Below are 72089 nucleotides of genomic sequence, written 5' to 3' on the forward strand. Positions count from 1 at the left end.
TCAGCGGCAGTATTCCCCGAGAATGGAAAATAAGTCGATTAATACCACTTTTGAAATCGGGAAAATCACTATTGGACTTGACAGCGTATCGCCCTATTGCCCTCGCAAGCTGCCTCGGAAAAGTGATGGAAAGAATGGTTCTATTTCGTCTCGAGTGGTACTTGGAACGATACACCAAATACCTGTCTTGCATGGCAGGCTTTCGTCGGGGCCGCTCCTCCATTGACTGTGTCCTTGACTTATCGACATTTGTTCAACAAGAAAAAAGTCGCAAGCGCATATCAGTGGCACTCTTTCTTGACGTGAAGGGTGCATATGATAATGTAGCTCACGATGCCATCCTCACTTCTCTCGCAGCAATGGGCATTGGTAGACGAATGTTTCAATGGATAAAAGATTATATATCTGGCAGGGGTTTCTTTGTACAAACATATGAGGGTACAACTGCCCAACATTACACCTACTGCGGAGTACCTCAGGGAGGTGTTTTAAGCCCCACGTTGTTCAATGTGGCCCTCATTGGTCCGGTGAAGGTTCTGCCAAAGTCGGTGTGCCTATCCATATACGCCGATGATATTTGCCTCTGGAGTGCTGCAGTTACTCGCCCTCAGGTGCGTGCACGAATACAGCGGGCAGCAACCCTCACAACAGCCTACCTTCAGAAACAAGGCCTAAATATATCAACTGTGAAGTGCGCATTGATGGTGTTTACACGCAAACCAATGACGCCATACCCTGTTTACATCAATGGGCAGAGTGTCAAATATGCACGGATGCATCGTTTACTGGGCATAATAATCGACAGAAGTCTTTCGTGGAGCCCACATTGTGCGTACTTGAAGAAGAGACTGCTATCTATTGTGCATATCATGAAATTCTTGTGCGGTAAAGCATGGGGAACTTCTGTGGCCTTCAAGCTACAGCTGTACAGGGCCCTATTTCTGGGTCTATTGCACTACAGCTTGCCGGTACTGACTAACACTTGCAAATCGAATACTCATTCATTGGAGAGTTTGCAGGGTCAGGCACTGCGTATCTGCCTAGGATTGCCCCGATGCGCTTCTACTTATGCCACAATCATGCTTGCCAAAGACCATCCGGTCAGGACATATATAGTTGTGGATTGCCTCAGAGCGCACATTTGACATGCTAGCCGTGTCCCCGACCACCACTTGGCCCTTCTACCTTCCGGAAGACCACGTGCTACGTTTTCAGACGTCATAGCCAAGCACCTAAACAGCATTCCATCAGGATATACGCCAGCTGCGAGAACGGCTTGTCCTTTGTGGTGCCTCGACCAGCCGCAAGTACGCCTAGAAATTCCGGGAATCAAAAAGAAAAGCAGTCACTCCAGAGTAGCATTGAAGCAAGCAACACTGCTATTATTACATGAGTTGTACTTAGACCGAACGCAGATATACACTGATGGGTCCGTCTCATCCAGCAGCTCATCAGGTGCTGCTGTAATTCCGGCTGCAGAAATGACAATCAAGTTTAAGTTGTCGCATATGACTACATCTACGGCATCAGAGCTTGCTGCTATAAGGGCTGCTTTACAATATCTCGTTCAAGAACGTCCTGGAAAATGGGTCATATTCTGTGATTCGAAGGCAGCGCTTCAGAGTTTGCAACTTGCCATGCGTAGGAGGAGTCATGACCAACTGGTACAAGAAATGAGACATTGCCATCATGAAGCTCTAGCACGAGGGCATGATATTATATATCAATGGCTGCCTGGACATATCGGTATTACCGGAAATCAATTAGCCGATGATGCAGCCCGCTCAGCCCATGAAGAAACCCGTGTAGCCCCGATTCCTCTATCAAGGAATGATGCAGCAAGACAACTTTACCTGCTGGCTCGAGATCTCACACGCACGTTCTGGTCGTCTAGCAGCTTCCAAAGGTGTCAATTTTATGAACTGGATCCTTCGCTTAAGCTAAAGCTACCATCACAACTTTCCCGCTCCGATGCGACACTGTTATGCCGCCTTTGGTTGGGCGTTGCATTTACAAAGGTGTACTCCTTTCGCATTGGTATGGCAGACACTCCTACATGCGACTACTGCGGAGCTGAAGAGACCATCGAACACGTCCTGTGCAGCTGCGCTTGCTACGACACACAGCGATGCCAGCTCCGGATGTTTTTAAATCGACTTGACCCCGGACCATTTTGTGTGCAGAAGATACTAGGACCTTGGGCATCTGCCTCAGTTGCGCAGAAAGCAACAAAAGCACTGCTACTTTACCTCAAGTCATCAAACCTGAGCGACCGCCTGTAGACTGTGTGTACTCCCCGAGTGTGCTCGTGATTGTGTGTCCCTTCTCATCTTTCTGCAACCTCTTTTCTCCCCTTTATCCCTTTCCCAGTGCAGGGTAGCAAACCGGATGTGCGTCTGGTTAACCTCCCTGCCTTTCCTTGCATCTTCATCTCTCTCTCTGTCTATCCATTCGTCCGTCTGCTAGCCCGTTTGTCCACCTGTCCGTATTTCCGTCCGTGCATCCTTCTAGCGAATACTCAAAGTACCGCCCACTCGCATCACACATACCCTGTTGCACATATCCGCTTCTTGCATCCATCTATCCAACCGTCATTTGCTAGTCTGTCTGTGCGTCCTTCCATGCCTCCATCTAATGAACACTGCAAGTGCAGGCATCTCAGCTCTCGCCTCCCCTGTGGCACATACCCGCTTTACGCGTCCATCGATTCGTCCGTCCGTCTGCTAGTCTGTCTGTCCGTCCGTCCGTGCGCCAATCTGTGCCTTCATATAGTGAAAACTTCAAGTAATGCCATCTCGCACCTCGCATCCCCTGTGGCACATACCCGCTTTACGCATCCGTCTATCCGTCCGTCCGTCTGCTAGTCTTTCGGCTGTCCGTCCATGCGTCCGTCCAATCGTCATCTAGTGAACACTTGAAGTACCGCCATCTCGCATCTCGCATCCCCTGTGGCACATACCCATTTTACGCGTCTGTCTATCCATTCGTCCGTCTGCAAGTCTGTCTGTCCATCCATCCATGCGTCCATACATGCGTCCACCTAGTTCTCTATGCGTCCACCTTGAGTCCATCTAGTTGTAGGGAACAATGCGAACGACGACGAAGCAGCAAGAAACGGCAAGCCACAGCGTTGGTGCACATGTGCACCCCGAGCTTGCGCTTGTTTGTATTTTCGGCCTGTTGAGGTTCCTCGCTCTACTGGCGTTCCTCAGCCTTCCAGTAGGTCTGTAGTTAAATAAACTACGTGACATCTGGTGGAGGTGTGTGGACTCCCGTACAAACCTGGAACATCGCTCCCGTAAATATCCCCCTCTACGTGACACGAACATGGTCACCGATACCGTGCATTTCACTTGCGGCGCAGTGTATCCTTAACGAGATCCTCCTATCTTCACGGGCTTCACTGAGTCGGACGTCGAATATTGGTTGGCGAGGTACGACAAAGTCGGCGCAAGTAACAAAAGGGACGACCCAAGTAAGCTGGGCTACGTGCCGTTCTACCTTGTGGACACCGTGCAACTGTGGTTTAATAACCACGCAGCTGACATTCCTACGTGGTCTGCATTCAATAATGCTATTACGGACGTTTTTGGACAACCTGCGGAACGCAAGCTTCAAGAAGAGCAGCGTTTACGTCACCGTGCGCAGCAACCAGGCGAGACCTACATGGGCTACATTAAAGATGTGTTGCATTTCTGCAACCGCGTCAACTCTGCCATGCCTGAGGAAGAATAAATCAGGCACATTTTGAAAGGCATTGACGACGGCGCCTTTCAGATGTTGCTCGCGAAAAATCCCCCCACAATTGCTGTGCTCGTTTTCCTTTGTCAGAGCTTCGATGAGTTGAGTAGGCAGCGCGCAAATGCTCGTGAAGCCCTACCGACGCCACACACGCTCGCAAGCTTGCACCCAGCTGCACATCCCACGGATCAACAGCCGCTGCTTTCGACAATCAAGGACTTCGTCCGCGAAGAGGTAGCACGCCAGCTGTCACTGCTTCCACTGACACAAGAGCCCGCACAAGCTTTAGCACTGGACCTCCTACACGCAATTCGGACCCAAGTCGCTGAGGCCCTTCTACCGATGCATTAGCAACCACCTGTCACTAGGCCCCTCACGTACGCCGCCGTCACTGCCCGGCCTACGCAACAGCGTATGCCGTATACCCAACCTGCCACGCCGCCCTATGTCGTACCTACCACCCAATTGCTGCGCCGTATCCCTTCGCGAGATCTTCAGCTCCATTTTACCGCCACTCAGTCGCTTGGAGGACGCTGGATAATAGGCCCCTATATTTTACCTGTAATATCGCTGGACACGTCGCCCGCCACTGTCGCCGAGATCTCCCTTCAGTTGACACCATGGGCAGGCCAATTGCGTCGTCGTCTAGGTCGCCATGAAGGTACACCATTGACGGCCATCGACCCTACGCAATTCATCGGTCACCATTGACCCGACGACGCTCCCTGCCACCTATGCGTCACCGACCCGCTACGGAAGAGGAAAACTGATCGCTGCAACTCCGGAGGCAACAGCTGCAAACAATTCGAACTGCTTAATCCCTCCATCTTTTTCGCTGCAAAACGTTATCGACTTCAATGTAGTGGACTGCCGCACAAGCACTTATCGACACAGGGGCCGCCGTTTCAATATTCTGTGAGACCTTATGCCGCAAGTTGAAAAAGGTGACGACGCCTTTCTCGGGCCTGATGCTCCGCACGGCCAACTCGCAGTGCATAGAACCTACAGCTGTGTGCACTGCACGTGTCTTTATCCAAGGTGAACTTTATGCCATAACTTTTTGTGCTTGCATCATGCTCCCACGAAGTCATTCTTGGATGGGACTTTCTTTCGCGTCATCGGGCCATCATAGATTGCTCACGTGCAGAAGTTGCCCTACACCGCTGCCAACCTCTTGTTCGGAAGATTCTATTTCAGAAGCCTACAAACTTGTCGTTGTTGTAGACACGGAAATAGCACCGAGAACATCCACCCTTGTAGCCCTGACCTGTACGGCCGCTCCGGCCAGAACTGTTTTGTTCACTCCGTCTGACGTATTTACCCAACACCGTAGCCTACACCTGCCATTTGCCATACTCACTGTGGAATCCGGTGCTACTGCCATGCTCGTTGCGAACTCGCTATCGTCGCCAGTTACCTTACTTCGCGGAGAATGTTTGAGTAACATACAAGATGTTGACCTCTTGTGCCCTCCGGAGTTTGCCGAACACCCAACTCACCTCCAGCTCAATGCTATGATGCCAACAGTGGCCACACTGCCCACGCCAGACTCATTCCAGCCCTCTGTTGCCGCTGAGCTATCGCCGACACAAAGACGTGAACTCTTGTTCCTTCTTCGAGAGTTCCGTTCTGTCTTCGATTGCGCTCAACTGCCTTTGGGTCGCAGAGCGATTATCACGCACCACATTTACACCGGTACTCATGCTCTCTTACGCCAACGACCATATGGCGTTTCAGCGGAAGAGCGCCGTATTATCAACGAACAAGTCGACGATATGTTCAAGCGTGGTGTCATCCCGCCATCGCAGAGCCCTTGGTAGTCCCCTGTTGTACTTCTGGCAAACAGGGTGGATCTATCCGATTCTGTGTCGACTACCATCGGCTCAATGAGATAACTCGGAAGGATTTGTACCCGTTGCCACGCATCGACAATGCTCTTGATTGCTTGCAAAGAGCAGAATATTTCTCCTCTTTAGGTACACGCTCAGGATATTAGCAAGTTCTAACGGCTGACGCGGACCAATCAAAGACTGCGTTTGTAACACCTGATGGGCTGTATGAGTTTAACGTCATGCCGTTTAAACTCGGCAAGACCCAAGCTACCTTCGAACGGATGATGGATACCATCCTTCGCAGCTACAAGTGGAACATGGGCCTCTGCTACTTAGTCGACATTGTCGTTTTTTCTCATGAATTTTTGAATCACCTTGTTCGTCTTCGTGCTATTCTCAAGTGTCTCTACTCTGCGGGCCTTCAAGTTAACATCAAGAAGTGCCGTTTCGCCGCATGTTAGCTCACTATACTGGGTCACGTCGTCTGCATAGAGGGTGTTCTCCCGGATCCGGCGAAACTCCGCGCCTTGGCCGACTATCCGAAGCCCAATTCCATCAAGACGCTTCGAAGTTTTATCAGCCTGTGCGCATACTTTCGTCGATTTGTGCGCAACTTCTCTTCCATCATCGCGCCTCTTACCAACCGGTTCATAACTTCCAAAGGCATTTCTGCTTGGTCACAGCAGTGCGACGAATCCTTCACCGCGCTTCGGCGGTTATAATTATCACCTTCAATACTACGTTATTTTGACCCCGACGCGCCTACGAAGGTCCAAACCGACGCCAGTGGTGTCGGTCTTGGTGGTGTATTGGCTCAACGAAAACCAGCATACCAAGAATACGTGGTCGCTTACGTGAGTCAAACCCTCAAGAAAGCCGAGTGTAATTATTCTGTCACTAAGAAAGAGTGCCTCGCAATTATCTGGGCTTTGACGAAGTTCCGCTCACACCTTTATGGCCGTCATTTCTAAATTGTCCGGGACCACAACGCCCTATGCTGGCTATCATCGCTCAAAGACCCATCGGGGCGCCTTGGTCCTTGGGCGCTTCACCTACAGGAATAAGACATTCGTGTTGTATACCGATCCGGCCGCAAGCACTCCGACGCTGATGCGCTATCCCGCTCGCCGCACCGGCTGACCCAACCTCCTCGTTATCTTCTTCAGCTATTATAACACCAATTGACTTCGCAGACATGGCATCAGAACAACGCAAATATGTGTGTATTTCGCAACTCCTTGCCTTTCTGACTGATCCGGTAGCTAATTCGGTCTCAAGAACTATCCGCCGTCAAGCCACACATTTTGCTATTTGAGAGGACCTCCTCTTTTGGCGGAATTAAAGTCTGAAGGTCAGTGGTGGCTGTTAGTGATACCCAACCACATGCGCTCGGAAATCTGTACTGCTTTCCACAATGACCCGCAAAGCGCTCGCGCTGACGCTCTCAAAACGTACAGCCGTCTACGTCAGCGGAACTACTGGAGCGGCATGCACACATTTGTCCTAAAGTACGTACGTGCTTGTACTCCATGCCAGCGACGTTAAGCCCAGCTGAACGCCCTGCCGGTACACTCAAGCACCTGCCTTGTCCAGCGCGTCCATTTGACCGCGTCGGTATCGACTTATACGGACCACTTCCCACGCCATTTTTTGGAAATATATGGATAATTGTCAGCGTGGACCACCTCAGGCGTTACGCGGAGACATCACTACCCGCTGCAACCGTGAGAGAAGTTGCGTTTTTCATCTTGCGCAACTTTTTTCTTCGCCATGGTGCTCCCCGGCATCTTTTGAGCGACCGGGGGCATGTTCTCTTGTCTGACGCCATTCAAGCTCTGCTTGCTCAGTGCAACATGGTTCATCGCATGACGACAGCATATCACCCGCAGACGAATGGCCTCACAGAACGATTTAATCGCACTCCGTAATATGTTGACTATGTTAACAGCTTCAGATCAGACCAGACCAGACCAGAACAAGACAACCGAGGACCAAGGACACCAGAACCTACGGCAAGACACCGACCGACATCTCTCTACTTTCACGACTGGTGCTCTCATTTGGCACTGAATTCCACCGAGAACTCCTGGCCTTTCGTCGAAATTACTGGCACAATACCACGGGCCCTACCGCATTTTCGCCCGTACGTCACCAGGTAATTATGAGATTGAGCTTTTGACACAGTCTGATGACTTCCGCCGTCGTGGCCGAGAAATTGTGCATGTGACTCGCCTGATGCCGTATTACGACACCGCAATAGTGACTACGCCTTAAGCCGCCAGGTTGGCTACGCTAATCACCGAGGGCCAATGTCCGTAACTACGCGAACGAATTCGAAGCAGCAAGAAACGGCAAGCCACAGCGCTGGTGCACACGCGCGCCCCGAGCTTGCGCTTGTTTGTATTTTGGGCCTGTTGATGTTACGCGCTCTACTGGCGTTCCTCGGCCTTCTATTAGGTCTGTACGTGAATAAACTATGCGACATCTATGAACACTCCAAGAACCACCAACTAGCATCTAGCATCCACTGTGGCAAATTACCGCTTTTCGCGTGCGTCTATCCATCGGTCCATCTGTTAGTCTGCCTGTCCATCTATCCGTGCATCCATCCAGTGAACTCTTGAAGTACAGCCATCTCGCATCTCTGTGGCACATACCCGCTTTACGTGACCGTATATCCGTCCGTCCGTCTGCTAGTATGTCTGTCCGTCCGTCCATGCGTCCGTCCATGCGTGTATCTAGCGAACACTCGAAGTACCGCCATCTCGCATCTCGCACATGCTTGGAACATAGCCGCTTTACACGTCCGTTTATTCGTACGTGTCTGCTAGTCTGTCTGTGCGTACGTTCATGCGTCCATCTAGTGAACACTCCATGTACCGTCCACCAACATCTCGCATACCCTGGGGCACATACCTCCTTTACGCATCCGTTAACCCGTCCTTCTGCGAGTCTGTCAGTGCGTCCGTCCATGCGTCTATCCGTGCGTCCATCCAGTGAACACATTAAGTACCGCCATCTCGCATCTCCTGTGGCAAATCCCCGCTTTACGCGTCTGTCTATCAGTTTATCCGTCTGCTAGTCTGTCTGTCCATCCGTCTATGCGTCCTTCCGTGCGTCCACCTAGTGAACACTCCATGTACCACCTTCTCGCATCTAGCATCCTCTAGGTACATAACCACTTTACGCGGCCGTATATTCCCATGTCTGTCTGCTAGTCTGTCTGTCCGTTTGTTCATGCGTCCGTCCGCGCGTCCATATATTTTGACTGCGATAAGGCGTACAGAACATATCGTTGTGACCGTGACAAACGTATCGGTGGGGGCGTGCTCGTTGATGTCAATGAAGCGTTTAATTGCTCTGTGGTTCCGATCAAGTCATCCTTAGAAATAGTATGTGCACGAATCATTTTTTCCTGTCGTGAATATATTTTGTGTGCATGTTATCGATCCCCAGCTCCTTCCGCCTCCTTTTGTTCTGAACTTCATGATGTTCTGAATCTGCTCATTGTAAGCTATCCCGATTCCCCCTTGATCCTTATGGGTGATTTCAATTTTCCCGGTATTGTATGGCGTGCAGACTCCGTTAGCGTCAAACAAAACTTACCAGAAAATATAGAGTTTTTGAATTTGTGTACGGACTTTAACCTCACTCAGCTTGTTCTTCAGCCCACGCGGTCAACATCACTCCAGACCTCGTGCTTACAACTTCACCTGATCTCGTTTCTTCGATAACTTATCTCGATGGACTAAGTGATCACATGTTACTACATTTCGCCGTGCAAGCTCACCGCCCCTTGAGATCTAAGGTTTTCAAAATTATTAGGGATTATTCGCGTGCCAACACGGCAATAATTACAGCAGAAATGGAACGTTTTACCGAGGAATTCATAACTACCTATGAAGAACGATCTGTCAATAATAACTGGTTGCTTTTCAAAAACAAATTATTATCCTTGCTGAACGAACATGTACCCACCAGAAGGATTTGCACTAAACCTCACTCTCCTTGGTTTAGTTCGACTTTACGCCGACTCCGCAACAAAAAGGAGCGTCTGTTCCGAAGCGCTAAACGTTCTAACCTCCCCAGCCGTTGGTCTGAGTACTATAGCATAAACAAGGAATATAACGACGCTGTTAGCAACGCAAAAGCAACATTTTTTAGTTCCACACTGCCTGCTCTTCTTCAGACTAATCCCCGTAAATTTTGGAGCATACTGAGAGGTGAATCTCGATCTAATATTCAATTAACATGTTCTGACTTGGTTGTACCACCTGATAAATGCTGGACGGTTCTAAGTAATGCTTTTTTTTCAGGTTTCAAACAACTTCCCCTTCATTATATCCCCATGTACGCCATGCCGATTTTCCGCCCATGGAACCTATTTTTGTTGATTGGGTGGGCTTAACTAAGCTAATTCAGGGTTTAAAAATGTCTTCTTCTGCAGGCCCCGATGAAATTTGCTCTAAAATGTTGAAATTAACAGAAGTGTATTCATCCATTGTCCTTGCAAAGCTTTTTCATCAGTCATTACAGTGTTCATCGCTACCAGCTGATTGGAATTCCGGAAAGGAGGTTCCCGTCTATAAGTCAGGTAACCCGCATCTTCCAGAAAACTATCGACCAATATCTCTCACAAGCATTTCCTGTAAGCTACTCGAACATATTATTTTCTCTCATTTATTGGCCTTCCTTGAAACAAATTCCTTTTTTCATCCTTCTCAACACGGCTTCAGGAGAACATTTTCATGCGAAACCCAACTAGTATCTTTCACTAACGATCTCTTTGCTAATTATGACGAAGGTTGCGACACTCTTTGCATTTTTCTTGATTTTCATGAGGCGTTTGATACCGTTTCTCATGAACTTCTCCTCGTTAAAATAAATCAATTTAACCTTGACCCTAATGTGCTTGGCTGCATTAAGTCCTTTCTCTCTAACACGTCGCAATATGTCACTGCTAACAACTGTTCTTCCGATACCTCTGCCGTAACATCAGGGGTGCCGCAGGGCGCTGTGTTAGGTCCATTGTTATTTTTGATGTATATAAACGACCTTCCTAACTGTGTTAAGTTTTCAACCATTAAATCATTTGCTGATGATTGTGTGCTGTATTCCAAAATCACTAACCCAACTGATTCTATCAGACTTCAGAATGACCTAGATAACGTGTCTCTTTGGGGTCGTGACTGGCGGATGAAACTTAATTCAACAAAATGTAAAAGCATGCGTGTATCTCGAAAAACTTCAGCTTCTAACACTTCCATGTATCTTCTTAATGATGCTCCCTTATCATCAGTGCACTCGTATAAATATCTTGGGCTTAACATTACTAACAATTTATCCTGGCAGAAACACGTCGAACACGTCACTAATAATGCTAACCGCATGCTCGGATATTTGCGACAAAACTTTTCTTCCGTACCCATGTCAGTGAAACTAAACTTTTACAAAACGTTAGTACACTCTAAACTGGAATACGCATGCGCCAACTGGGATCCCGGTCAAGTAACCCTAACTCTCACTCTAGAAGCCGTTCAAAACCGTGCAGCCCGTTTCATTTTGTGCAATTATTTCCGTCATGCCAGCGTCACAGCCCTGAAAAAACTTTGAATCTAACCGACTTATCGTTCCGTCGAAAATGCTCTCGCCTTTCCCTTTTTCATGAAATTTATCATTACAATCCATCTTTAAATGAGAGCCTTCTCTCTTTCCCCTCTTACATTTCACCACGTTTCGATCACTGCTTTAAAGTAGGTGTGCCATTTTGCCGAACAGACCACTACAGTGATTCCTTCATTCCCAGAACAAGCAAAGACTGGAACTGCCTTTCCGCTGCCACCGCATCCCTTATCGACCCTGCAAACTTCAAACTCTCCATTTCGCAGCAATTGTGACATTTCGCTTACTTAAGGTTGTATAAGTAAGCGAAATGTAAAGCCTCATTTCTGTAAAGCCTTCGGGCATGGAAAGTATTCAAATAAATAAATAAATAAATATTGAACACTCGAAGTACCGTCATCTCGCATCTCGCATCCCCTGTGTCCATACCCACCTTACGCGTCCGCCTATCCGTTCGTCCGTCTGCTAGTCTGTCTGTCCGTTTGTCCATGAGTCCTTCCGTACGCCCGTCTAGTGAACACTCGAAGTACCATCATCTCGCATCTCGCATCCCCTGTGGCAATACTCATTTGAGGCGTCTGTCTATTCGTTCGTCCGTATGCTAGTCTGTCTGCCAATTCGTTCATGTTTCCGTCCGTGCGTACATCTATCGAATCCTCCAAGTACCGCCAACTCGCACCACACAAACTCTGTGGCACACATCCGCTTCATGCGTCCATCATTCCGTCCGTCCGTCTGCTAGTCTGTCTGTGCGTCCATCTAATGAACACTTCAAGTACAGGCATCTCGGCTCTCGCATCTCTGGGGCACATACCCGCTTTATGCGTCCGTCTATCCATCCGACCATCTCTAGTCTGCCTGTCCATTTACCGAGCCTCCATCTGGTGAACACTCTAATTACCGGCCTTTCGCATACCCTGCGGCACGTACTTGATTTACGCGTCTATATATCCGTCCATCCATCTGCTAGTCTGTCTTGGCATCCGTCCTTTCATCCATCCGTGCTTCCTTCTATTGAACACTTTAAGTACCACCATCATGCATCTCGCATCCCCTTGCCACATAGCCACTTTATGCATCTGCCTATCCGTCTGCCCGTAGCTAGTCTCTCTGTCCATCCGTCCATGCATCCATCCGTGCGTCCACCCAATGAACACTTCATGTACCACCTCCTCGCATCACGCGTAACCTGTGGCATGTACTCAATTTACGCGTCTATCTATCCGTCCGTCAGTCTACTAGTCTGTCGTTCCATCCACCCATGCGTCGTTCGTGCGGCGATCTAGTGAAAACTCCAAGTACCACTATCACGCATTTCAAATACCCTCTGGGGTATACCCGCTTTACGCGTCCATCTAGCCATCTGTCCGTCTGCTAGTCTGTCTGTCCATCCGTTCATGCGTCCATCCGTGCATCCATCCAGTGAACACTTAAAGTACCGCTAACTCGCATCTCGTATCCCCAGTGGCACATACTCGCTTTACGCGTCCGTCTATCTATCCGTCCGTCTTCTAGTATGTCGGTCCAGCCGTCCGTGCGTCCGTCCGCTCGTCAATTTAGTGAAGACTGGAAGTACTGCCATCTCGCGTCGTCCATTTTCTGATTCACATACCCGCTTTATGCGCCTGTCCATCCGTTCGTCCGTCTGCTAGTATATCTGTCCATGTGTCCATGCGTCCATCCGTGCGTCCACCTATTGAACACTCCAACTACCGCCTACTCGCATCTCGCATACCATGTGGCGCATACGCGCTTTACACGTTCAGACTTGGCAGCAGCGTGGGCAGCGTGGAACACTCCTGAAGACACATCTTTCTTATCGTCGCAGATAGCTCCATCAAACAAGCCACAGCTGCTCCTGCTGCAAATCCACGTGCCTACGTTTGGGGTGTGGCCGCAGTATCTTCTGGAAGCCACCTCATCGTTCTGCCGCCAGGGGCTATTGAAGCCTACATAAGCCGGACACCATCGTGCACCGGACCACTTGGCAGCAGCGTGGGCAGCGTGGAACATGCCTGAAGACACATCTTTCTTATCGTCGCATATAACCCCATCAAACAAGCCATAGCTGCTCCTGCTGCAAATCCACGTGCCTACGTTGGGGGTGTGGCCGCAGTATTTTTTGGAAGCCGCCTCATCGTTCTGCCGCCAGGGGCTATTGAAGCCTACATAAGCCGGACACCATCGTGCACCGGACCACTTGGCAGCAGCGTGGGCAGCGTGGAACACGCCTGAAAACACATCTTTCTTATTGTCGCAGGTTGGATATCGCTCCCATATATACGCATTTTTCCCCTTTCTTTTTTTTGCTGCTCCCTGCTGCCAAAACTATTGACTTATCTCCTGTTTAACCATGTCTGCTCGTTTTGAAGAAGAGATGAGGGAAGAACCTAAAGAATTCAAATCTAAAATTGAACGTGAGCTCAGAAAGGAGTTGAGGGAAGTCAAAGAAAGTCTTGAATTTTTAAGTAAGCAATTTGATGAGAGCAAAATAAACAATGAAACGCTGCAAAAAGAAAATGAGGCCCTCAAAAAAGAGAACCTAGCACTGAAAGAAGATTGTGGTAAGTGTATGAAACAACTAAGTGATCATGAAACAAGAATCACAAATAGCGAGCAATACTCTAGAAATCGCAATGTGGAAATCAAGGAAATTGAGGAGGGTAGTAATGAGAATCTGCATGAAATTCTGTGTCACATGGGAACAACCCTTAATGAGCCAATAACAGCAAGCGATATTGATGTTTGCCATAGAGTGACAACCAAGAACGATGCTTCCTGCTCAAACATCGTAGTGCAGTTTAGGAACCGCTCAAAGCGTGACGCCTTTTTGCTCAAGGCTAGGAAAACTTGACTATCAACAAGTGACATCGGTTGCTCAACAAATAAGCCAGTATTTGTCAACGAGCACCTCTGCCCTACTCTCAAGAGATTGCTCGGGATGGCAATCAGCAAGAAAAAGGCATGTGAATGGAAATTTGTTTGGACAAGGGATGGGAAGATTTTTGCCCGCAAGGACGAACAGTCCAAGGTAGTTCGCGTACACTGTGAGAGTGACATTGCAAAAATAATCTGAATGTACAGTGACACGCCTTCAACCACCATTTTGTACCGAAAATGACATTGCAACCCGAAGATGTCAACCGACTAATAGCTTCCGAAAGCATTATTGGACTAACGTGCTTCCATCTAAACATCACATCTGCCTATCATAAACAAGACTTGCTGAACGTTTTTCTGGATCGGTTTTATTTCAAGTTCGACATAGTCATGCTCACTGAAACGTGGCTGAATTCGGACTGTGATGCCATAGTGAATGATAATTATCACACTTTTCACTTAAACCGCAAGGACAAACGTGGTGGAGTGCTACTAAATATCAAAAAGTGCATTACTTGTGACCTACTTCCTGAATTTTGTTTTATAACTCATGATGCAGAGTATCTCACAATTGTATCACAGAACTATGTCATAGCTGTAATGTACCGCCCTCCAGATGGAATCGTCGATGCATTCATTGCACATTTGGAAGACTTATTGAGCTATGCAAGTGAAAACAATTTAGTATTAATTATAGGTGGTGATTTTAACATAGACATGTTAAATTACTCAAATGCTCAACACAAGTTATCCACAATGCTATCTTCACACTGCTCAAATAATGTGAATAAAGAATGCACTCGAGTGACGAATATAACGGAAACATTAATCGACTTGTTTATAACAAACATACCAGAGCCCGAAGTCATCATTGGTGTATTAGCATCGAGCATTAGTGATCATTTGCCCATTTTTTGTTGACCAAAAAGCCTAATTCTGGCCGTACCTCTATAACGAGCAAAAAAATTCAAGACATCAATGAAAAAACCTTGCGGAACTTTCGCAACAGCCTCGAAAAAATAAAATGGGATACTGTATACATGTGTACCACTTCGGATAATGCATATGATGAAGTTTTGCGCCTATTTCTTGAAGCATACTCAAAGTCTTTTCCATTAATCACACATAAAAAAATTAAAAAGCGTGTAAGCCCTGGGTAAATAAGGAGTGCCTTAAAATGGTTAAAATGAAAGATAGGCTTTTTAATATATTTCTCAAAACGCGTAACGCTGCCGACTGGGATACATTTCGGTTACATAGAAACAAAACTAATGCCTTATTAAGTAATGCAAAGCGAAACTATCTGTACAATTATTTTGACATCGGAAATAAACAGAACTTGGACGTAATGTGGAGAAAAATAATGAGCTACTAAATCGTGCATCTAAATACCCAGAAACTCATGAACTAAAGTTGAACAATCAAGTCATACAAGGAGCAGAATTAGCTGAAGAATTTAACAGTTTTTTTGTAAATCTAGTTTGTAGCTCTCATTCCTCGGAGGCAATAAAAGGGATCAGCAGGAACTCGGCAAGCATATATATGAATCCCACCACTGATAGTGAAATAGATAACGTTTATAAATCTCTTAAGAACAGCTTAACATGCGATATTGACTGCATTGAAGTTAGGACAGTCAAGTATGTTCTTGACACATTACTGCCACAGCTTACGCATATCTATAATCTTGCTCTCTCTACAGGCTGTCTTTCCGAAGAAAATGCAAGTAGCAAAAATTATTACAATATTCAAAGGCGGTGAAAAAAATAGCTTATCAAATTACAGACCGATTTCCATAGTGCCCCTGTTCTCCAAAGGCTTAGAAAAGATAATTAATGCCAGAATAATTGGTTTTGCAAACAAGTACAATTTAAGTAGCCCAACTCAATTTGAATTCAGAAAAGGGAGATCAACAGAACTTGCCCTTGTCATGCAAAAAAATCATTTTAAAAGCATTCCATGAAAAAGTCTAATAGCTGGCATGTACATTGATTTCTCTAAGGCATTTGACCACCTAAACCACTTAAAACTCCCTAAAAAACTTGAATTATATGGAATTAGAGGCACACCGCTCGCTCTTATAACGTCTTACCTGCAACACAGAATGCAATGTGTTTGTATTCATGGCAATTTATCTTGGCACAAGGCAATTACCTCAGGTGTACCTCAAGGAAGCATACTTGAACCACTATCATTTAGCTTCTATATAAATGACATTTCTAAAATTATTTATGGAGCAAAGTACATAACTTATGCAGAAGATACAACTATTTTCTTTCTAAGCAATTCTTACGAAACTCTTCAAAATAACGTTAACATAGCTCTGCGCGACTTACACAAGTGGAGCGTAATCAATTCTCTTGAAATCAACACAGCCAAAACAAAAGCTATTATCTTCACACCCCGACAATCACCTGTAGCACCCACTCTGAATCTTACCTAAAGGAAATTCACGTATCGAAATTGTTGACTCAGTAAAATCACTTGGTGTATTTTTTCAAAAGCATCTATCATGGGACATTCATATAAATCATGTTGTTACACAGGTAGCAAAGGTAGTAGTAATTCTGGCGAAATTCAAATTCCACTTGCCAACAGCTGTCAAGCTTCATATGTATAATGCACTATTTCTTTCTCGCTTAAATTATTGCTGTCTAGTCTGGGGCACAACGACGTTAACAAACCTGAACCACCTGTTTGTTTTACAAAAGAAAGCACTTCGCCACATTGCATGCGTGGAAAAAACTGCGCACACAAAGGCCTGTTTATCAAATATAACATCACGTCCGTACACAATTTGTATCCATTAACTCTAGCCAGAAAATACAAGCACGATACAGACGGACTACTTCGTACATTTTCTGAATTGACACCACTCACAAGGTCATATAATTCACGAAATGATGATATCTGGAAAATACCTTTTTCACGCATTATGATAACAAAACAAATGCTTCGTGATACGCTTCCAAAGTTGTTAAATGAACTCCATCAATGTGAAATCATTTTAGAGACAACTGGGAACAGTGCAATCAAAGCATTCTTTGCCGCCAAGGATTGATGCTCTTTTCTTTTTGTAAAAAAGTATAGATTCTGTTCAATGAGTTTTCAAGTTTTAACTGTTTTCCCTTTTTTTTGTCTTTTTTCAGTTATTTTTTTTCATGAAGAAATGCTGATTGCGATCTCATGATTATGTGAATGATTTACCATTAGATAGTGTGCACATATTGTATTGTATAGTGTTTGTTGTAAATATTGTGATACTGTGTTAGTATAAGTATTGTATTATATCAGTACTGCATAATCCCTTCCATGCTCTCGCTGTATGCCATGTAAACGTGGGCTCGAGGCTTCTCAAGTGGATAAATCCACTTTTTCTCGAGCCCTCCTGTCCCAACACACACACTTGTGGACGAAATAAAGTATTGATTTGATCTATCCGTCCATCCGGCTGCTTCTCTGTCTGTCCATCCGTCTGTCCGTCTGTGCCTCCATCTAGTGAACCTTTCCAAGTACTGTCATCTCGCATCTCGCATCCCCTGTGCCAATACCCACTTTACGCGTCTGTCTATCCGTCCGTCCATCTTCTAGCCTGTCTGTCCGTCCATTCGTCCATCTAGTGAACACTCGAAGTACCATCATCTTGCATCTCGCATTCCCTGTAGCGATACCCATTTTAGCCGTCTGTCTATCTGTTCATTCACCTGCTTATCTGTCTGTCCATCCATCCATGTTTCCTTCCGTGCGTTCATCTAGCGAATACTCCAAGTACCGCCAACTCGCATCACACAAACCCTGTGGCACATGCCCGCTTCATGCGTCCGTCAATCCATCCGTCCGTCTGCTAGTCTGTCTGTGCGGCTGTCTATGCGTCCACCTAATGAACACTGCAAGTACAGGCATCTCGTCTCTCGCATCTCTGTGGCACATACCCGCTTTACGCGTCCGTCTATCCATCCGTCCGTCTGCTAGTTTGCCTGTCCATTTACCACGCGTCCATCCAGTGAACACTCCAAGTACCGGCATCTCGCTTCTCGCATACCCTGCGGCACGTACCTGGTTTACGCGTCTATATATCCGTCCGTCCATCTGCTTGTCTGTCTTGGCGTCCGTCCTGGATGGATGGATGCTATGAGCGTCCCCTTTATAACGGGGTGGTGACAAATATGCCACCAGGCTCGACAAAAAAAAACCTTTTTTTCCTTATTTTTTATGTTGGCCTAATGCCTCTACTTCGATAAATTCTATCTTAATGGAAAAAAGGTAAATTTTCAGCTTAAGTTCTCTGCCATTTACGGCACACTGTCCATATTTTATTTTTCCAATATTTATTTTTGTCCTTTCTCTCTAATTTTCTGCCACCAATACTCTAACCGTCTCTTACTTATTTCAATCGCGGGTGTGTTCAGCTTTCCATTGTTGTCCCTAAAACCCAAGGCTTCCTGTAGGCTCGTGCCCAAACGTACACCTGGGTGGATATCTCCACATTCAATCAGAACATGCTCCGCCGTTTCCTTATCTTTCCCGCAGCATGTGCATTGTTCTTCTTCTTTACTGAATCTTGCTTTATAACTACGCGTTCTAAGGCAACCCGATCTCGCTTCAAACAGTAAAGCGCTTCCCCTTGAATTATCGTAAAATGCCTCCCTCCTTATTTCATTTTTGCCCTTTCGGTAGTTACTCAAAGCCGGTTTTTTCTCCATAGCTGCCATCCAGTAAATCCTCTCCGCCTCCCTGACTTTTCCTTTAACGCTCTTTGTTGACATATGGCTCACAATACCAGCCGTATATTTACTAGTGAGTCTTCTAGTTCTTTTTCTCCACTGTGTGTCCACGCTCTTCCTATACAAATAACGGAACACCTTCTCTGCCCATCTACTCTCCTTCATATTTCTTAGCCTTTCTTCGAACCTTATTTTGCTCTGCGCTTCCCTCGCCTCAAAACCTGCCCACCCCATATCGCCCTTTACAGCCTCGTTTGTCGTCTTCCCGTGAGCACCCAACGCGAGGCGTCCCACAGTCCTTTGATTTACATCCATTCCCGATTGCACCTCTGCCCTCATGCACACCACTGAGTTCCCAAAAGTAAGCCCTGGAACCATTACACCCTTCCACAGACCTCGAAGCACCTCATACCTATTGTATCCCCACAACGCTCTGTGCTTCATTATTGCCGCATTCCTCTTTCCTTTTGCTGCCGAGGCTTTTTCCTGTACCTCCATGTATCTATCACTCTCATTTACCCATACTCCAAGGTACTTGTATTCACTTACCCTCGGTATTTCTTGGCCTTGTATGGACACCGTCTGATCACAGGGATCATTGAATACCATCAAACCACACTTCGTTACACTGAATCCTTTCATTCCTTTCAGTCCTTTCATCCGTCCGTGCTTCCCTCTAGTGAACACTCTAAGTACCACCATCATGCATCTCGCATCTCCTTGCCACATAGCCAATTTATGCATCTGCCTATCCGTCTGCCCGTCTGCTAGTCTCTCTGTCCGTCCGTCCATGCATCCATCCGTGCGTCCACCCAATGAACACTTCATGTACCACCTTCTCGCATCACGCGTAACCTGTGGCATATACTCAATGTACGCGTCTATCTATCCGTCCGTCAGTCTGCTAGTCTGTCGTTCCATCCACCCATGCGCCGTTCGTGCGTCGATCTAGTGAAAACTTTAAGTACCACTATCACGCATCTCAAATACCCTCTGGGACATACCCGCTTTACGCGTCCATCTAGCCGTCTGTCCGTCTGCTAGTCTGTCTGTCCATCCGTTCATGCGTCCATCCGTGCATCCATCCAGTGAACACTTAAAATACCGCTAACTCGCATCTCGTATCCCCTGTGGCACATACTCGCTTTACGCGTCCGTCTATCCATCCGTCCGTCTGCTAGTATGTCGGTCCAGCCGTCCATGCGTCCGTCCGCTCGTCAATCTAGTGAAGACTGGAAGTGCTGCCATCTCGCGTCGTCCATTCCCTGAGGTACATACCCGCTTTATGCGTCTGTCCATTCGTTCGTCAATCTGCTAGTATATCTGTCCATGTGTCCATGCGTCCGTCCGTGCGTCCACCTAGTGAACACTCCAACTGCCGCCTACTCGCATCTCGCATACCATGTGGCGCATACGAGCTTTACACGTTCATCTATCCATCCGTCCGGCTGCTTCTCTGTCTGTCCATCCGTCTGTCCGTCAGTGCCTCCATCTAGTGAACCTTCCAAGTACTGCCATCTCGCATCTCACATCCCCTTAGCACATACCCGCTTTACGCGTCCGTCTATCCGTATGTTCGTCTGCTAATTTGTCTGTCCGTTTGTCCATGCGTCTGTCCCTGCATCCATCTATTGAACACTCGAAGTACCGCCATCTCGCATCTCGCTTGCCCTGTGCCAATACCCACTTTACGCGTCTGTCTATCCGTCCATCCGTCTTCTAGCCTGTCTGTCCGTCCGTTCATGCCTCCGTCCGTTCGTCTATCTAGTGAACACTCGAAGTACCATCATCTTGCATCTCGCATCCCCTGTGGCGATACCCATTTTAGGCGTCTGTCTATCTGTTCATTCACCTGCTAATCTGTCTGTCCATCCATCCATGTTTCCTTCCGTGCGTTCATCTAGCGAATACTCCAAGTACCGCCAACTCGCATCACACAAACCCTGTGGCACATGCCCGCTTCATGCGTCCGTCAATCCATCCGTCCGTCTGCTAGTCTGTCTGTGCGGCTGTCTATCCGTCCATCTAATAAACACTGCAAGTACAGGCATCTCGGCTCTCGCATCTCTGTGGCACATACCCACTTTACGCGTCCGTCTATCCATCCGTCCGTCTGCTAGTTTGTCTGTCCATTTACCACGCGTCTATCCAGTGAACACTCCAAGTACCGGCATCTTGCTTCTCGCATACCCTGTGAACCGTACCTGATTTACGCATCTATCTATCCGTCCGTCCGTCTGCTAGTCTGTCTGTGCGTCCGTCCATGTGTCCGTCCATGCATCCATCTAGTGAACACTTGAAGTACCGCCATCTCGCATCCCCTGTGACACATACCCGCTTTACGCGTCGGTGTATCCATTCATCCGTTCATCCTTGCATCCCTCCACGCGTCCTTCTAGTGAACACTCCAAGTACAACCATCATGCATCTCGCATCCCCTTGGCACATAGCCACTTTATGCAACCGCCTATTTGTCGGCCCGTCTGCTAGTCTGCCTGTCCACCAGTCCATGCGTCCATCCGCGCGTCCACCCAATGAACACTGCAAGTACCACCTTCTCGCATCTCGCATAACCTGTGGCACATACTAACTTTACGCGTCCATCTATCAGTCAGTCAGTCTGCTAGTCTGTCGTTCCATACAACCTTGCGTTTGTTCATTCGTGCGTGAATCTAGTGAACACTCCAAGTACCACCATCACGCATCTCACATACCATGTGGCGCATACCCGCTCTACACGTCCATCTATGTGCGGATTTTGAGGACTCGTGAAGTCTGGAGATTACCAAGACCACGAACCAATTACGCAACACAGATGTTGAAATATCAGCTACCGCTACTACTTAACATATCCGAAAAACATAAGTAACACTTCCGCGTACTCAATTCGCATGTGTATGATGATAAAATGTACCTGTGAATCTCTCTCTCCCCCTTCATTTTGAACGAGTGCATCTCTGTATACTGTACCAGTGCCTTTTCTCGTATACCAGTGCCTTTTCTCTGTATACTGTACCAGTGCCTTTTCTCTTTATTGTGTACATTTTTCAGTTCCACTAGCTCGCTTATGTTGTTGCAATGAAGATAACTGTTATGTGCCCGTTTTTGCCTTTGTACGTCACGATTGTACGCCACTCTGTACGCCACGTTTGCCAAGCCCGGGGGTACGGACCCTGTCAAGCCTCATCTATGGCTTTTTGTCCGTACCCACCAAGCTCCACTGAATGTCTTTGAAGCTGAAATAAATCATGATTGATTGATTGATTGATTGATCTATCCGTCCGTCCGGCTACTTGTCTGTCTGTCTGTCCATCCTTGTGTCCGTCTGTGCCTCCACCTAGTGAACCTTCCCAGTACTGCCATCTCCCATCTCGCATCCGCTTGGCACACACCCGCTTTACGCGTCCATCTATCTGTATGTCCGTCTGCTAGTCTGTCTGTGGGTCCGTTCATGCGTCAATCTACTGAACGCTCGAAGTACCACCAACCCGCATCTCGCATCCCCTGTGGCACATACCCGCTTTATGCGTCCGTGTATCAATTCGTCCGCCTACTAGACTTCCTGTCCATCTACCCAAGCGTCCATTTAGTGAAGACTCCAAGTGCCGACATCTCGTATCTCGCATACCCTGTGGCACATACCTGATTTACGCGTCCGTCTGTCCGTCCGTCCGTCTGCTAGTCTGTCTATGCATCCATTCATGCGTCCATCCGTGCATCCATCTAGTGAGCACTTACAGTACCGCTAATTCGCATCTCGTATAGCCTGTGGCAAATACCCGCTTTACGCATCCGTCTATTCATACGTCCATCTACTAGTCTTCCTGTTCATACACCCATGCGTCCATCTAGTGAACACTACAAGTACCGGCACCTCGCATCTCGCGTACCCCGTGGCACATACCTGTTGGACCTCTGAGCCTTTCTGCTGCGGCGCGGCTCACATCAAGCAAAAACAAGTCTTGCCAGATGAAAGGCTTTAATGGAACTAAAGAAGAAAGAAAAAAATGGCAGCATATCCACGGAGTGAATGATGGAGAGTGGGGTGAAGCATTCGTCCGTCCATATCCGTCTGTGTGACCGTCCATGCGTCTGTTCGTGCGCACGTCCCTGCGTTCGTTCATGCGTCCGCCCCTGCGTCCGTTCATGCGTCCGTTCATGCGTCCATTCATGCATCTGTCTGTGTGTCCGTTCGTTCATCTGTTCAACACTCCAAGTCCCACCATCTCGCGTCTTTTTATCATATATTCCCCATTTATAAGCACCACCATTCAGTGGACATTCCAAGGACTAAACGAGAGGTGGCACATGAACACTTTCTTGCGGCTTGCGCTTCGGGTCTACTCCCCACCTTTAACCACCTTGAGTTCATGGTATTGAAAAAGGGTTTATTGGCGACTGTTGCGACGGTGGTCCTACGATGAAACACGATCGGACAAGAGCAACGGTCGAGCAGATGCCGGCGATGATCAGCACGAGCCGAGCGAGCGAAGCCAAGCACCCAGTACCCAAGCGGTGGCGATGTTGTTTGCCAACGATGCGTTTTCTTCTTCACAATTTGCCCCCGCCGAAAAAGAGCCATCCTGGCGACCTAAGAGTCTGGAAGCAGAGGGCTGTGATATGGCTTAAGGCGGGCGATGTGGACGATGTCACGTCCACGCCGGCGCATGTCGTCAGATGGGGAAAGTGGTTCGATGAGAAAATTCACCGGCGAGGTTTGCTCCAAAACGCGGTATGGGCCCTCGTACTTTGGAACGAGTTTTGAGGATATGCCGGGGCTTTGGTAAGGAACAGCCAGCCATACAAGTGATCCCGAGGAATAGCTGGGGCTTTGTGAAGAGTCGGCGTTGTTTTCTTTCTGGCGCTGTTGTTCTTGCGACGTAAAGGTGCGTGCGAGTTCACGGCACTCTTCCGCATTACGGGCAGCTTCGGACACAGATGGGCATTCGGATGCGTCAGGATGGTATGGAAGGAGAGTGTCGATGGTGTGGGATGGTTCGCGTCCGTAAAAAAGAAAGAAAGGTGAAAATCCAGTGGTAGACTGTGCCGCGGTGTTATATGCGAACGTGATGAATGGAAGAATGCGATCCCAGTTAGTATGATCGGATGTCACATACATGGCGAGCATATCGCCAAGGGTGCGGTTAAATCTTTCCGTGAGCCCGTTAGTTTGCGGGTGGTATGCAGTGGTCTTGCGATGAACAACATGGCATTGAGAAAGCAGAGACGTGACGACTTCTGATAGGAAGGCTCGACCTCGGTCGCTTAGTAGCTCTCGAGGTGCACCATGTCTTAGTATGAAGCGATGAAGGATGAAGGATGCTACGTCCCGCGCAGTGGCACTTGGAAGGGCGGCGGTCTCAGCGTAGCGTGTTAAATGGTCCACAGCGACTATGATCCACCGATTTTCATCTGATGTTGTCGGTAGAGGGCCATAGAGATCAATTCCGATCCGATCGAAAGGTTTGGCAGGGCACGGGAGCGGTTGAAGCGCACCGGACGAGTGGAAAGGCGGTGATTTGCGGCGTTGACAGTCAGGGCAGCCCATAACGAATTTTCGAACGAAATTATACATTCCGCGCCAGTAGAAGCGATGGCGAATGCGTTCGTAAGTTTTGAAAACTCCGGCATGACCACATTGGGGATCGTCGTGAAAGGAGGCGCAGATTTGTGATCGCAAGCTGCGCGGGACAACCAAGAGCCACTTACGACCTTCGGGGGCGTAGTTGCGTCGGTGTAGCAGCCGATCACGAATCGCGAAATGAGCAGCTTGACGTCGGAGAGATCGTGGTACCGCAGTGGTTGACGATCCAGAGAGACAGTTAAAAAGGGAAGCGATCCACGGGTCCTTGTGTTGTTCACCGGTAAAAGAGTCGAGGTCGAGAGATGCGACGGAGTTGGTACCATTGGTTTCGCAGGCCGAGTCGCGAGGTAAAGGCGAACGCGACAGGGCGTCGGCGTCAGAATGCTTGCGTCCGCTGCGATAGATGACACGAATGTCGTACTCCTGGATTTGCAGTGCCCACCGAGCTAGGCGGCCAGAAGGATCTTTCAATGTGGCGAGCCAACAAAGTGCATGGTGGTCCGTTACCAGGTCGAATGGGCGACCGTACAAATAAGGGCGGAACTTGCGAAGCGCCCACACTAGCGCCAAGCACTCTTTTTCAGTGACGCTGTAATTGGCCTCAGCTTTAGTAAGTGTGCGACTCGCATAAGCGACGACGTATTCGGAGTAGCCCGGCTTGCGTTGGGCGAGGACGGCGCCTAGACCAACCCCACTAGCGTCTGTGTGAACTTCCGTTGCAGCTGTTGGGTCGAAATGCCGAAGAATTGGAGGAGATGTTAGCAGACTACGGAGCGTGGCAAACGCGACGTCGCAGTCAGAAGACCAGGATGAAAGGTCTGCATCACCGCGTAGGAGGTTGGTCAGTGGTGACATGATCGACGCAAAATTTCGCACGAAGCGCCGGAAGTACGAGCATAGTCCGACAAAACTGCGTAATTCTTTCAGTGTAGTAGGTTTCGGGAACTCAGCGACTGCTCGCAGTTTTGCAGGGTCGGGTCGAACACCATCCTTGGACACGATGTGCCCTAAGATGGACAGCTCTCGCGCGGCGAAGCGGCACTTTTTAAGGTTCAGTTGGAGCCCAGCGTTGGTTAAACACGTCAGCACCAGTTGGAGCCGACGCAGATGTGTAGGAAAATCGGGAGAGAAAACGACAATGTCGTCGAGGTAGCATAGGCACACAGACCACTTCAGTCCACGCAGTGTGTTGTCCATGAGTCGTTCAAACGTGGCAGGAGCATTACAAAGCCCAAATGGCATTACCTTAAATTCGTACAGGCCATCTGGTGTAATGAACGCAGTTTTCTGGCGATCAGCTTCTGCCATAGGAACCTGCCAGTATCCAGATCGTAAGTCTAAGGAGGAGAAGAATTCGGCTCCTTGGAGGCTGTCAAGGGCGTCGTCGATGCGCGGTAATGGATAGACGTCTTTCCGCGTCACCTTGTTTAATCGCCGGTAGTCGACGCAAAATCGAATCGATCCATCCTTCTTTCGAACTAGAACGACAGGAGATGCCCAAGGACTGTGCGATGGTTGAATAACGCGACGGCGTAGCATCTCTTCGACCTGGTCGTTGATGACGTGACGTTCTGCTGCAGAGACACGGTACGGTCTTTGACGCAATGGCTGGTGCGAACCGGTGTCAATGTAGTGGTGCACTGCGGAAGTCCGACCCAATTGCGGCTGAGAAACGTCGAATGAATTCGCGAAGTGCTGGAGAAGATTAAGAAGCTCGGCGCGTTCATGGGCACTTAAGGTGTCGGCGATGGAACTCGAGAAGGTGTCACTCGATGAGCATTCCAGTGGGGAAAGGGCATGAAGTTCGGTCGAGGCGCTACTGCGCGATTCGTCTGGCATGTTAAGGAATAAAGAGGAATCGAGGTACTCCACTCGACCGAGACATTCGCCGGCAAGTAGCGTAAGCGGTGCAGAAAGGGGGTTGTGGACGAAAATATTGCTTCGGCCCGCAGTGACGTCGAGTGTAGCGAAAGGCAAGGAAACGGCTCTGCGGCTCATGAAAATGTCGGAAGGTGTAAACATTACTGTAGCGTCGTTATGGTCATCGCAGCAAACAGGGACAACGGCAAGAGAGGCTGGCGGAATTTCAGTGTCTTCACGTACGACGAGTTTTGGAGACCGCTCAAGAGTTTCGTGCAAAGGTTCGTCATACAGGTGCGAAAATTGAACTTCAGCGCGTGCGCAGTCGATGACGGCATGATGTTGTGACAGGAAGTCCCACCCGAGGATAACGTCATGCGAGCACACCGAAAGGACGATGAACTCGACAACGTACATAGAGCCTTGGATGAAAATGCGGGCTGTACAGGTGCCGAGAGGTCTGACTGGCTGTGCGCTAGCCGTACGAAGCGATAGTCCAGAGAGCGACGTGGTCACTTTGCGTAGGGAGCGGCAGAGCTGGGCGGCTATAACAGAAACGGCAGCACCTGTGTCGATGAGGGCAAATGTAGAAACACCATCGACAGATATGGCGACGACGTTAGCAGGTGAAGTGCGAGGACTTGGGCATTTCGATGACGGCGCAGTTCTTGCCTCTGGAACTGCGGCGTTCAGTTTTCCCGGTTGGAGGAAGCGGGTCGGGGACGCATTGGGGACAGAGATCGCCTGCGAGGAGACGGCGAGCGGGAAGAGTGAGTCGGAGCTGGGCGCTGGGGTGACTGAGACCCGGGAAGATTAGTGTAGCCATACTGCGGTGAAGGATAGGGAGCAGGTAGGTGCGTGGGCGGCGGGTCATACGGTAACGGCCAAGTAGCGTTGTGTTGCGATTGGAAACGACGACGACAATATCGTGCCACGTGTCCTGGAGTACCGCAGGCGTAGCAGATTGGTCGATTGTGAGCAGTGCGCCAGGAATTGCTGACTCGCGGTGCAGCCCAAGGTGTCGAAAGAGGGGTAGAGTGGGGAGCAACTGCAGGCATGGGTGGCAAAAGCTGCTGGCGGGGTCTGCTGCGTACCACCTGGGCATAGGTAAGAGGCGCGGCCACGGGCTGCATAGCCGGCGCATGGGGAACAGTCACGGCCACAGGCTGCTGGTGGGCAGCGACGGGAACAGCCTGAGCTACCTCTTCGGCAATAACGTCGCGGAGTGGTGAGGGCAGACGAGAGGACGGCGGCTGCTGCGTGAAGGGAATCAACGACAGTTGCCGAGCTACTTCTTCACGCACGAAGTCTTTAATCTCTTGCAGGGTTGGTGCGTGGTCGGGAACGGAAGTGAGACTGGAGAGCGAGTCGGCGTGTGAGGAAAATGGCCGAGTCAGGGCGCGCTGCTTGCTCAACTCGTCGAAACTTTGACACAAAGTAACAAGTTCCGCAACGGTGGCAGGATTACGGGCGAGGAGCAGCTGATATGCACCGTCATTTATCCCTTTGAGGATGTGTTGAATCTTCTCCGACTCGGGCATGGTGGTGTTCAATCGGTTGCAAAGTCCAATGATGTCTTCAATGTAGCTTGTGAAAGATTCCGTTGGTTTTTGTGCGCGAGTCCGCAAGCGTTGTTCGGCTCTGGACTTGCGGACAGCGGGTCGGCCAAAAACGTCAGCGAACAACGTTTTGAAGATGGACCACGTCGTAATGTCGTTTTTGTGGTTGTTATACCACATTTCGACTACGTCAGTGAGGTAAAAGATGACGTAAGTCAATTTGTCCGCGTCATCCCACTTGTTGTTTGCGCTTACCAGTTCGTAGTTAGCGAACCAGTCTTCCACGTCAGTCTCATCAGCTCCGCTAAAGACTTTGGGCTCTCGCAAACGAAGAACGCCGGGGTTGCTGGGGGATGGAGTGGAAGAGCCAGGTTGCGCGTTGTTGGTAGCCATGATGGTAGGTAGCGTTCGGTTGCGCAGCTCCAGGTTGAGGCGACGGCGAATGGCAGCACCCAGGTTCAGGCGACGGGGAATGTCAGCACCTCCACCAATTGAAAAATGGTTTATTGGCGACTGTTGCGACGGTGGTCCTACGATGAAACACGATCGGACAAGAGCAACGGTCGAGCAGATGCCGGCGATGATCAGCACGAGCCGAGCGAGCGAAGCCAAGCACCCAGTACCCAAGCGGTGGCGATGTTGTTTGCCAACGATGCGTTTTCTTCTTCACAGTATATACTAGTTCACAGTATTCATGGCACTGCGTCCCAATGCTCGCTAAACCTTTCTAAAACCAAGGAGGTTACGCCAAGCGAGTATAACGTAGCAACCTTTTCCTGTCAGATAGTGCTCAATGTACATGCCAGTGGCTGCTAATGTGAAATGAGAGACAGGGGGATTCAGCTTTTAATTTCTTACGGCTTGCGCTTCATATCTGCTTCCTCCCTTTAACCACCTCGAATTCATTCATGGTATATACTAGTTCATTGTACTCATGGCCCTGCGGTTCAACGCTCGCTGAACGTTTCTAAAACTAAGGACGTTACACCCAGCGAGTATAATGTAGCAACCCTTTCTTGTCCAATAGTGCTCAATGTACATGCCATTGGCTTCGAATGGGGATCGCAGCGTGCGCGTTGACTAAAAGCCGAATGCTCCTGTCTCTCATTCCCCATTAGCAGCCATTGTCGTGTACGTTGAGCACTATTTTTTATTGTTAAACAACGCAGAGAATAAATCTCTCACCGGCACCACCTTGGAGGTCAAATGTTATACCTATTTCGGGTATGTGCCTTTGGTGGTTACGTACTACGAGAGACGCACAAGCCACGCCATAAGGAGCTTCGCCCCTAATAGCAAGGGTAAGCCGGCGCTGCCACGAGGCCAAGCGTCCGCTCTTGAGGAGGCTGAATAATGATGACCACTGCTATTCTACTGCGAGGGATGAATAAACGAAGTCACAACAGGCTCCCGCGCTAACAGATGGTGCTAGGCGGCTTCCAATGGGTGCAGTTGCTGCACAGAGCGCTTCCCAACAGTGCCGTCGGGCAAGCGTAGAAAGCAAGTCCTCACGATGCCGTCACGTCCACCGATCAGTTCTTCCATGCGAACCAAGGTCCACTGTTGCCTGGGAGAATGTTTTTCTCCGAGTAGAACTACATTGCCTTCCTTCAATATGGTATTTCTTTTTGCTTGTTTGAATGTTTAATTCCTGCGTTCATTGAGGTACTCCTTTATCCAACGAGACTAGAAAGTTTGCAGATCCTCTTCTCTCTTGCTTCAAAGTTTTTCAGCTGATTGTTGGTCGACTCGGTTTTGATTTTGAGGTCGTTAGCTGGTAGCGTTGTCCGTCTTCTTCCAACGAGAAAATCTGCTGAAGATAGGGGGCACGGCTCATCCACGTCATTGTACACATATGTTAAAGGCTGAGAATTTATTCCTGCTTTCACTTCCGTTAGTAAGGTGACCAACTCTGTCTGATTTACCAAATGTTGACCAAGCATTTTCTTCAAGCAGGTCTTCACAGAACGTACGAGTCTCTGGTAAAATCCGCCCCACCAAGGAGCACTCGGGCAAATGAATTTCTACTGAATCTTCGAAGAAGAGAAATATGCGAGTACATCGGGATGTCTAATTGTTCGCCAGAGCTTCTATAGATCTTTGGACGTTTTGACGAAGGTTCGGGCATTGTCGCCGTACATTCTGTGACAGAGGCCTCGACGTGATACGAATCTCCGCAGTGCACAAAGGAAAGCCACCGTCGTCAAATCCTAAATAAGTTCCAAGTGAACGGCTCTTGTTAGAGCACAAGGAAAAAGAGCAGTGTAAGACCGCTGGTGAAGATGCCCTTTGATGTAAAGTGGACCCGCAAAATCTACTCCACTTACAAGAAACGGAGGCGTTTGTTTACAACAATCCTGGGACATACAAGGTGAAACTTGTTCAACTCGTTTCGACTGTAGGCGTTGGCAGACGACACGCCGTCGTATTGTTTTTTTTCACCAGCTGTCGTAATTGTGGAATTCAGTATTGTTCTCCCATTTGAGTCAGTGTGTCTCGTACTCCTCCCTGGAAGACTTTTTCGTGAGCATGATTGATGATTAAAGTAACGAGGTGACAGTCTTTCGGTAGGAGGATTGATGGCGAGAACCGTACGAGTCGTTCGTAATCTGAACTTTGTCTTGTACCCGAAGCTGCCCATTGTTGTCGAGAAACAATCCTAATTGTCCAACCGGACTTATGGAAGGAATCGGATTCTCGTTTGCGATGCAGTTTCCTTCGTTACCAAAGTGAGCTCTCTGTTCTACGCAAATCAAGTAGCACTCCGCCTGTTGAATTTCTTCCGTAGACGGCTCCTCGAACCTGTCGCTTTTCTTCTTCACCTTTTTAACACAACGGAAAATTTATGCCGTTACTCTTACAAGTTTTGTGAGGCTGCTGAATCGTTCGTTATCAATCAGCGTTGGCATCGATGTTCTCGTGTTAACATTGTGGATATTTATTTGTGGCCCCGACTCAGCTGCCTCAAGTTTTCCTTTTTGGAGGTCAAGGTTTCCCCTAAATTCAGGCCAGAATGTATGAGACATGGCAAGCCATCCGGGTTTATAACACCACAACTGGATTTACACAGTTTGTGTACAGTCAAGCCATGAGTGAGCATATCTGCAGAGTTTCTTTTACAAGACAAAATCGCCATCGAGAATATTCTGTCAAATTTCTGATCTCCTGCGTCCTGTTCCGTACGAATGCCTTTCAAGAAATGGGGTCCTTGTGAATCCTGCAAAGGGTAATCTGGGAATCTGACCAAATTGTTACTTCACCAATGCCGAGGTCACAGTTCTTGATGATGTAGGCATATAGGCGGGCTGCAAGCATAGCTGACATTAATTCGAGCCTCGCCAATGTGACCGTCTTTAACGGCGCAACTCTTGTCTTTGCCATTAATAGTATATTGTGTACGGTGCCACTTGAGTCGACGATACAAATGTAGGCTACAGCACTGTATACTGACTCACTAGCGTCGGAAAAGATGTTCAGTTCTGCCTTTCGATTAGCGCCTTCGCTGCCCGCTGCGAGGAACCTGGGAATACTGATCTCATGTAGCATGGCTACCTCCTTGCTCCATTTTTTCCAGACAGCTGACAGCTTCATTGGCGCGGTGTCATCTCAGCCGAGGTTTTCCCTCCAGAGATCTTGTAGGAAGATCTTTGCCCTTACTATAAATGGTGACATAAACCCCTAAGGGTCTTAGATCCTTGCAACAGCTTGAAGCACAAAGTGTATGGTAATGCGATGTTCCGCCATAAACTGTAGAATATCCTGAGGCCCAAACGAAAAGGTATCCGTATGTTTGTTCCAATAAAGTCCCAGGACTTTTAGAGGTCTAGAAGGTGAGCAAAGTGATTTATCGGAAGAAGTGATTAATTGTACGAAGACGGCAGATACAACGAGGTCGTTGCTGGCCAATTTACGAATGATCATTGAAGCATCTTTGAAGATTTCAATTATCTTTTTATGCATTTGAATAGCTTGTTCAATGGTGTCAGCGCCAATAAGAAGATCATTCATATATATGGAGTCTTGCAATAGCCGGGCTGCCGAAGAAAAGCGATTTTCTTCGGACCTAAAGTGATGCTTTAAGGTAGCATTCAATAGAAAAGGACTTGAAGTAGCTCCAAAGGGCACTCTCGTCATTCTCCAAACTTATGTTTCCGGTAGTGGGCTGTCCACTTGAGGTGAAGTCTTGAACCACAAGAAGCGAAGCGCATCTCTGTCGTGTTCTTGCAAGCCGATTTGAAGAAACGCCTTCTCAACATCAGCATTCATTGCTATCTCGTAGCGTCGGAAGCAAAGCAGTAGCGTCACTACGTCGGAATTTAGATTTGGGCCGGCTTCTAGATTGTCGTTTAAGGACTTCCTTCCAAATTCGTGAGACTAAGCGTCGAACACGGTCCGTACCTTCGTGGTAGATCAGTTCTCACGTATGATGGCTCGGTGTGGCATATATTACTGGAGTCCAATTGTTTGGTATTCTTCTGAAGGTACTTTTTCAGCATATCCCTCTTTGCGGTACATTCGAATGGTTGCTTCGTATTGTTTTATGAGCTCACTGTTTTTGTTAAGCTTCTTCGTCAAACTGTGCAGACGTTTGAGTGCAACTGCGAAGTTTTCACCCAGATCAACCCTTTCCTTCCACGGTAGCGCAACTTCATCTTGATTGTTTTTCTTGTTGATGTTGTTCTCAAATTTTGCCAGCACCGATTTAGTGACCGTCGTTCCTTCATTTTCGGCCTGGATACCGGTGCTCTCTATACCTCAGAAACGAGTCAAAAGTTTCGCGGTATTTTGCTCGCTCACTGTGGATCGTAGGACTGCAAGACTGGCACACTGTATAACATCGGCTGCAGTAGACAATGTTCCTTGCACAGCCCATCCTAGTTTCGTCTTGACAGCTTTTAGCTTTTCGAACACAGCCTTTAAGGTACCCGTTACTATATCCCAATAATTGTCTGATCCAATAAGGACCGCAATCTGTTTGTCTTCTGCTCTTTGTAAAGAGAGAGCTCGCGTATCCAAGTGCATCTTGTTCATTTCTCTTACAACGTGTTCTTCTGGTACCAGAATGCATTCAGTGCATATCGGGTCCACCACCAGCGCCTCTATTGAAATCGGAAGCTTCTGGTTCGCAGGGAGAATCAATACACGCGCCTTCTTCATCGTTTCCCGTATGTTATCAACCCCGAACACACCGATGGCTAACATTTCCTCTTCTATTAGTTCGCATCCAAGTCTTTCATAAGCTTTGGTTGTAATGAAGCTTCGCTGACTTCCGCCATCAAAAAGCACTCGGTAGCGACCGGATGATTCGGTGTCCCATACAGTGGCTGTCAGACTCTGCAGCGTTACGACTGACCTTGCCTGCTTGGACACCAGATTGACCGATGCAGATATCAGTTTCTTGTCGTTTTTGATGTCGTCGGATGCGCAAACAGATGTTGCGTGCCTTCTTGCGCACTTGCCGCATTTTAACCGGCTTGTGCTATCTTTTGCTACGTGGCCCTGCTTTAGGCAGCAAAAGCATCGTCCAGCTTTGATGAGCATTTTCCTTTTTTAGGAGTCGATATCCTTCGTATCACAGACTTCGGCAGAATGCTTTTCAGACCGGCAGAACAGGCATTGTTGTGGACTTTTTGTTGAGCTTTGTAGAGCAGCTGTCATGGAAACGTCACGTGAATGACTGTGTTTTAGTCCTCCCTTATCTGGAGCTCAACGAGTTTCTGTTACGTCTTGTTCAGCAACAGATTCTCGACAGGTGAGCTGAAGTTCGAAGAATTCCTGAAGCATTCGAAGATCCTTATCTACTGGAACCGTTACACGGTTTGAATTGCCTTGCGTATTCGAAGAGGATGCAGCCGACGAGGATGCCATGTGCATCTTGTGAAAACGCCGCACCATGTCCGTCGGTAGAACTCTTAGCACTATTTTCTGAAGCATGGAGCAATAAGTTGTCGACTTTGTGCCAAGGGCATTGAGGCTTCGATTATGAACCTGTACCTTGTCGTAAAGTTGCCTCAGCTTACGAACGTCCGCTGGCGACGACACCGGCTTTAGATCCCGCAAACCTTGCAAATGGTCGTACACAAAGATCTGTTCATCTCCGAGACGCTTCCTTAAAATTTCAATAGCGTCTTTATAGCACTGTTCGGTAGCTTGTAATCCTGATATGGCCGATGCGGGCGCTCCGGTAACCAAACTGTTCAAGTAGTTGAACTTCTCAGCTGTGCTTAACTCGCTGTTGTTGTGGACTGCTGATGTAAACTGCGTCCAAAATATCGGCCATAGTCTGCGGTTACCATCAAATTTTACGAGTTCTAGTTAGGGAAGCTTGCTTTTTCCAGATGGTAACGGGTGAACGTTCGTAATAGGTGGGGTTGGAGGAGCCAGACGTTCATTCAGCATGACTCGTAGATTCGCTGTGAGAGTAAGAACCTTGTCGCGGTATTCTCCAGCGTCTAACGTCTCGCTGTCCAAGAGGTCATTTGGCATCTCCTACAAAATTGCCTTGACCACTTTCTTTATCTGACCGTAAAATGAGCTTATTCGGTCGAGGAATACACCTACTGCTGCTGCCATGAAGGCTTGATTTCCTCGCAAGTGGTCTTCCGCCTCGGACAACAGGACATCCAGTTGGGACCGCGGGCTGTGGCGTCGTATAAGATATCGTTCCATTCTGCCGCCCGTAGTCGATGTATCTCGACAAGATCGCAGGCACCGTCTTCCAAGGTGTTGCGGCTCTAACGTTGATGGTGTTGGTGTCATCAAAAGTCCTGGATTTTCGGCACCATGTGTGGGACCTTTCAGCCTTTCTGCTGCGGCACAGCTTACATCAAGCAAAAACACGTCTTGCCAGAAGAAAGGCTTTATTGGAACTAAAGAAAAAAGAAAAAGACAAGGGAAAGCCGGCGCTGCCACGAGGCAAAGTGTCCGCTCGTCAGGAGGCTCAATAATGATGATGACTGCTATTCTGCTGCGAGGGATAAATAAAAGAAGTCACAACATACCTGCTTTACGCGTCCGTCTACCCGTTGTCCATCTGCGAGTCTGTGTGTGCGTCCGTCATGTGTTCATCCGTGCGTCCATCCAGAGAACACTTGAAGTATCGCCATCTCACATTTCGCATCCCCTGTGGCACACACCCCCTTTACGCGTTCGTGTATCCATTCATCCATCTGTCCTTGCATCCGTCAATGCGTCCATTTTATGAACACTCAGGGTACAGCCATCTCACATAACCTGTGGCACATACCCGTTTTACTCGTCCGTCCTTTCGTTCATCAGTGCGTTTATCTAGTGAACACTCCAAGTACCACCATCTCGCATACCCTGCAGCACAAACAAGGTATACACGTCTGTCTTTCTGTCCGTTCGTCTGCTAGTCTGCCTCTGTCCGTCAATGCGTCCGTCTATGCGTTCATCTAGTGAACATTCCAAATACCGCCATCACGACACTCACATACCCTGTGGCAGATGCCCGCTTTATGCGTTAGTCTATCCGTCCACCTGTCTGCCAGTCTGTCTGTCCGTCCGTCCATGCATCCATCCGTGCCTCCATCCAGTGAACACTTCAAGAAACGCCATCTCGCAACTTGCATCCCCTGCGGCGCTTTACGGGCCCGTCTATTCATCCGTCCGTCGGCTAGTCTGTCTGTCCGTCCATCTATGCATCTATGTAGTGAGCACTCCAAGTACCACCATCACGCATCTCACATACCCTGTGGCACATAACCGCTTTACGCGTCCATCTATCCGTCCATCCGTTTACCAGTCTATCTATCCGTACTGCCGTGCGACCATCTGTGCCCGCATCTAGGGAACACTTCAAGTAACGCCATCTCGCAAATCGCATACCCTGTGGCACATACCCTCTTTACGCATCCGTCTGTCCGTCCGTCCGTCCATGCGTCCGTTCGTTCGACCTCTAGCGAACACTCGAAGTACCGCCATCTCGCATCTCGCATTCCCTGTGGCACATACCCGCTTTACGGGCCTGTCTATCAGTTCGTCCATCTGCTAGTCTGTCTGTCTATGCATCCATGCGTCCATCCGTGCGTCCACCCAGTGAACACTTCAAGTACCACCTTCTCGCGTCTCGCGTACGATAAGGTGCATACCCGCTCTACGCGTTCATCTATCCGTAGGTCCGTCTGCTAGTCTGGCTGCCCGTCCGTCCGTGCCTGCGTCTGTGCCTCCATCTAGTGAACACTCCAAGTACCGCCATCTCGCATTCCCTTGAGACATACCCGCTTTACGCGTCTGTTTATTCCTACGTCCGTCTGCTAGTCTGTCTGTCTGTCCGTCCATGCGTTCGTCTGTGCGTCCATCTAGTAGAGACTCCTAGTACCACCATTACGCATCTCACATACCCTGGGGCACATGCCCGCTTTACATGTTCGTCTATTCATCTTCTGTCTGCTAGTCTATCAGTCCGTCCGTCTACGCGTCCGTACGTGCATCCATTTATTGAACACTCGAAGTACCGTCATCTCGCATCTCGCCTCCCCTGAAGCCCATACTCACTTTACGCGTCTGTCTATCCATTCGTCCGTCTTCTAGTCTGTCTGTCCAACCGTCCATGTTTCCATCCGTGCATCCATCTAGCAAATACTTCAAGTACCGCCAACTAGCATCATACACATCCTGTGGCACATACCCGTTTTACGCATCTGTCTATCGATGTGCTAGTCTGTCTGTCCTTCCATCCATGCGTCCGTCCAATCGTCCGTCTAGTGAACACTCCAAGTACCAGCATCTCGCTTCTCGCATACCCTACGGCACATACCTGCTTTAGTGCACGTCTATATGTCCGTACCTCTGCCAGTCTGACTGTGCGTCCGTCCATGCGTCCATTCTTGCGTCCATATAGTGAACACGTGTAGCACTGCCATCTCGCATCTCGCATCCCCGGTGGCACATGCCCGCTTCACGCGTCCATCTATCTGTCCGTCCATCTGCTAGAGTGTCTGTCCGTCCGTCCATGCGTCCTTCCGTGCGTTTATTTAGTGAACACTCCAAGTACCCTATCTCGCATAGCGTGCGGTACATACGTGATTTACACGTCCATCTATCCGTCTGTCCATCTGCTAGTATGCATGTCCGTCCATCAATGCTTCCGTCTGGGGTTAGTCTAGTGAACACTCCAAGTACCAGCACCTCGCACACCCGGGGGCACATGCCCGCTTTACGCGTCCGTGTATCCATCCGTCCGTCTGCTAGTCTGCCTGTCCATCCATCCATGCGTCTATCTAGTGAACATTTCAAGTACCGGCAACTCGCATCTCGCATACCCGGTGGAACATACCTGATTTACGCGTCTATCTATCCATCCGTCCACCTGCTAGTCGTTCTGTTCGTCCGTCCATGCGTCCGTACGTGTGTTTATCCAGTGAGCACTTGAAGTACCGCCATCTCGCAACTCCTGTGACACATACCCATTTTACACGTCGGTGTACCCATTCATCCGCCCATCCTTGCATCCGTCCTTGCGTCCATGTAGTGAACACTCTAAGTACCACCATCACCCATCTTACATACCCTCTGGCACATACCCGCTTTACGCGTCCATCGAGTCGTCCATCCGTATATTAGTTTGTCTGTCCATCCGTCCGTACCTTCATCTGTGCCTTCTTCTAGTGGACACTTCAAGTAACGCATCTCGCATCTCGCCTCCCCTGTGGCATCTGTCTATTCGTCCGTCCGTCTGCTTGTCTGTCTGTTCATCCATCCATGCATCCGTCCGTTCGTACATCTAGCGAACACTCCAAGTACCACCATCACCCATCTCACATACCCTCTGGCACATACCCGCCTTACGCATTCATCCAGCCTTGAGAACGTCTGCTAGTTTGCCTGTCTGTCGGTCATATCGTCCATCCGCGCGTCCACCTTATGAACACTCCAAGTACCACCTTCTCGCGTCTCGCGCAACCTGTGGCACATACTCACTTTACGCGTCCATTTTTCCGTCCGTCAGTCTGCTTGTCTGTTTGTCCAGCCGTGCGTCCGTCTGTGCCTCCATCTAGTGAACACTCCAAGTACTGCCAATCCACATCTAGCATCCCCTGTGGCACATACCTTCTTTACGCATCTGTCTATCCGTCCGTCCGTCTGCTAGTCTTCCTGTCCAACCACTCATGCGTCCATCTGGAGAAGACTCCAAGTATCCGCATCTCATATCTTGCATACCCCGTGGCACATACCTGCTTTAGGCGTCCGTCTATCCGTCCGCGCGTTCATTTGCGCGTCCATTCAGTGAACGCTTGAAGTACCGCCATCTCGCATTCTGCATCCCCTCTGGCACATACCCGCTTTACGCGTTCGTTAATCCATCCATCCGTCTGTCTTTCCATCTGTCCATGCGTCCATTTTATGAACAGTCCAAGTACAGCCATCTCGCATCTCGCATACTCTGTGGCACATACCCACATTATCTGTCGGTCCATGCGTCTGTCCGTGCATTTATTCAGTGAACACACCATGTACCTCTATCTCGCATATCCTGCAGCAGGTACGTGGTATACACGTCCGTTTATCCGTCCTTCCATCTGCTAGTCTGCCTTTATGTCCGCTAATGCGTCCTTCCGTGCATCCATCTAGTGAACACTCCAAATACCGCCATCTCGCATCCCCTCTGGCACATACCCGCTTTACGGGCCCTTCTGTCCGTCCGTCGGCTAGTCTGTCTGTCCGTCCGTTCACGCATCTATCTATCGAACACTCCAAGTACCACCATCGCGCATATCACATACTTTGTGGCACATAACCACTCTGCGCCTCCATCTATCCATATGTCCGTCTGCAACTCTGTCTGCCCGTCCGTCAGTCCATCCATCTGTGGATCCATCTAGTGAACACTTGAAAAAACGCAATCTCGCAACTTGCATCCTCTATGGCACATATCCGCTTTACGCATCCGTCTATCCGTCCGTCCGTCTGCTAGTCTCTCTGTCCATCCATGCGTCTGTCCGTTCGTTATCTAGTGAACACTCCAAGTACCGTCATCTCGCATCTCGCATCCTCTGTGGCACATACCGCTTCACGCGTTTGTCTATCTATCCGTCCGTCTGCTAGTCTGCCTGTCCATCCATCCATGCATCCATCTAGTGTGACACTGCAAGTACCGGCATCTCGCATCTGACATAGCGGGGGGGGGGGGGCACATACCTGCTTGACGCGTCCGTCTATGCGTCCATCGGTCTGCTAGTCTGTCTGTGCATCCGTCCGTGCGTCCATCCATGCGTCTAACCAGTGAACACTTGAAGTAGAGCCATCTCGCATCTCGCATACCCTTTGGCATATACCCGCTTTACTTGTCCGTCTATCCGTCTGTCCGTTTGCTAGTCTGTCTGTCCGTCCGTCTATGCGTTCATCTAGTGAACACTCCGAGTATTGCCAACCCGCATCTCTTATACCCTGTCGCACATACCCGCTTTACGCGTCCGTATATCCATCCGTCCATCTGCTAGTCTTCCCTTTCATCCACCGAAGCGTCCATCTAGTGAACACTCCAAGTACCGGCATCTCGCATCTCGCATATCCTGTGGTACATACCTAGACATACATGAGATCTGCTACTAAAACCTAGACATACAACTGCTAGACCTACACCTGCTACTAAAATTTGCACTGTAGTGAAACCTCCAAAACCTGAAATGGGTCGAACTCTTGAGTACCTTCTAGTGGGGCTACCCAACAAGGACGCCGCTCGTGCTGAGAGCCAGTGCTTGGCTGTGACGGTCGCCATTGTATATTCTCGCTCGTTGCCGGCTAATAAACGCCATAACAATTTGGTGGAGAGTGCTGCGATCCCTGTCTGTGCCTTTGGAGCTACGATCACGTACCCTGCCATCTACTATGTACCACGACGCTTCTCAGCAAACGCCTCCTCCAATGCCACCCCCTTGTCCCGGTGTCCCCAGAATCCGCGATCCACCCATCTTCACTGGCGCTGATGGCACTGACGTGGAGGACTGGCTCGCCATTTACGAGCGCGTGAGTGTCCCCAACAAATGGGACGAGGACGGCAAGCTGACCAACTTAGTGTTTTACCTTGCCGGTGTCGCCAGTTTGCGGTACAACAACCACGCGTCCGATTGTGCCACCTGGTCCGATTTCAAGACCGCAATCGTCAACGTCTTCGGCCGCCCTGCTGTTCGCAAGCTGCAAGCCGAGCAGCGCTTGCGTGAACGTGCTCAGGAGGCTGGTGAGTCATTCACCAGCTATATTGAAGATGTCCTGGACCTATGTAACAAATCCAATCACACCATGTCCGAGTCTGACAAGATCCGAAACATCATGAAAGGCATTGACGATGATGCCTTCACGATGCTGCTCGCCAAAAACCCCGGCACAGTGGCTGAGGTCATCACACTGTGCCAGAGCTACGAGGAGCTCCGCCGGCAGCGTTCGATGACCCGACGCTCCCCACCACGAGCTGCAACGCTTGCTGGCTTGGAGGCCAGTTGTGACCAAGTGGCGTTGATGGCAGACCTGAAGTCCTTTATCCGTGAGGAAATCGCGCGTCAGTTCTCGCTCCTGCCCTCTGCCCACCAACCTGCTGTTCAACAATTGGCTACTACTCTTCTCCCTCCCATTCGCCGAGCGATTGAACAGGAAATAGCGGAGGTAATGCCTGCTTATCACCCCCAACAGCCTCCGGCTCCTGCGTCCCTGAGTTACGCGCAAGTGGTCGCCAGGCCGCCCCAAGTCGTTCAAGCACCCGCCCCTCTGACCTACGCTGAAGCTGCTGCACGACCTCCGTCCTTTGCAGCGGGTATGCCCGCTACGTATGTTGACGTAACCCCTCAGCCTCAGCTTCAGTCCACCATGCAGCCACCATTCCGTCCATCGGCCCTTACGACATGGGTGAGACCTTACCCGGTGAACAGAAGGCGCACACCCGACAACCGGCTTTGCCTGTGGTTACGCCGGTCACGTAGCCCGTTATTGCCATTGCGTAGAGCCGGCTCCGATTTCTTCACCTGTTGCTGGCCAACTCAGCCGTCCTTATCGCGAAGAACCGCCGTCTATGCCACCTCGATCTCGCCCAGGTCCATCTCGAAGATCGCCGTCTCCACGACGCCGTTCCCTGTCTCCCATGCGGCCAAGTGCGGCAGCTCATGAGCGGGAAAACTAGTCGTCGCAGTCCCCGAGGCAAGAACTGCGACGCTATCGCAATGTGAAAGCCCTCAGAGCATCCCCTCAAATGTAATTGACGTACTGCAAGTTTGCAGCGCATTCATCCTACAGCAGGGTGCACAGCTCGCGTTGTCATCCAGGACGTTCTGTATGTCGCCCAGTTCATTATCACCCAGGCATGCTCTCATGACGTCATCCTGGGATGGGACTTTCTCTCCCGCCATGACGCCGTCATCCATTGTGCCGCCAGCGAAATTCAGCTCTCACCCTTCTCGCATTTGACGCCAGAAGACAGTCTCCCGACACTGAGCAAGATTCTAACGAAAGACGATACAACAGTGCCTCCAAACTCGACGACGGCTGTGTCTGTCTACTGCGCTGGTCTCTCCGACACCATTGGACTTGTTTCGCCATCTGACCGCGCTTGCAGCAGGAAAGGGTTGCTAGTACCTTTCGCAACCGTGCAGGTCAACCAGGGCAACACTGCTATTTTTGTAACCAACCCGTCTCCGTACGCTGTTACCTTGCTTCGAGGGGAATGTCTCGGCAGAGTGGAACCAGTCGATGAAGCACAAGTCCTGGACGTACCCGATGACACGCGCGGTCCCAGGTCGTGTACCATCAATGCTGTTTCCACTTCTGATTCGTCATCTGCTGATGTATTTGGCCCCTCCATCGCTGACAACCTTACGGCCGTACAGCGTTCCCAACTTCTGGACCTGTTGCAAGAATATCGTTCTTCTTTCGATGTCGGGCGAAGTTCTCTCGGTCGCACGCCCGTTGTTACGCATCGCATCGACACTGGTGCCCATTCACTTTTACGGCAACGTCCATATCGCGTGTCGCCTGCTGAACGTCGAGTAATTAACGATCAGGTTGACGATATGCTCCGACGCGACGTTATTCGGCCCTCGGACAGTCCATGGGCGTCTCCTGTTGTTCTTGTTGCGAAGAAAGACGGTTCTGTGCGGTTCTGTGTGGACTACAGACGGCTCAATAAGATCACTCGCAAGGATGTTTATCCACTGCCACGCATCGATGACGGGATTGACAGCCTTCATGGAGCCGATTTTTTTTCTTTTCTCGATCTGCGCTCGGGGTACTGGCAAGTACCCATGGCTGACGACGCTCGACCAAAGACCGCCTTCATCACGCCAGACGGCTTGTACGAGTTCAACGTCATGCCGTTTGGTCTATGTAATGCACCTGCGGCCTTTGAGCGCATGATGGACACCGTTCTGCGCAACTTGAAATGGTACACGTGCTTGTGTTACCTCGACGATGTCATTGTCTTTGCTCCGGATTTCTCCACGCATCTCCAACGTCTTAAAGAAGTTTTCGCACGTGTGAGCAATGCCGGCTTGCAACTAAATCTGAAAAAGTGCCGCTTTGCAGCACGGCAACTCACCATACTGGGGTACGTCGTGTCCAAAGACGGCATTCTTCCTGATCCTGCCAAGCTTCAGGCCGTGGCCGAATTCCCCAAACCTGCATCTGTCAAAGAACTGCGTAGTTTCGTGGGCTTGTGCTCATACTTCCGACGCTTCATACGAAATTTCCCCACGATCATATCACCGCTGACGAAGCTCCTTGGAAGCAACGGGCCCTTCAATTCGTGGTCATCCGAGTGTGACGACGCGTTCGCGAAGCTCCGCCATTTGTTGACGTCGCCTCCCATTCTACGCCACTACGACCCTACAGCCCCAACGGAGGTGCACACGGACGCCAGCTGTGTAGGCCTCGGCGCTATCCTGGCGCAGCGAAAACCCGGATTTCTTGAATATGTCGTAGCATATGCAAGCCGTACGCTCACGAGAGCCGAGAAAAACTACACCGTCACGAAGAAAGAGTGCCTGGCGATCGTCTGGGCTCTTACAAAGTTTCGGCCTTATTTGTATGGTCGCCCATTCGATGTCGTCACCGACCATCATGCACTATGCTGGCTTTCATCATTGAAGGATCCCTCAGGCCGTCTCGCCCGTTGGGCTCTTCGCTTACAAGACTACGACATCCACGTGCTCTACCGCAACGGACGCCAGCATGCTGACGCCGACGCCCTCTCGCGCTCCCCTCTGCCTGAAGGTGATGTGCTCTGCTCAGTATCCTCGGCTGCTGTTTCTGCCATTGATGTTGACATCATCGCTACCGAACAGCGAAATGATAATTGGATCGGCCCGCTCATCGACATGCTCTCTGATCCATCCGCAACGCCATCCACGCGTGCCTTGCGTCGTCAAGCTCGCCATTTCGCCATTCGTGACGGCCTCCTACACCGACGCAATTACGACGCCGATGGCCGGCAGTGGTTACTCGTGATACCCCGCAGTCTGCGGTCAGAGATATGTGAATACTTCCATTCTGATCCGCAATGCGCGCACTCTGGGGTATTCAAAACCTACCATCGCATTTGACAACGCTACTTCTGGCGCGGGATGTACCGCTATGTGCAGCAGTTCGTTCGCTCTTGCCTCACTTGCCAACGCCGTAAACCGTCAGCCCACATGTCGCACGCTGGTCTGCAACCTTTACCTTGCCCTGACCGTCCCTTTGGGCGCGTAGGTATCGATTTGTATGGACCACTTCCTCTGACGTCGGCTGGTAACCGCTGGGCCATCGTTGCCGTTGACCATTTAACGCGATACGCCGAAACCGCCGCTCTCCCTGCGGCTACTGCGCGCGATGTTGCGTCCTTCCTGCTGCATCGATTTATACTGCACCACGGACCACCCCAAGAGCTTCTCAGCGATCGAGGCCGTGTCTCCTTGTCGGAAGTCGTCGAAGCCATTCTGACGGAGTGCCATTTTGTCCACCGCAAAACTATTGCTTACCACCCACAGATGAATGGCCTCACCGAACGCTTTAACCGCACCCTCGGTGACATGCTTTCTATGTACGTCGCTGCCAACCACACTAATTGGGATAATATACTGCCCTTCGTCACCTACGTCTACAACACCGCCCCTCAGAGCACGACTGGTTTTTCACCTTTCTACTTGCTGTACGGAAGGCACCCGTCGCACACCATGGACACAATGCTCCCGTACACGCCGGATCCATCTGAGTGTACATCTATTTTCGAGACAGCCAGGCTTGCTGAAGAGTGTCGCGAGCTTGCCAAGACTTTTACGACGCAAGAGCAAGAGCGGCAGAAACGTATTCGTGATGGCTCCACCACTTCTGAGCCCACGTTCCTTCCTGGTGCGCTTGTATGGCTCTCGATCCCGACCTCTGCAGCTGGCCTCTCTTCCAAACTACGTCCCAAATACGAAGGCCCCTACCGTGTCATCGAGCGCACCTCACCCGTCAACTATCTGATCGAACCCGTTGAACAATCTTCGGACATGCGCCGCCGTGGGCGAGACATCGTCAACGTGGAGCGCCTGAAGGCTTATTATGACCCGCTCATAGCAACAAGCTGTTAGGTCGCCAGGTGGCTCCCTCTTCGATCCCGGGGTAATTGTAGTGAAACCTCTGAACCCTGAAATGGGTCGAACTCTTGAGTACCTTCTAGTGGGGCTACCCAACAAGGACGCCGCTCGCGCTGAGAGTCCGTGCTTGGCTGTGACTGTCGCCATTGTATATTCTCGCTCGTTGCCGGCTAATAAACACCATAACAGCACATTTATTAAACACAAGCAACTGCTGCCTTTAACGATTGCCACTGTGTTATTGGCACCAGTGCCATTTTTACAATTCACAAATGCAAGGAAAAAAGCCGAGTGGACTGGGGATAGCAGCTGCAGTTTACTGGCGGGGTCTGCCAAGTTTAATATCCGTTTCGCGCTCGTTCCAAAGGGCGACATCTGCTCACGCTTTATGGTGCTTCTAGGCTCATTCCATAGATACGCCCACCTAATTTAATATATTGAGTAAGCAGATTCTTTTCGCGCAACGTAGAAGGCGGTCGTGCTAGCGCATTGCTGTAGCTCTTTCGCTATAGCAACAACTACATAACGGCTTGGCCAAAACGAATGCAGTGTGCCGGAAACAGTGCGCTATCATATTGGTTCCCCAAGCTTACGATTTGCCAGGTCTGAATTCTCGTATAAAAGCTATTGAAGTACCGTTGAGTACAACCGGCGGCTATCGGTGAGGGGAGACGTACGTTCTCTGGGAGTGCTTGAATCACGTCGCATCGATATTTGTTGCTTCTTGCGCAGACACCATACACAACAAAGAATTATTCATTTAGGTTATTTGATGCCTTGGCTGCACTGTATTGTCATTATTAATTGTCGAAATTGTGTATGCTGAAACCCAGAAGCATGGACAACACAATTGTACGGGCTCGGTCGGTAGGCATAATCTCTAGTGGAAATCGTGGTGGTAGATCTTGAAGTGTACAGATCCCAGCTTGCTACACTATATAAATGGCCCGCCATTATAAGCCCACCCATTATCTGCTTACTGCTTCCCAGCATTATCGAAATGGTGGGCAGAGCTTCTCAGCTTGGTACACCATGTCACTTACCATAACAAGCAGCACCCATCATTTGCTTAGTTATTCCCAGCGTTACCGCAACGGTGGAAGAGTTTCTCAGCTTGGTACACCTTGCGGCCTACCATAAGCACCACCCACCATATGCTTAGGGCTTCCCAGCATTATCGCAATGGTAGGCAGAGTATCCCATGATCGCCCACTATCTAGCCTCAGCTTTCTACCATCATTCCCACTTTGCTCATCTTTTGTACACCATACCAACCATTATGTCCAGGCATATCCACCATAATGTCCACTACGTCCCACCATATTCATCACAATTTCCATCATTCCCACTGTAGAGAGGATGAAGATTATGTGCCGCAGTGGGTCACGCCTTTAGCGAGAGGAGCCAAGCGCGAGCGTTTGCCCCGAGTGCTGTGATTCCTGGTTCCGTTGTTGCGGCCCGCTTTCCGCATCAACAGACCTGCTGTGCAAGTACTACTTGTGCCAATAAACCCCGTTTCAGAGTGGTGGAGGTGCGGGGTATTTCAAACTGGAACTCCGCAACAGGAAACTACCTGCCATCCCAGAAATGGCTGAAGAAACAACCCAGCAAGGTACGGCCCAGCCTCCGATGGTCATCGTGCCCACTGCGCTACGCGTGCGCGATCCACCTTTTTTCGACGGTACCGATGAGCAAGGCGTAGAAGATTGGCTGTCGACATTTAAAAAAGTAGGCGCAAGCAACAAGTGGGACGCTACTTCGAAGCTGCCATATGTACCCTTCTACCTGAAAGAGGTAGCGAGTCTCTGGTTTAACAACCACCACTCGGAATGCGCCACTTGGGGTGATTTTAAGCTACACATTACCGATGTATTCGGTCACCCCGAGGTACGCAAGCTCCGTGCCGAACAGCGTGTACGGGTACGCGCGCGCAAAGCTTCAGGGAGAAGGCTTCACAAGCTACATCGAGGATGTGCTCGACTTGTGCAAGCGCCTTGACCCTTCAATGATCGAGGCAGACAAGATCAAACACATCTTGAAGGGGATAGACGACGACGCCTTCCAGATGTTGCTGGCCAAGGGCCCCCGTACCGTGTGTGAACTCGCCACCCTTTGCCACAGCTTCGAGGAATTGTGCAAACAACGGGTCATGACACGGCGGCCAGTGGCTACCGACGTAACTCTCGCGGCATTGACCCTCGGTGGACACCACAACATAATCATGTCAGAAATCAAACGATATGTGCGCGAAGAGGTAGCCCGACAATTTTCGTGTCTGTCGTATGAACGGGCAACGGAACCCTGTTCTGAGCGTCTGGCGCCCGTCATCAGACAGGTAATACAGGCGCAGGTCTCTGAGGCACTGCCGCCCGTCTCTCAGACAACACCTGTCACCACGCCTTTGACTTACGCTGCTGTTGCTGCTACACCACCACGACCTCCACTTCGGCCGACTCCCCAGCCTCTACGAGTACCAATGACGCCAGTTCCAGCAACACAACAGCGCTATGACGGAAACACTTGGCGCGCAGTTGACAATGGTCCAATCTGTTATGCATGTGGCTATCCAGCTCACGTGGCACGCTTCTCTCGCCGGCGCTTTGCAACGGGCCCCGCTGCAGCCTCGAGGTACTCTGACGACTCTTTCTCGGCCCCGTACAACGCGCGACGGGAAATGCCCCATCAATACGACCGACAATCAGTGCAACGCGACCCGTCCTCATCCGAACTAGACCACCATCCTGCTCCCGACTACCGACCATTCGGTCCCCGTCGCTCATCCTCATTACGTTATCCGTCCCCGCTGCGTCGCCGACCGAACCCCGTAGAGACAGAAAACTGACTGCCGCCGCTCCGGAGGCACGAGCTGCGAAATCGTCCCATTGTAGAAGTCCTCGCCCATCCCCCACAAACGTCCTGGAACTGTTTGTTGAAGGTCTACGAGCTCTTGCGCTTGTTGACACGGGTGCCACCGTCTCTGTGATGAGTCAAAAACTCTGCCGTTCGATACGAAAAGTAACGAGGCCGCCTTCCGACGTATTGCTGTATACCGCGAGCACGCAACCTATTCGACCAGTCGGAGCATGTACAGCGAAAGCAATCATTCAGCACGTCCTGTACCACATCGAGTTTCTCGTGTTGGCCCCTTGTTCCCAATTGTGATACTTGGATGGGATTTTTTGTCACGCCACCATGCCGTAATTGACTGCGCTCACGCACAGGTGGAATTTTCTTTGTTTTCTGATGCGCCATCTACCTACAACGAGCTCACTGACCTTGGCAAGCTTCTTGTGGCTTCCGACATAGATGTTACCCCTCTTGGTGCCATCGCTGTCCCCGTCAATCCCACTGAATTCTCCGGCTCTACAGTTGTGCTCTCCCCATCTGACGTTTTCAGTCGCCGCCACGGTACGTCTCTGCCGTACGCCGTTGTGCCACCTCACCAAGATACTTCCGGAATTGTCGTTTGCAGTCCTAGCTCATGCCCTCTCACCTTAAGAGCTCACGAAACACTGGGCTATGTTCTTCCTGTTGATGACAACGTTATTGTGCCTATCGAGTCCCGAGACACTGGCCAGCAACTTCAACTGAACGCCGTTACTCCTCCTTTTACGCGGGATGACTACTCCTCAGATATTTGCGATCGTTCCATCGACAGCAAGCTTCCTCTGGATCAACGTAACCAGCTAATAACCCTTCTGCATCAATTCCTTGATTCATTTGACCTTCCTCAAAAGGCACTGAGTCAAACTAACACCGTCGCTCACACAATCTACACTGGAACGCACCCTCCTTTGCGGCAACGCCCCTACCGCGTATTACCCAAGGAACGAAGTGTAATTGCAGAGCACGTGGACGATATGCTTTAGCGTGGTGTCATCAAACCATCTTCTAGCCCCTGGTCTTCACCTGTTGTGCTAGTGAAGAAAAAAGACGGTTCGATTAGATTTTGTGTCGACTACCGGCGACTGAACAAAATTACACGGAAAGATGTATACCCTCTTCCCCGCATCGACGACGCTATCGATTGCCTACAAGGTGCCGAAATCTTTTCTTCGCTGGACTTAAGTTCAGGTTACTGGCAGGTTCCGATGGCGGAGTGTGACCATGCCAAAACAGCGTTCGTTACGCCGGATGGCCTATACGAATTCATGGTTATGCCATTCGGTCTGTGCAATGCACCTGCAATGTTTGAGCGAATGATGGACAGCATTTTATGCGGCCTTAAACGGCAGATATGCTTATGTTACCTCAATGATGTTATCGTATTTTCGCCTGATTTCCCTACCCACGTCGACCGTCTGCGCACCATTCTTCAGTGTCTTACCAAGGCAAACCTCCAGCTTAACCTAAAGAAGTGCCGCTTTGGGGCTCGCCAACTTACTTTACTTGGTCACGTTGTGTCAAAGGATGGAATTTGCCCCAACCCAGACAAACTTCGAGTGGTAGCCGACTTTCCGAAGCCGACTTCACTCAAAGAACTTAGGAGCTTCATCGGCTTGTGCTCGTATTTTCGCCGTTTCGTCCACAACTTTGCATCAATAATAGCCCCACTTACGCAACTACTGAATGGTCCAGCTAATCTTTCTAACTGGACCCCGGCATGTGACGAAGCCTTCCTTACACTGCGCCGCCTACTTACGTCGCCACTCATTCTACGCCATTACGATCCAAGTGCCCCCACTGAAGTGCACACAGACGCCAGTGGCGTTGGTCTGGGAGCCGTACTCGCGCAACAAAAGCACGATATTCCAAAGTGCGTCGTTGCATATGCAAGCCACGAACTCACGAAAGCGGAAATGAACTACTCCGTAACCGAAAAAGAATGCCTCGCAATCGTTTGGGCATGGAGCAAGTTTCGTCCTTACTTGTACGGACAGAGTTTCGACGTTGTGACAGACCACCACGCACTTTGTTGGTTTGCGTCGCTAAAAGATCCTTCAGGTCGCCTTGGACGTCGGGCTCTTCGCCTAAAAGAATTGGACATTCGTGTCGTCTACCACTCAGGACGAAAACACTCTGATGCGGACGCCCTCTCACAATCACCAGTGAGATCCAACGCAGACCTCATTCGGACGCCAACTTTCCCATCGCTCCCATTTCCGTCTCAAGCATGTCGTCTGAACAGCGGAAAGATCCATAGATAAAATCTCTCCTCAAAATTCTTTCCGACTGCTCATCGTCTACGCACCCACGCGCTCTTCGCCGCCAAGCCACACATTTCGAGATACGGGACACGCAACTATACCGCAGAAACAACCACGCGGATGGTCGTAAATGGCTTTTGGTTATACCACGCCACATGCGATCTGATGTCTGTGCGTATTTTCATGCCGACCCACAACATGCTCACGCTGGTGTGTTAAAAACATATCAGCGAATCCGCCAGCGTTACTACTGGCGTGGTATGTACACCTTTGTACAAAAATACATTCGGTCCTGTTCATTATGCCAACGACGAAAGACAGTGGCCCATTCACCCGGATTATTGCAGCCTCTACCGTGCCCGACGCGCCCTTTCGACCGTGTTGGAATTGATTTATATGGTCCTCTCCCGTACACTGCCACTGTAAATCGATGGATCATTGTCGCGGTCGACCATCTGACGAGGTTTACTGAAACAGCTCCACTACCTACGGCTGGTGCACGTGACGTAGCCAATTTCATTTTGCGACGCTTCGTACTGCGTCACGGGGCACCACGTGAACTACTAAAGGATCGAGGGCGTGTCTTTTTATCCGAAGTTGTACAACAACTCCTTGAGGCATGCCCCACGGTGCACCGCACCTCTACAGCCTACCACCCGCAGACCAACGGTCTAACTGAGCGCTTCAACCGAACGCTAGGAGACATGCTCGCCATGTATGTCGATTCCGACCAATCGAACTGGGATGTTATTCTTTCATTTGTGACTTATGCGTACAACACCGCGACGCAGTCAACCACAGGCTTCTCGCCTTTCTTTCTTTTATATGGGCGTGAGCTATGCTCCACCCTTAACATCATTTTGCCGTATCATCCCGACGTCTCAGAGTTCGACCCTCTCTCTGAAATTGTGCAACACGCTGAAGTGTATCGTCAGTTGGCCCGATCATTCACCTCGGAAAAGCAAGCACTCAAAGAAGACCGCCGTGACCGCGACCAGCAAGTCGAGACTTTTGCCGTGGGCTCGCTCGTCTGGCTCCGACTGCCCTTCCACTCCCCAGGTCTGTCCTCTAAGTTTGGCCCCAAGTTTCATGGTCCTTATCGCGTGGTCGAACGTCGATCTCATGTAACATACGTGATCGAGCCGGTCACGCCATCTACAGACAGGTGACGCATTGGTCGTGAGACTGTCCACGTGAGTCGTCTCAAACCCTATCACGACCCACACCTACTTTCGTCCCCTTCACTTGCCAGAATGGCTCATCTCCGTCGCCGGGGTATTGTAGAGAGGAAGAAGATTATGTGCCGCAGTGCGTCACGCCTTTAGCGAGAGGAGCCAAGCGCGAGCGTTTGCCCCGAGTGCTGTGATTCCTGGGTCCGTTGCTGCCGCCCGCTTTCCGCATCAACAGACCTGCTGTGCAAGTACTACTTGTGGCAATAAACTCCATTTCACCACTATTATTTCCACTACGCCCACCATGTTTTCCAGTACCCACCATGGCAATTTTTTCCCATAGGGCGTTTCAAGCGTCAGTGTATTCAGTCATCTGTCCGTCCTTGCATCCATCCGTGCGTCCATTTTGTGAACACTATATGTACCGCCATCACACATCTCGTATACTCTGTGGCAAATACCCGCTTTACGCGTCCATCTATCCGCCCGTCTTTCTACTAGTCTGTCTGTCCGTCCATCCATGCGTCCATCTAAAGAGCATTCCAAGTACGGCCATCTCGCCTACCCTGTTGCACATACCCGCGTTATGCATCTGTCTATCCGTGTGCTAGTCAGTCTGTCATTCCATCCATGCGTCCGTCCATGCATCCATCTAGTGAACACTCCAAGTACTGCCATCTCGCATCTCGCATACCCTACGGCACAAAACTGCTTTAGCGTACGTCTATATGTCCGTACATCTGCTAGTCTGTCTGTGCATTGGTCCATGCGTCCATCTTTGCGTCCATCTAGTGAACACTTGAAGTACCGCCATCTCGCATCTCGCATCCCCTGTGGCACATGCCCGCATCACGCGTCCATCTTTATGTCTGTCTATGCGTCTATCCGTGCGTTTATTTAGTGAAAACTCCAAGTACCGCCATCTTTCATACCATGCGATAGATCCGTGGTTTACACGTCCGTCTATCCATCTCCCCGTCTGCTAGTATGCCTGTCCGTTCGTCAATGCTTCCATCTGGGCGTCAATCTAGTGAACACTCCAGATACTGGCATCTCGCATACCCTGTGGCACATACCCGTTTTCCGCTTCCGTCTATCCATCAGTCCGTCTGCTAGTCTGTTTTTCCATCCGTACATGCATCCATCCAGTGAACACTCTAGGTACCGGCATCTCGCATACCCTATGGCACATACCCGCTTTACGCGTCCGCCTATCCATCCGTGCGTCGGCTACTCTGCCTGTCCATCCATCCATTCGTCCCATCTAGTGAACACTCCAAGTGCCAGCATCTCGCATCTCGCATACCCTGTGGCACAAACATGATTTACGTGTCTATCTATCCGTCCGTCCATCTGCTCGTTCTTCTGTGCGTCCATCCATGAGTCCGTCCGTGCGTTCACCTAGTGAACACTTTAAGTACCGCCATCTCGGATCCCCTTTGACACATACCCGCTTTACGCGTCGGTGTATCTATCCATCCGTCCGTCCTTGCATCCGTCCGTGCGTCCATCTAGTGAACACTCCAAGTACCACCATCACGCATCTGACATACGCTCTTGCACATAGCCGCTTTACTCGTTCATCTAGCCGTCCGTCCGTCTGGTATTCTGCCTGTCCGTCCGTCCATGCGTCCATCCTTGCGTCCACCTAATGAACACTCAAGTACCACCTTCTCGCATCTCGCATACCCTGTGGCACATACTCACTTTACGCGTCCATCTATCTGTCCGTCAGACTGGTAGTCTGTCGTTCCATCCGTCCATGCGTTCGTCCGTGCGTCCATCTAGTGAACACTCCAAGTACCACCATCACGCATCTCACATAACCTCTGGCACATACCCGCTTTACGTGTCGATCTAGCCGTCCATCCGTCTGTTAGTCTTTCTGTCCGTCCGTTCTTACTTCCATCTGTGCCTACTTAAACGGGGTGTTGAACCAGCAGGAGTTGACTAGGCGAACGAAAGCTTTATTGAGCGCAAGGGCTAACTGAACGCAAGCCTGCGATCACAGCAAGTCTTCTTCCTTTTTTATACTCAAGCTCCTTGCCCACTGCCCTCGTTACAATCCCCCCGGGCGATGAGGGAGCCATCCTGGCGACCTAAGGACAGGTGTACACAGAATGGTCATGGTATGGCTTGAGCCGAGAGATGTGTACGATTTCTTGTCCCCGACGGCGCTTGTCCGAAGATGCATCCAGCGGCTCGACCAGGTAGTTGATAGGGGATGTTTGGCATACAACTCAATAAGGGCCATGGTACCTGGAAGAAAGCTTGTGGGAGAGTCCTGGAGGAGTAGAAGGAATTTATAACCACACCAGTGAGTTCGGAGCAAGCTCACAGGCGTGATTGACGCGTCGTGGCGGTGTTTTTGGCGCGTCTGGTCATGTGACGTGAACGCCCTAGCAAGCTTCCGACATTCTTCAGCGTGTGCTGCTGCTCGAGAAACGGTAGTCATCTCTGAAGGGTCCGGTCGATAAGGAAGAATAGTATCCATTGCTGATGACGGCTCGCGTCTATAAAGAAGAAAGAAAGGCGAAAATCCAGTGGTGCTTTGCGTTGCAGTGTTGTAAGCATATGTCACAAAAGGCACTATGCTATCCCAATTTGACTAGTCGGATGAAGCGTACTTGGCCAGCATATCCCCAAGTGTACAATTAAAACGCTCTGTCATCCCATTAGTTTGCGGATGATAGGCTGTGGTAGTGCGGTGTATGATGCGACACTCGCTAAACAACGCTTTGATGGCATCAGAGAGAAAAACGCGGCCGCGGTCGCTTAGTAACTCTCGAGGTGCTCCATGCCTTAAAACCAGGTTTTGCAGTATAAAACATGCAACGTCTTTTGCGGTAGCAGAAGTTAACGCAGCTGTTTCAGCGTACCGCGTTAGGTGGTCGATAGCGACAATGACCCAGCGGTTCCTACTCGAAGTATAGGGAAGCGGACCGTAAAGGTCGATTCCGACACAATCGAAAGCTCGTGCTGGACATGGAAACGGCTGCAAGGGACCTGTGGCATGCTGAGTGGGCATTTTGCATCGCTGGCACGTAAGGCAAGACCTTACGTAACGGCGAACGAAACGGTACATACCGCGCCAGTAGTACCGCAGCTGTAAGCGAGTGTATGTTTTTAACACACCAGCGTGGCCACATTGCGGATCATCGTGGAACGGGGCACAGATGTCAGAGCACAGATGTCGGGGAATGACAAGCAACTACCTACGACCCATCGAGCTGTAGTTTCGGCGGTAAAGCAGGTTATCCCCAATAGCGAAGTGTCCTGGACACTGGAGCGGGCGTCCGGTTTGAGAGCAAGTCCAAAAGATAAGAAATCCAAGCATCTTTGCGTTGCTCGGGAGCCATGTCCGAAAGGCTGATGGCCAAGGCAGCACTGGTGGAGTTAGGCGAGCCCACAGGCTCTGAAGCCAATGGTGAACGTGATAAAGCATCGGCGTCGGAATGCTTACGGCCAGAACGGTAGATAACACGGATATTGAACTCCTGTAACCGCAATGCCCAACGAGCGAGCCGACCGTTAGGATCTTTTAGTGAAGATAACCACCAAAGCGCATGGTGGTCTGTTACAATATCAAACGGACGTTCATATAAATGAGGCCGAAATTTTCCGATTGCCCAAATAATGGCAAGGCACTCCTTTTCAGTTACACTGTAATTCTTCTCGGCTTTACTGAGGGTGTGGCTGGTATACGCAACGACGTACTCGTCAAAGCCATCCTTGCGTTGGGCCAGTAAGGCCCCTAGCCCGACACCACTAGCGTCTGTATGAAGCTCCGTTGGAGCAGACGGATCGAAATGTCGGAGTATGGGAGGCGTGGTGAGGAGCCGTCGGAGTTCCTGAAATGTATCATCACACGCCTGTGACCACGCTGACAAATCAGAACTTCCGGCAAGAAGATTGGTCAAGGGGGCGATAATGGAGGCGAAATTGCGGACGTAGCGCCGGAAGTAAAAACATAGGCCGATGAAGCTTCGAAGCTCTTTGATGGTGGTTGGCTTTGGGAACGCCGCGACTACATTAGGTTTTGTTCGATTTGGTGGTGTTGAACCAGCAGGAGTTGACACGGCGAACGAAAGCTTTATTGAGTGCAAGGGCTAACTGAACGCAAGCCTGCGATCACAGTAAGTCTTCTTCCTTTTCTATACTCGAGCTCCATGTCCACTACCCTCTACACACAACATTTAGTGAACACTTCAAGTAACGCCATCTCGCATCTCTCATTCCCTGTGGCACATGCCCGCTTTACGCGTCTGTCTATTCGTTCGTCCGTCTGCAAGTCTGTTCGTCCATCCGTCCATGCGCCCGTCTATGCGTTCATCAAGTGAACACTCCAAGTAACGCCTTCTCGCATCACACATACCATGTGGCGCATACCAGCTTTACACGTCCATCTATCTGTCCGTCCGTCTGCTTGTTTGTCTCCATCCATGCGTGCGTCCATGCCTCTCTCTAGTGGACACTCCAAGTACCGCCATCTAGCGTCTTGCATCCCCTTGGCACATACCTGCTTTACGCGTCCGTCTATCCGTTACAGGAGTCCGTGTGCGTCCGTTTATGCGTCCATCCGTATCTCCGTCTGCTAGTCTGTCTGTGCGTCCGTTCATGCGTCCATCTAGTGAACACTCCAAGTACCGGCATCTCGTATCTCGCATACCCTGTGGCATATACCTGCTTTACGCGTCCGAAAATCCGTCCGCCCGTCTGCTAGTCTGTCTATGCGTCCGTCCATTTGTTCATTCGTGCGTCCACCCAGTGAACACATGATGTACCGCCATCTCGCATCTCGCATCCCCTGTGGAACATACCCGCTTTACGCGGTCGTGTATCCATCCTGCCGTGTATCCTTGCATTCCTCCATGCGTCCATTTTATGAACACTCCAAGTACAGCCATCTCGCATCTCACATACCCTGTGGCAAATACCCGCTTTACGCGTCCGTCCATGGGTCTGTCCGTGCGCTTATCTTGTGAACACTCCAAGTACCACCATCTCGCATACCCTGCGGCACATACGTCGTATACACTCTGTCTATCCGTCCGTCCGTCTCCTAGTCTGCCGCTCTGTCCGTCATTGCGTCCGTCCTTGCGCCCATCTAGTGAACACTCCAATACTGCCATCTCGCCTCCCCTCTGGCAAATACCCGCTTTACGCGGCCATCTATCCGTCCATCCGTCTGCCATCCGTTCATCCGTCTGTGCCTCCCTCTAGTGAACACTCTGAGTACCGCCATCTCGCATCTAGCATTCCCTTGGCACATACCCGCTTTACGCGTCCATCTATCCGCATGTGCGTCTGCTAGTGTGTCTATGCGTCCGTCTATGCGTCCATCTAGTGAACACTCCAGGTACTGCAAACCCGCATCTCGCATCCCCTGTGGCACATACCTGCTTTAGGCGTACATCTATCCATCCGTCCGTCTGCCAGTCTTCCTGTCCAACCACCTAGTCGTCCATCTAGTGAACGCTCCAAGTACCGGCATCTCGCATCTCGCATACCCTGTGGCACATACTTTCGTTACGCGTCCTACTTTCCATCCCTCAATCTGCTTGTCTGCCTGTGCGTTCGTCCATGCCTCCGTCCATGCGTCCTTCTAGTGAACACTCGAAGTACCTCCATCTCGCATACTCTGTGGCACGTACCTGCTTTACACGTCTGTCTATCTCGGCTTGGTCGAGCATTGATTGACAACGTTGTCGACTTTGTCACTTGCATCGAACATGAGAAAGGCTGTAAGCATCTCTGCGTATCTTTGTTCCTAGACGTGAAAGGGGTGCATGACAACGTTACGCATGAGGTTGTTCTCACCGCTCTCGAAGATATAGGAGTAGGTGGTCGGATGTATCGCTGGATACGAAGTTATTTGTCAATGCGATTCTTCTTTGTGAGCACTGAAGATGGTCCAACCTCTCCACATTACAGCCACCGTGGTGTTCCCCAGGGTGGCGTACTCATCCCTGTGCTGTTCGATTTTACGTTAATTGCTCTCACTGAGCATCTGCCAAACACGGGCAGACTATCAATGTACGAAGAAGATATCAGCGTTTGGGCATCGGCTGTAACACGCCTGCAGTTACGAGAGAGAATTCAAAAGGCTGCCACTGAAACATTACGCTAACTCCGAAATCAATGCTTGGAAGTTTCTTCCGAGAATTGCGCCCTTGTAGCATTTACACAAAAGCCTACACTATACATCACTATAAGCATCAATGGTCAAACTGTACCATACGTTCGATCGCACAAGTTTTTGGCGTCATAATTGACAGGAATCTATAATGGAGCGATCACGTTTCGTACATGACGAAACGGTTAATAGACATCTGTAATATATTGAAGTTCCTTGCAGGGAAGACTTGCGGAATGTCTCCCAGTGCAATTCTACAGCTGTAAAGAGTACTATTTCTCAGTTTACTGCGGTACAGTTTATGGCCAATGAACAATGCAAACAAAACAAGCCTTCGAACGCTACAGAGTGTTCCGTCCCAGGCACTCTGGATTAGCCTCGGCTTGCCTCGTAGTGCGTCGACAATGGCTACTACAGCTATCGCCGGTGACCACCTAAGCACGACACATATCGACGTTGAGACCTTCAGGACACATATAAGGCATATTGTTCGGACACCCTGCCACTACCTAGCCTCTTTACCAGAAGAGCGGACCACGTTCGTCATTTTGCCAAACGGTCACCACATATACCGATTCTTTGCCAATATACTTCCCATCCGCCGCCAGGCCTTCAACTCCTCCCTCGTGCCTGACTTATTTATTTATTTATTTATTTCTTTACAATACTGCTAGCCCTTGCGGGCTGTAGCAGGGGTGGGAGGTGAACAGGTTAACAATACACAAACAATGTTAGGCAAAAAACAAGTCCAGCCGTCGTTGAAAATCCTGTGAGGATCTACATCCTGTAAGTACCTCGGGAGGAAGCGCATTCCAGTCAACAATATATCGCACCAGAAACGAAAACTTAAATACATCCACCCGCGGTACATAAGCTTGGACAGAAAATGAGTGATTGGTACGAGCCGATACTCGTCCTGGGGGGCACAGGTATACACTGGGATCCAGCTTGTAGTTTTTATGATACAAGTCATAAATAAATTTTAAGCGAGCTATTTTTCTACGTGTAGATAACGATTGAAGGTCAGCCCTAGCAAGCAAAAGTGATACAGACTGTGTTCTCATGTAATTTGAATAAATAAACCTCGCGGCCAATCTTTGTACTCGTTCAAGTTTGTTAATTTCAGTTTTAGTATGCGGATCCCAGATGATAGCTGCGTACTCCAGCTTTGGTCTAACAATAGTCTTATACGCCAACAATTTAACAGAGGGCGGTGCATTACGGAGTTTCCTTCTCAGAAAACCCAGCTTTCGCTTCGCCAGTCCTGTAATATTGTCAATATGCTTGTCCCACTTTAAACTGCTGGATATAGTAACACCTAAGTATTTAAGCTCATTAGAACTCTTAATTTCTCTATTGTTTATTGTGTATTTATAGTTAAAGGAGGTTTTTTTATTTGAAATTGTCATGCACACAGTTTTATCAAAATTAATTTTCATGTCCCATTTTTCACACCAGTTGTCAATACATCGAAGAGCATCATTGAGGAGCATTTGATCAGAAACACTTTTCACATGACAAAACAAGAGACAATCATCTGCATATAACCTTACATCAACAAAAGGAGGCACAACCGTTGCAATATCATTCACATAAATTAAAAAGGAGTAGAGGTCCCAACACGGAGCCTTGTGGCACACCTGAGGATACGCGTAAAAAAGAAGAACGTGCGCCACTTATTTCAACAAACTGCAACCTATTGCGCAAGTACGCTTCAACCCATCTTACAATTGCGGGATCAATACCAAGTATTAACATTTTTTGAATAAGTTTCTGATGACATACTCTATCAAAGGCCTTAGAGAAATCAATTGCTATGACATCGACTTGTTCTTTTGAGTTTATCGCTGTAGCGAAAGCATGAACAGATTCAAAAAGCTGAGTGACGGTTGAAAGGCCTTTTCTAAAACCGTGTTGCTTATTATAAAACAGATTATTGTTTTCTATATATTGAAATATATATTTTGAAATTATATGTTCTATTACTTTGCATGCCATGCATGTGATAGAAATTGGACGGTAATTACAAACATTAAGGCGGTCACCAGCTTTGAAAATGGGCACAACTTGCTAATAACCAATCAATCGGAACAGCGGCAGTACACAAAGATAAATTAAAAATTTTAACTAAGAAACTAGAAACCCAATCAGAGTAGCGCCTCAAAAATTTGTTGGGAATCATATCCGGACCAGGTGATTTTTTATGATCCAATTCAAGCAGTAAAGCCATCACGCCCTCTTCAGATACGGTAAGAAGATTGGAACTAGTATCATCGAACGTACAGCCTTTTTTTGAATGATCAATACTTGGAGAAAAAACGGTACTGAAGTAATGATTGAATGCTTCGGCAATCTGAATGGGTTCGCTATAGGAGGTCCCGTCTATAGAAAGCCCAGTTATTTCAGACTGCGAACTCGACAGGTACCGCCAAAATTTCTGGGGAGAGTTGGATATGTATTCAGACAATATATTAGTTAGAAAATTAGTTTTAGATTGCTTGACTTCTCTTCGTACCTGAGCACTAATGTGAGCAATAACAGACGAGTTTCTCAGGCTAACATAAAGCTAACTATACCTGGAATCCAGAAAAAAGCAAACATGTCGTCACCTTCTCTCAGACAGCTTGCTCTGCTATTGTTATACGAGACGTATCAAGGCTGTGCACACGTATACACCGACGGCCCTGTTTTACAGAAGAGTTCAACGGCATCATTTGTTATACCGTTAAAAGACACGACAAGAAAATTCAAGACCTCCCACCTTACGACATCAGCGGCAGCAGAGCTCACAGCTCTTCGTGCCGCATTGAAATTCATCAGTAATGAACAGCCTCAAAAGTGGACAATTTTCAGGGACTCAAAGGCAGCACTGCAATCCCTTCTGTAACCTTTACGCTACAGCCCGTACGAACAGCTGGTATTTGAGATTGCAGAAAAGACTCACCAATTCATTGAGAAAGGACATGAAATAGCCTTTCAATGGCTTCCACGTCATTGTGAAATAATTGGCAATGAATGGGCCGATCAAGCTGCCCATTCTGCCCATACTGAAAGCGATGAAATATCATTTCCGCTTTCCAGAACTGACGCTGCACAAAAACACCGCATGCTCGCACGCAAGCGCACCACGTCACAATGCAACGAGTCACATTTTATCCATGCACTTTTAGATACTTTAGACCAAACTTTCAGTCTTCGAATTCCTCCGGAATAACGCCGATGAGACGATACTATACTGTGCAGATTATGGTTGGGCGCGTTCTATTTACCAATGCGTACGCGTTCCTCATAGGAATGGCTGACACTGCTGCATGCGACCATTGTGGCAGTGGTGAAACAACTTGGCACATTCTGTGGGAATGCCCACAATACTGCTAGCAGAGACATTCACGCTGCAATGCACTAGATGAACTGCACAACCAGCCTCTTTCAGAAGAAAGAATCTTGCGCTGCCGACAGGATTTATGTCGCAGAAGAAGGCTGTGAAGGCGCTCCTGCAATTTTTGCTTTCAACCGACCCGTCCAAACGACTGTGATCAGAACTCCTTGAACAAGTGCGCTTGCGGTTTTTTTTCTAATTTATTTTATATCTCTCCATATCTATCCTCCTTCCAACCCTTTACTCCATTCCCGTACAGGGTAGCAAACCCAAACCAGTTCGTCTATTTTAACCTCCCTGTCTCTTCCTTTTATTTATTTCTCTCTCTATCCATCCGTTCGTCTGCTAGTCAGCCTGTCCATCCATCCATGCATCCGTCCATGCGTCCATCTAGCGAACACTTCAAGAACCACTAACTCGCATCTCGTATCCCCTGTGGCACAAGTCCGCTTTACGCGTCCGTCTATCCGTCCGGCCGTCTGCTAGTCTGTCTGCCCATCCGTCCATGCGTCCATCTAGTGGACACTCCAAGTGCCGGCGTCTCGCATACCCTGTAGCAAATACCCGCTTTACACGTCCATCTATCCGTCCATCCGTCGGCTGGTTAGTCTGCACTTCCGTCCATCAATCCGTCCGTGTGTCCATTCAGCGAACACTCCAAGTACCGCTAACTCGCATCTCGTATCTTCTATGGCACATATTCGCTTTAGGCGTCCGTTTATCCATCAGTCCGTCTGCTAGTCTGTCTTTCCATCCGTCCATGCGTCCATCTAGTGAACACTGCGCGTACCGGCATCTCGGATACCCTGTGCCACATACCCGCCTTACGCGTACATCTATCCATCCGTACGTCTGCAAGTCTGCCTGTCCATCCATCCATGCGTCCATCTAGTGAACACTCAGAGTGCCGGCATTTCGCATCTCGCATACCCTGTGGCACACACCTGAATTACGCGTCTCTCTATCCGTCCGTCCATCTGCTAGTCGTTCTGTGTGTCCGTCCATGCGTCCGTTCATGCGTTCATCTAGTGAACACTTGAAGTACCGCCATCTCGCATCCTCTGTGACACATACCCACTTTACGCGTCGGTGTATCCATTCATCCGTCCGTCCTTGCATCCGTCCGTGCGTCCATTTAGTGAACACTCCAGTACCACCATCATGCATCTCGCAACTCCTTGGTACATACCCCCTTTACGCGTCTGTCTATCCAACCATCCGTCTGCTAGTCTATCTGTCCGTGCGTCCAAGCGTCCATCCGTGCGTCCATCTTAATGAACACTCCAAGTACCACCTTCTCGCATATCGCATACCCTGTGGCACATACTCACTTTACGCGTCCATCTATCCGTCCTTCAGTCTGGTATCTGTCGTTCCATCCGTCCATGCGTTCATCCGTGCGTCCATCCAGTGAACACTCCAAATACAACCATCACGTGTCTCACATACCCTCTGGCACATACCCGCTTTATGCGCCGTCTATTCGTCAGCCCGCCTGCTAGTCTGTCAGTCCGTCCGTCCATGCGTCCGTCCGTTCGTCGATTTACTGAAGACTCTAAGTACCGCTATCTCGCATCCCCGTGGCACATACCCGCGTTATGCGTCTGTCTATCTGTTCGTCCGTTCTAGTCTGTCTGTCCATCCGTCCTTGCGTCTGGCCATGCGTACACCTAGTCAACACTCCAAGTACGGCCTTCTCTCTTCTCGCATACCATGTGGTGCATACCCAGTTTACACCTCAATCTATCTTTTCGTCCGTCTGCCTGTCTCTCTGTCTCTCCATCCGTGCGTCCGTCTGTGCCACTATCTAGGGAACACAAGTAGCGCCATCTCGCATCTCGCATGCTCTTGGCACATACCCGCTTTAGGCGTCCTTCTATCCACCCGTCCGTCTGCTAGTCTTTCTTTGCGTGCGTCTCTGCGCCCATCCATGCATCCATCCAGTGAACACTTGAAGTACTGCCATCTTGCATATCCTAGTGCATTAACCTGTTTTATGGGTCGTTGTATCTATCCGTCCGTCTGCTAGACTGCCTGTCACTCTGTCCATGCATCCGTCCATGCGTCCATCTTGCGAACACTCCAAGTACCGCAAACTCGCATCTCGTATTCCATGTGGCACATATCCGCTTTACGCGTCCGTCTATCGGTCCGTCTGTCGGCAAGTCTGTCTGTCCGTCCATCTTTCACGGGTCCCGTTAATTCGGGAGGTGATCGCCAGGCTAATTCCAAGGGCCGAAGTATCGGCCCCCCGAACCGCACCACGAAAGCGTGGACGATTTAGAAGTGGTCCTTTTTAGTGCGCCAGTGGACGCCGTCTGTGGCCCAAAGAACAAGTCAGAGCCGAGAGCTGATAAACAAAACAAAAATATATTCTCAGTTATGGCAGATCAAAGCGATACACAAATATGCACACTCGACAATAGTTGAATACAATATGTCACCAATCAAACAACGTACTACACAGTACAATCAGCCACACTCGAAGCAACGGACACAGTCAACAATACGCACTATAATCCAGTCGCATGCATCTAACAACCAAGACACTTAAAGACTAAAGAGTTAGAAAACTTATTCAGTCCAATGTTCTTGGAACAAAAGTCTGAATGATACTCTTCCGAGAATCACTCACTCAAAGTCCAGTGTTGTTGTCGCTCCGCTGCCTCCGAAGTTTCTCTTGCAGGAAACCTCGCGTCTTCAACTGACCACTCTGCAGGTTCCAAACTTTTTCGCCGGAAACACGTCGCCTTCACACACGCAGCTGTTGCTACGCGTCTTCGCTCGATAGCGGTAGACACACACTCTTGCTTGTAGCTCGAGTCTTCACCCTTCAGGTGGAAATTTTCTTCTTCTTCTCCTTTGTCACGGAAGATAAAAGGCTTCGCCCACAAGGCAGAACACCCTACGCACTCTGGCGCATACTTTCTTCTTCTCCTGCTTTGTCTCTAAGGACATAACCTTCACCGACAGACGCGGCAGGATACCCTATGCACTCTGGCGCAAACTTCCTTCTTCTCCTGCTTTGTCACTGAGGAAAAAACCTTCGTCGACTACACGGCGGAACACTCTATGCACTCGTGCGCATACTTTCTTCTTCTCCTGCTTTGTCACTAAGGACAAAACCTTCGCCGACCGATACGGTGGAATACCGTACGCACTCTGGCGTTAAATTTTTTCTTCTGCTCATCGCCCATCTCTGCTGCTCGTTTAAATACCTTCCACGCGAGATTCCAGAAAATTCTCATCATTTCATCGGCGCGATACGCAGCGAAGGCTGGGGAAAGGGTGAAACGGTACTAGGGCCGTCCGCGACAGATGACGCAACCCTGCATCACCACGCCCCTTTCCATCGAGAACGTTCCCGGGCTTGCTTGGGCGCCGATGCAAGGAGGTTCGTTGGCGAACCTATGCTTCCGAGGGGAGAGGGACACGCGTCCGGGGAGTCTTTGGATGCTTGTTTTCTTTTTTTATCGTTGACCTCTCGGCGCTTCGTCGCGAGAATTTGGCGGCACACCCTTTTTTGAGCGCTCGTTTTGTGACACTGCCCCCCACTTTAAGAATATTATCTCATAATATTCAAAACCACACATACGAGCACGAATAGTCCCCACACTCTCAAAGACTGTAACATAGTCCGTCGCTCATGACTTGTCACGTTCACAATAGATCACTCAATACAATTGTACATTATAATTCAATCTCAGAACACATGAAATATAACCCCAGGTACATGAGTGCAACACTTCATCACATATTCCAGACAATACAAATGTACAAAGTTCTCTCAATACAACAATTGTACAATCACATCACCGTAACAAACATTTTGACTTACTCGACATACATTTGTGACATAGGATAACAACCCTGATAACTCAACATATAGCACTCTCAAACACATTCCGAATCGACCTCGACACCTATCCTGTGCATTTCGGGCGGCGCTTGCGCCCTTTCTTGCGGTGCTCTCTCGAACTCTTCTTATTGTTTTTCCTCTTGTTCCGGCGAGCCCCTTTCGACGACGGTATCTGAGGTGGCGTCTCAGCCATCGTTGTCACTTCCGACATTGTTAACGGGTCATGACGCTCAACCGACCCTGCCCGGTTATTCACCCGCTTGTTCATGTCACGAAATTTGGCCTGGCTGGCCGACTTTCTCACCTTTACAATGTCGGTCGGTTGAGGTCGTACCGACGTAAGTCCAGCTGCCCAGCACGTGAACTAATTCAACATGATCATCTTCTCATTCACAGTCGCTTGCACCACGGCTTCACCTTGGGCTCGAGTGAGATCTATCACGGGATGCTCCTCCACTGTATCTCTCGGTCGCTGTGTTGGTGAGGGCTCTATCTTAGGGTCTTCTCCCAATCATTCTGGTTCGTTGGGCCCTCGCACCCCTTCGATGTTTCCGATGACGGGGTCGTACAGGGGGGTCATCATGCATAGAGCAGTAACCTTTCCACTGAAGTACGGGGTTTCAACCTCAATCTCTGCTTCGGGAAGCATCTGAACCGTACTGTCAATTAGGCAAACTGGTTTCGTTTTGCCTGTTAACTCACTTTCCTGTACCGAATTTCTCCGCACAATAACAGTGGAGATACCGGTATCTCTTAACACCGTAACCTTCTTGCCCGCAACTTTTCCAGGCAGTGTTGGCATTACCTTCGTAACACCGGTTGGCTGTTTTGTCATTACAGTGCCCACAATATGAAGTTTCTCCCCATTTTTCAACTCTACGAATCCGTCAGTGACGGCATTATCATCGAATTTCGGTGCTGCTAGCACACAGGATACCTGGTGAGTTTACTCGCTCCGTTACGACATGCGTCTGCTTTGTGCCCAGTCTGACCACACTTGAAACATTTTACTACCGTAGGGCTCCTAATGTTTGTACGGCAGTTGTTCGCGCGGTGATCCACTCGGTTACACAGAAACCATCGCGCAACGCTCTCCGGTGCACGCTTCTTTTATTCTGGTGCCAATTTCTGAATCTTCGGGACACTCCTTTTTGACTTTGGCTAAATTTGTGCCACCTTGCGCTTCCAAGAATTGATCAGCCAATTAGAGCATGTCTTCTAGTGACTCAGCCTTCTTCTCTTTCAAGTACAGCGACAGGCTTGGGTGGCAACTGGTAAGAAATTGCTCTCTAATTAGGAGCTCTCTAAACTCATCGTACTCCTGTGCGGTCCCTGATAGTTCAATCCATCTGTCGAAATAATGGCTACGTCGGGCGGCGTACTGCGTAGCCATCTCACCATCAGCTGGCTTTCCTGCCGAAATCTTTCCCGGAATCCTTCCACAGTAAATCTAAATCGCTTCAGTAAACCAACTTTCACCTTTGCATAGTTGGCTGCATCGGTTGGCGTCAGCCTACCGTACACACTGAGCGCTTCACCACTCAAGCAAGTACTCAAAGCAGTTGCCCATTGATGTTCCGGACAATTCTGGCTTCTTGCAATTGTCTCAAATCTGTGAAGGTACGCGTCAAGGTCGTCCTTCCTTCATCAAACGCTACGAGCAGCTTGTTTGCATTCAAGCGGAAGCCATGATCTTCCCGTTCGCTGCTTTCAACTCTAGCTTGGACGGGAGTTTCACTTCGCTGTTGCAAACGGAGCCGCTCGAGTTCCATCTCGTGCTGCCGCTGCCGTTCCCTTTCAGCCATCTCCGCTTCTCTTTCTTCTTTCAGCTGTCGTTCCTTTTCTTCTCTTTCTTCTCTCGCTCTTTCAGCTGCCAACTTTTTTCTCTTCAGCTCCAACTTCAATTGCTGCTCTCTTTTTTCTTTCGCTCTCTCAGCTGCCAACCTCTCTCTCTACAACTCAGCTGCTTTTTCTTCCTAGGCCCTCTCCGCTGCCAACCTATCTCGTTCCAACTCAGCTGCTTTTTCTTCCTTGGTCCTCTCAGCTGCCAACCTCTCTCTCTCTACCGCCTCTTTCTCCTTCTGGCATACCCACTTCCATAGTTCGGTGCCAGAAAGACCCATCTTCTCACCAAGAGCTACTAACTTTTCGAGATTCATTGTGTCTCGCAAATGAAGTCTTGCCGCGTTTGAAAAGTATCTGCCTAAATCAGTCTATCGGAACACTCCCGTGCACTCGTTAACGAGAACACTGAGCAACACACAAAATCGTTCCGATAGCAGTATCAACAAATCGAGGCTCTTTCTCACTATTTTGGACACACTGTGCACCAAAAAGGTCCTGTCGCAGACGTCAGATTAATTGTCACAGGTCCCGTTATTTCGGGAGGCGATCGCCGGGCTAAGTCCAAGGGCCGAAGTATCGGCCCCCCGCACTACACCACGAAAGCGTGGACAATTTAGAAGTGGTCCTATTTGGCGTGCCAGCGGATGCCGGCTGTGGCCCAAAGAACAAGCCAGAGCCGAGAGTTGATAAACAAAACAAAATTATATTCTCAGTTTTGGCATATCAAAACGATACACAAGTATGCACACTCGACAATAGTTGAATACAATATGTCACCAATCAAACAACGTACTACACAGTACAATCAGCCACACTCGAAACAACTGACACAGTCAACAATACGCACTACAATGCAGTCGCATGCATCTAACAACCAAGACAATTAAAGACTAAAGAGTTAGAAAACTTATTCAGTCCAATGTCCTTAGAACAAAAGTCTGAATAATACTCTTCCGAGAATCACTCACTCAAAGTTCAGTGTTGTTGTCTCTCCACTGCCTCTGAAGTTTCTCTTCCAGGAAACCTCGCGTCTTCAATTGACCGCTCACCAGGCTCAAACCTTCTTCACCGGAAATACGTCGGCTTCACACACGCAGCTGTTGCCACGCGTCTTCGCTCGATAGCGGTAAACACACACTCTTGCCTGTAGCTCGAGTCTTCACCCCTCCGGTGGAAATCGTCTTCTTCTTCTCCTTTGTCACGGAAGACAAAAAGCTTCGCCCACAAGGCGGAACACTCTACGCACTCTGGCGCATACTTTCTTCTTCTCCTGCTTTGTCACTAAGAACAAAACCTTCACCGACAGATGCTGCGGGATACCTTACGCACTCTGGCGCTAACTTCCTTCTTCTCCTGCTTTGTCGCTGAGGAGAAAACCTTCATCGACTACACGGCGGAACACCCTACGCACTCCTGCGCATACTTTCTTCTTCCCCTGCTTTGTCACTAAGGACAAAACCTGCGCCGACAGTTACGGCGGAATACCCTACGCACCCTGGCGTTAACTTCCTTCTTCTGCTCATCGCCCATCTCTGCTGCTCGGTTAAATACCTTCCGCGCGAGATTCCAGAAAATTCTCATCATTTCGTCGGCGCGATACGCAGCGAAGCCTGGGAAAAGGGTGAGACGGTACTAATGCCGTCGACGACGGTTGACGCAACCCTGATTTACCACGCTCCTTTCCATCGAGAACATTCCAGGGCTTGCTCGGCCGCCGATGCGAGGAGGTTCGTTGGCGAACCTACGCTTCCGAGGGGAGAGGGGCGCGCGTCTGGGGAGTCTTTGGACGCTTGTTTGCTTTTTTTATCGTTGACCTCTCGGCGCTTCGTCGCGAGAATTTGGCGGCGCGCAGTTTTGAGCGCTCGTTTTGTGACACCTTCCATTCGTCTATCTAGTGAACACTCCAAGTTCCGGCATCTCGCATACCCTGTGGCACATACCTGCTTTACGCGTCCGTCTAGGCGTCCGTCCGTCTGCTAGTCTGTCTGTGCGTCCGTCAATGCGTCCATCCGTGCGTCCATCTAGTTAACACTTGAAGTACAGCCATCTCGCATATCCTGTGGCACTAACCTGCTTTATGCGTCCGTGTATCAATCCGTCCGTCTGCTAGTCTGCCTGTCACTCTACCCATGCATCCGTCTATGCGTCCGTCTTGCGAACGATCCGAGTACCGCTAATTCGCATCTCGTATCCCCTGTGGCACATATCCGCTTTACGCGTCCGTCTATCCGTCCGTTCGTTGGCTAGTCTGTCTGTCAGTTCGTTCATGCGTCTAGGTAGTGAAAACTTCAAGTAACGCCATCTTGCAACTCGCATCCCCTGTGGCACATGCCTGCTTTACGCGTCTGTTTATCCGTTCGTCCGTCTGCAAGTCTGTCTGTCCTTCCGTCCATGCGCCCGTCCATGCGTCCACCTAGTGAACACTCCAAGTACCGCCATCTCGCATCACACGTACCCTGTGGCACATACCCGCATTACGTGTCCGTCTATCCATCCGTCCGTCTGCTATTCTGCCTGTCCATCCATCCAAATGTCCATCTAGTGAATAATTGAAGTATAGCCCTCTCCATAGTAAAAGGCGAAAGATAGATTCGGCTACCTGAGGAAGAACCCACACCGGCTTCAACCTCGTTCTCATTGGTCTTGTAGAACGACAACCAAGTGTGGTCAAGTTATTCATGTACGCTGACGACATCTCCATCTGGACATCTGGCATGACAAGACCTCAGGTACGCGCAAGACTTCAGAAAGCTGTGACGTTGGCATCACTGTACATCAAAGACCGGGGTCTGAAAATCTTGCCAGCAAAATGCGCATTGATTGCTTTTAGTCGAAAGCCAATGAGACCATACGCTATATCTCTCGATTGCCAAGTCATACGTTATGTCATGACGGACAAAGTTCTAGGCGTATTCATTGATAGAGACCTCTGCTGGGGCCCACATTTGGCCAACTTGAAGAAGAGGCTGACAGAAATTGCTAACTTATTGAAGTATCTAGGAGGAAAAACCTGGGGGACTTCAGTACATGCAATGATGGAGTTTTACAAGACGCTTTTTCTTGGCTATTTGCGCTACATTTTGCCTGTGTTGACCAATACCTGCAGAACCAACATTCGGACTCTCGAAAGCATCCAGGCTATGGCTCTGCAAGTTTGTCTGGGGCTACCGCGATGTTCGTCAACAGCTGAGACAATCGAGATCGCTAATGACTACCCGCTCAAGATGCATATCATGATGGAAGTGCTCAGAGCACACGTGAGGCATCTTACTCGTGCCCCTGCCCATCATCAGCTTCACTGCCAAAAGCCCGACCACGTGCCTCGTTTTGCCAGATAGTTTTGTCATATCGCACATGCATTCCTACGGGATAAACAACTCCATCGAGAATTTCAACTCCCCATGGAGTATGACCTATGCACATGTTGAACTAACGTTTCCAGACATAGGGTCAAAAGCCCGGCTCTCGTCTCCAGAGCTAAAGCAGCTTTCTCTTCTCTTGTTATATGTGAAGTACAGTGAGCATACTCATCTATATACTGACGCTTGAACTAAAGTGGATGGGTCTGCAGGGTCGGTGATCTTTCCTGCAACAGCGACAACGATGAAGTTTTGGTTATCCCACCAGACATCGTCAACAGATGCGGAACTTGATGATCTACGTAGCGCAATTCAAGTCATCAAACACCAAGAAGCCAAGAAATGGAGCGTATTCACGGACTCTAAGGCAGTACTACATTGTTTGATATTCGCTTTACGCCGGGAACCTCATGAACAACTATTGCTGGAAATTAGAGAGCAGCTTCACCACCTCTTCGACGAAGGACACAGAACCACGTTTTAGTGGATTCAGAGTCACTGCGCCATATTGGGCAACGAATATGCCGAAGCAGCTGCTCGATCAGCACACGAAGATGGTGAAGAAAAATCTTTACCATTTTTAAGGACTGATGCTGCAATGACAATCCGAAAAATCTCTAATGCAGAATTAAAATCCCTGTGGAACGCCGAGTGCATACGGCACACACGACTGCATAGACTGGACACGTCTCGTCGACTCCAGCCTCCGTCTGGACTCTCTCGACTCGAGACAATCGTGCTTTGCCGACTATGGCTTGGTGTTGCCTTCACCAAAGCTTTCGCTTTCCGAATCGGCATGGAAGACATTGCTGCTTGCAGTCATTGCGGCAGCGATGAAACTATAGAGCACGTTCTCTGTCACTGCCCTTTTTACAGCGTGCAAAGATGGCAACGAGCTGCTGCGTTAGCTCGCCTTGACGACAGACCTTTGTCTGAACAATCAGTGCTGGAAAGGCGACATGATTAGTGTGCTCACAGAAAATCAGTGAAAGCATTACTGAACTTTTTGCGTGGCAGCGGCCTATTGTATAGAATGTAGTACCCCAGACCCCCCCCTTTTTTTGCGCGCGTCTATTTCCCTCTTTACTTTCTTTCCCATCTTTCTTTCCCATTCCCCCTTCCCCTAGTGCAGGGTAGCAAACCGGATGCTCTGTTTTCTGGATAACCTCCCTGCCTTTCCCTCATTTTATTCTCTCTCTCTCTCTAGCCAACTCCTATCTCGCATACCCTGTTGCACATTCCCGCTTTACACGTCCGTCTATCCGTCCATCTGTCTGCTAGTCTGTCCCTCCCTCCATGCGTCCATCTAGTGAACACTCCAAGTACCGCCAACCCGCATCTCGCATTCCCTGTTTCAGATATCCGCTTCACGCATCCGTCTATCCGTCCGTCCGTCTGCTAGTCTGTCTGTCCATCCGTCCATGCGTCCACCTAGTGAACACTCGAAGTACCGCCTTCTCGCATTTCACATCTCCTTGGCACATACCCGCTTTACGCGTCCGTATATCCCTACGTCCGTCTGCTATTCTGGCTATCCGTTCGTCCGTGCGTTCGTCTGTGCGTCCATCTAGTCAGCACTCCAAGTACCACCATGACGCGTCTCACATACCCTGTGACACACGCCCGCTTTACGTGTTCGTCTATCCAACCGTCTGTCTGCTAGTCTGTCTGTCCGTCCGTCCATGTGTCCATCCGTGCGTGCACCTATTGAACACTCGAAGTACCGCCATCTCGAATCTCGCATCCCCTGTGTCCATACGCACTTTACACGTCTGTCTATCCGCTTGTCCATCCACTAGTCTGTCTGTCCATCCGTCCATGTTTCCGTCCGTGCGGCCATCTAGCGAATACTTCAAGTACCGCCAACTCGCATCAGGCATACCCTGTGGCACATATTCGCTTCACGAGTCCGTCTTTCCGTCCGTCCGTCTGCAAACGTCTGGCACCTACCCGCTTTACGCGTCCGTATATCCCTACGACCGTCTGCTAGTCTGTCTGTCCGTCCGTCCATGCGTTCGTGTGTGCGTCTATCTAGTGAACACTACAAGTACCACGATCACGCGTCTCACATACCCTGTGGCACATGCCCGCTTTACGTGTTGATCTATACATCCGTCTGTCTGCTAGTCCGTCTGTCCGTCCGTCTATGCGTTCGTCCGTGCGTCTGCTAGTCTGTCTGTCCATCCGTCCATGTTTCCGTCCATGCGGCCATCTAGCGAATACTCCAAGTACCGCCAACTCGCATCAGGCATACCCTGTGGCACATATTCGCTTCACGAGTCCATCTATCCGTCCGTCCATCTGCTAATCTGTCTGTACGTCCGTCAATTCGTCTGTCCATGCGGCCATTCAGTGAACACTTCAAGTAATGCCATCTCGCAACTCGACTCCTCTGTGGCACTTATCCTCTTTACGCATCCGTCTATCCGTCCGCCCGCCTGCTAGTCGGTCGATCCGTCCATCCATGCGTCCATCGGTTCGTCGATTTAGTGAAGACTCGAAGTAACGCTATCTCGCATTTCGTATTCCCGTGGCACATACCCGCTTTGTGCGTCTGTCTATCTGTTCGTCCATCTGCTAGTCTGTCTGTCCATCCGTCCTTGCTTCTGGCCGTACGTACACCTAGTCAACACTCCAAGTATTGCCTTCTCGCACACCATATGGCGCATACCCGCTTTACACGTCCATCTATCTGTCCGTCCATCTGCTTGTCTGTCTGTTTATCTCTCCATCCGTGCGTCCGTTGCTGCCCACCTCTAGTGAACACTACAAATAGCGCCATCTCGCATCTCGGTCCCCTTGACACATGCCCGCTTTACGCGTCCGCC

This window comes from Rhipicephalus microplus, chromosome 1 (assembly GCF_043290135.1).
Source record: "Rhipicephalus microplus isolate Deutch F79 chromosome 1, USDA_Rmic, whole genome shotgun sequence".
NCBI lineage: Eukaryota > Metazoa > Arthropoda > Arachnida > Ixodida > Ixodidae > Rhipicephalus > Rhipicephalus microplus.